At 43.0% G+C, this 72,089-nt stretch overlaps 1 protein-coding gene across 1 annotated transcript; it reads left to right on the top strand.

The window, feature by feature from the left end:
- Positions 1–14,700: 14,700 nt before the first annotated feature.
- Positions 14,701–58,241, top strand: BARX2 (BARX homeobox 2). Its single transcript, XM_044439492.1, has 4 exons — positions 14,701–14,887; positions 47,902–48,199; positions 55,960–56,044; positions 57,993–58,241. The coding sequence occupies exons 1-4, from the start codon at positions 14,701–14,703 to the stop codon at positions 58,239–58,241; spliced, it is 819 nt and encodes a 272-aa protein (XP_044295427.1).
- Positions 58,242–72,089: the final 13,848 nt, after the last annotated feature.

The raw sequence follows: 72,089 nt of genomic DNA, 5'->3' as shown, positions 1-72,089 counted from the left end.
CACCCAGCTCTGCTGGGCAACAAGATGAGGACATGATGCTGGCAGGCGGCTTTCTAAGGGCCCTTGGGGATTTTCCTGTCACCTCAGCAGGTGATTCTGTGGGACCCCTGGGTAACCTCTGGAACTTGGGTGATTCCCGAGCATCTTCCCACAGAGTGGACCCAAAGGAACCCCTTGGTTTCCCAGGGCACTGTGGGTGATGGCATGAGTGAGATGCTGACTAGGGTGACTTAGAATGCTCAGGGTGAGTTGGTCAGACAAGGGCTAGGGTTCATTGTACAGCCTGCTCTGAGGCAGCAAAGGCAGCAAAGAAACTGTCCCTCTTGCTTTTTCCAGGGCACATCTGACACAGGGTCCTGTGGGCCTGAGTCACCTTCCATGGTGGTTATTGTACAGTGCTCCACATAGGGCTGCCCAAGGATTGGTGCACCCTTCTGCTACAACTACTCTCACAAATCATCACAACTATGCTATTTTTGGAGCAGTCACTAAATATTGATGTACTGTTGATGGTGCAACCTTCTACAATTTTGCACACACACAAGAAGCCCATTGTGTTCAAAGGGGCTTGTTCCCAAGTAAGTGTGTGCAGACTTGCAGCCGAATGACCCTAAGTCATACTCCTGATTCTGTCTGGGCAGTTTACAGCCAACCCAAACAAATACAGGAATTTCCTTTTGCAATCTGCATGTTCATGTTAAATGCTGAAGTGTTTCTTCAGGGGTGGGATTATTTGAGAAAAACGGGCCAAAAGGGGGAGAAGGATAGCTCTTTGTACAAAATGAAGGCAAAGTGTGTGGAGGAACATTCCCAACAGGGGGCCTTCCAACTATAACCCCTGTAGTCCCAAGCTATTGGTCCTGTGGACTGGGGCAGCTGGGAATTGTAGTATAAATCATCTGGAGGTCACCAGGTGTAGAGAAGATGAGTACATCACCTCTTCACCTGCTCTCACAAGAGTAGAACCCTCGGTCAACCAATGAAGCAGATGAGGGGAAGTTCTTCTTGAAGCAACAGATGCTTCATGTATGGAATCTGCTGCCTAAATATATAGCAGTGGTCGCTGGTAGAGGAGAGGCCTATCAAAGACTATTAGGTGTAACAAGTAGGGCCTGCAACAAAATGTTGCCACATGAAGGGTTCTGGAGTTCCAGCTTTCGTTCCTTTCCCCTTCCCCTGCCAAGTTTCCCCTTCCTGCCTCCCTTCTTTCTGCACCAACTGAGCATTCTCCGCTCTCACCGGGTTGCTCTTTGGTTTCTCTCCCGCAACACTCTTCAGAATTGAAATTGGTGTATTGTGTTCTGCAAATTGTGGGAGTACCTCCACTAGCTGATACCTAGTCCCATTTCTGGGTAATGCCAATTTTGTTGTGCCTGTTCCAGTGGATCCCACCCAGATATTTATTACTTAGAATTCCAAGGAACATACACGATTGGATAAACTAGCACTGCAAATTGGACAGAAGAGGAGCACTGGGCGAACCAGATGATATTTAGGGAGATGATTATGGGGTGGTGCACCTTTTCTGATGGGTGTTGCTGAGGTGCTACAGCATAGTTCCTGACTGTGTGCCAAGAAAAGCAGCAGTTTCCTTTTGGCAGGTGCAAATTATTTTTTTTCTCACACTGTGGTGGAGGCAAGGAGTTAGTGTAAGAAAAACAAACAAGAGTGCAAATACTTTCATAATGATTTGGGAATTAGGATACAACAAAGAGGATCTGTTGTCAGATATAAACATAACTACCACATCAGCCCATATCTTACCTTAATGTGAAAAATACGGGCCAGGAAACATGCTTTTATGAGCGATGTAATGCAAGAAGGATGCTCCCTTACCTTCTCCACTCTGTTTTTGCTGCCACATTTTAAAGTATGTGGCAAAGGAAGCCATTGATTCTGCAACTAGCATTCCTGCTTCCTCCAGAGTTCATCAGCCCAGGCTTGTTAGGAGACTTTGGTCCTTCGGCTTCCATACAGCAATACGTGAGCCAAAATGTATGGGGAGAACAGATAATGGAGGAACACAGCTCAGAGGATCAAACCTGGAACTCTTTGCATGCAGGAGTTCCAGATTTGATCTGCAGCATCTCCAGGTAAGGCTAGCCACACAACCTGGAAACTCTGGAGAACTGCTGCCAGCCAGTGTCAGCAATGCTAAATGGACCAAGGGCTTCCTGGTTCCAAGGCATTTGTGACAAGAGCCACAGCAAACTCTTCACTTGTGATGTAAGCCCAGCATTATAGGCAGATTAAGCTGGATCCCCAGGTAACCATTCCTCCTCCTCCTCCTCCTCCCTGATGCATGGGGCCAGTCCAGGTCATTTTGGTGACTAAAGTGAAGGAGCCAAGGGCCAAAATGCACCTTACAGCAAGACGTATAGTCCCCAAGGATGGATGACTCTTCTTATCATCTGAGACCCAAAAATCATATGAGCATCTCTTCTCCTTTTGACTCCCCAAATCTGATGATTAAGCCTGTTGCCTTGCTTTGTAGCTGACCCTGCTCAGGCATCAGGCTGACCCTTCCCTTCCCTTCCCTTCCCTTCCCTTCCCTTCCCTTCCCTTCCCTTCCCTTCCCTTCCCTTCCCTTCCCTTCCCTTCCCTTCCCTTCCCTTATATTCTCCATTATAGCTGATGAACTGAGGTTCCCATGCAATTTCCCAGCTTAGTTCTACCTACCCCAAATGTGAGTAGTGCTACAAGCTTGCCATCCCAGGTACGTTCAGACCATCTCTCACACATGACAATTGGTTTACATGCCCTTTCTTCATGTCACAGCAAACAAACAAAAAGACAGCAAGCTTTTCTAGAACAGTTCAGCTCCTCCAAGAACTGGGGACAGAAGTTTGTTGGTGGCATCACCAGAGCTTGCCAATAGGTGCCCTCTTCATCTGGTGCTTCTCTACTTCTGGCTGTGTTGGAAACTTGCAGAACTGGTTTTCTAGCTTAGGAGCTAGAAAAGGTTCACTTCTATTTAGTGCTATGAGTGCTTTCAACACCCTCCCCCTTGAAGAATATAGTTCATCTTTCTTCACTTTCTGAACTGTTGGCAGCTTAGCATGTTTTGACTGCATTTTAGTGCTACATTTTGTACAGGCGGCTCTGGGGGCTTTCCAGCTTATATGGTGGAGGTCCTGCCAAATCCCTGGTTGATCTGTGGAATGCAGAGATGACCTGGGGGGTTGGCAAAATTGCTCCTGAGCACCGTCACTGCAGTGGCACTTCTAGGGCTCAATGATACAGCCCAGAGTCGGGACTGAGGAAACAAATTAGGAGATGCCTTGAATGCAGATAGAGTCAAGTTCAAGTCAAGTCTCTAGTCATTGCAAGAAAGGTTCAAGTCAAGTCTCAAGTCTCTTCTCAAGTCTCAAGAGCGAACTTCAACCCAAAAAGTGATTGGGAGGCAGTGAGGGTGGGGTAGGGGGTGTATGGGTGGGAGAGCTATAAACCTGGTCCTATATGTGCTTCTCTTAGTGATACATTGAAGTCCTTTACTTCAGCCTCGATTTATGTAAACAGAATTGTGCTGTTATTAGAATTGATCAAGATTGCAATAAAACAACAAAAATTTTCTCAACATGATTGCCCTCCCACCCTGGCACAGGGAGACGTCATAATGATTCCACCTTCACTAAACACCCACTTCCTTTGGGCCAAAAAGAAGAGCTGAAGCTCAGACTTCCCTTCCTGCTATTGCAACCCCCTCCTTCCTATCCCCCCCCCCCCCCCCTTAAAACCCCCCCCCCCCCACTGCCTCTGCTGTTTCCATGCCTGCTTTCCAGCCTGTCACAGATGCCTTCCTTCGCATGTCGGATGTGGCCGGTAAGCTCTGGGGTGGCTTGGCCATAAAAACCGTAGACATCTCAAGATGAGTTGAGTCATTCTCTTGCTGTGCCCAAGTCAAGTCCAAGCTGAATTGCTGATGAGACTTGAGTTGGACTTGGGAGCGAGTGGATCAGCTCACATCCCCAACACTTTTCAGTGGCGACTGCCCAGTTAGGGAACAAGACTCTACTGAGGCCTGCCTGGTGCCTACTTGAACATCCTTTCATTGCAAGGATGAGACTGTCCTCTCCCACAAGACATTCAATTAGTTTTCTGGGGCTTTGTTGGCTGGTTAAACAGGTCATTCGATTTACTTTATATGAGCTATTGCAACTTTTCACAAGTGCCTCAACTTTTTGTTTGGTAACCCTTTTATGATGTTTTTAATGCTGTTCATATTTTATATTGTATTTTATGTGTTGTTGTAAACTGACAAGAGAACTTCAACTAATGTTAATTAGAAATGAAATATAAATTAAGCATAAGAATACCTCGATTCTGATACCCAAATACAGAAATCTGTGCACATCTCTTCCTTTCCAAACATGAGTTGAAGAAAGGGAACAGATAAAAATTCCAGAAGAGTGGCTAAGTATAATTTATTATTGTATTATTATTTAATGTACTATACTTCTATACCACTAAATAAACAAATATCTGGGACTAGAAGTTCCGAATAACTAAAATCAGTCCTGGCCCACATGCAGTGGCTGCCTGCATGCTTCTGAGCTGATTCAGTGTGCTAGAAAGTCCTCCGTGGCCTGTGCCTGCAGTGCATGAATCCCATGGCCTTACTCTGCTTGGGCACTGTGAACTATATCTGAGTTTTCTCTGACTGCTTCTTCCAAGGGACAGCCAGGGGGGCAAGAAAGAGGAGAACCTTCTCAATGGTGGCCCCTAAATTATGGAGCAATTTTCCCAATGAGACCAGCTGGGGTCAACATTGTCATATTTTCAGTGCCAGGTTAAGAGTGTGCTCTACTCCCAGGCATTTAGTAGAATATAATAGGGCTTTATTTATTAAAAGCTTTTATAGGCCATCCACTACAACCATCTCATGATGGCTTACTTACATGTAAGCTGTGTAAGCAAGTCTACTTTTTATTGGCACTGCTTTTGTGCAATCTGTTTAAAGTAGTGTATACTGGGATGTTATGGTGTGTTGTATTTCCATATTTGTTGTCATCCATAGAAGGCTTTGGCTCTCGGATGGTATAAAGATGCTGATGATGCTGATGTCTTCTTTCTTTCAAGTTTTTAGAATGGAGAAAAGATTGTACTGCAGCCAGGAAACTGCCAAAAGATTATTGGTTGTGGGAGATTTGCAGATGGAATGAATCACAGATAAATGCAATGATTATGGGACTACACTGAACAATGCATTCTGGGACAGATGAACAGTGGCTGGTCTCCACGACGTCTGGCCACAGCCCCCATTTGTCTTGTGCTTTGATGAAATGCCCAGGTGTGCAGCAACGGGGTCCTTGATCAGCTTAGACGTCCTTGATGTCTCCTGGAGCTGTTCCTCTGATGGTTCTGCTTAAGTAGGCAGTGCCTGCAGTGCACTGAATAGCACTTTAAATGGGTTGCGCAGAGGTGTAACTCTAAATGGTGAAGTGCAGGTGTGTATCATGACAGCCCCAAAGGATAGGCTATATTATATTATATTAATCTAATATTTTATATATATATATATATATATTAGAAGCTTTTGCTGGGCTTGGAACACACCTTGCATGAAGCAGTTGGTCTTAACAGCCCATTCAAGACCAGTCAACCATAAAATATTTTTCATTACAACAGAAACAGCTCACAACTATGTACTGTTGTCAAGAAAATTAATCCCTGGCCCCAGCAGCTCTGAGCTCAGAAGAAGAGGGAGTGGTGAAGGGTGAGGGTGAGGCAATGGATGGCTGGGTTCAGAGAACACAGTACCCCACCCTCAAGGGTCGAGCGTCGGTTGAGTGTGGATTATCATTGGACCATGAGTTGTTATTGCAACATGGGTTATCATGTTGTATGAATGCAGTCATTGCCAGCATTTCCAGTGATAGAAAAGCCCCTGCACTGCATCTATGGGAGCCCTGGTCCCAGAGTACAACAACTTCCAGTTTCTGCCAGAAGAGCATAGCCCTAGGTCTGAACACAGGCACATTTATTGCAGTTCCACTGGAATCAAGGGGACCTTACCCAATCACGATAAATTTTCTCCATGGATTTTGATGGATCTCCCTAAGCATGACTTCTACATCTGCATTCAATCCATTGTCTTTATTATTATTATTTAAAACCCAGAGTAGACAGGGGATTACTTCTTGGAATATCTTTAATAAGAGGGTTAGATGTCCTATTTCTACTTGTCTTTCTTTGACAGTCAGCAGCAACACTCAGTGATGTGCCCTGATTATTCAGCTCATGGGGGAATAGGTGTCCCCTTCTTTAAGCCTTATGGTTTGGTCTATGTCAGGTGGTGGCCCTGTGTTTAGACTGTACCACTTCAGACTGCAGTGGAGGAGGGCTCTCATGAGCAATTGTTTATATCCTGTTTGTAGAGAGCTAGTATATCAGAGTAATGGCTAGGCTAACTTATCTGCTAGTTTGCTATAAGCAAGGATATACTATATAGGTCTGGTGAAGCATTTGGTCATCTGGCCATCCACCTGAAGCCTTAAATGGTATTGATGGCCACTTACACATTCTCAAATAAGAACAGAAAAGAGGACACACATTTACATAAAACATGCTCATGCTAATTTAATACAGATGCAAATTTAGAAATAATTGCTAGAATTTGAAATACCATGCATCTTACCAAACTAACCTTCTGTGTGTCTGCTCAGTTTCAGTCCAGGTGCTAAGCACAGATGGGCAACTTCCCCGCCTCTGAACTCCCTTTATCTGCAAACCGAACTTCAGCTGCATAGCCCTTCAAACAGGGCACTGTTCTCTGCAAAGTAAGCCAACAACTGCCTAGGTACAACCCTGACATGGGCTGACCATCGTAGTGAGAGTTGTTTCACCTTCTTCCCTTCTAAGGAGCTTGTTTCTCTTTCTTCCCCTCTTCCCTGTCTCTTGTCTTCCTGAAGAAATGCCAGGATAGGTTTTACCAGACAAGGAGGCCTTTGGTGATCCCAACAGCTGTAAGGGGCTTTGAGCTCACACGGCAGATGTTTGCTATTCAAGCCACTTCATTACTGTTTTAGAAACAAAACCCCCAATTCTTCCTGACCAAAGTGCACTGGGTTTGATTGACAGCCAGCGTGTGTTTCATGCGACATAAACCATATTATTGCACAGGGTTTTCTTTTAAAAAAGAAACTCATTATTGAAATGCTTCCCTGGAATCTTTTAGAGAACACTGAATGTGTGTGTGTGTGTGTGTCCATGTCTGTATGTCTATGCATGCCTTTGTGTGTTGATCACCAATTCTTCACTCATTTTTCTGGCATGCTAAAGCTACTTCAAACTGGTTGTAGGAAGCAGCAAGATTAAAGATTAAAATATGTGTTAGCTCCAGTTCTCTGTCTGGGGCTTAATTGTCTAAAAGGACAAATGTCGAGACCCTCTTGAAGTCGTGTCTTCCCTTGGCTAACCCTACCCCTAACTCCAGATGTGCAAAAGTTTCCTGAGTAATTCAGAGAAAGTCATTTTTCCAATGCTAAAAAGCACCTTTCTCCTTTACTTACTTTCCTGTGATCTCTGGCACAGGTTCCAGAGTTAAGCACCCATTGAGTTAAGGGAGTAAGAGTTGTCACTCACATGGCAAAAAGTGTTCAGAGCCCTTTAGGGGCACGGCTTCCATGAAAATTAAAACAGATCTGTAAAGTAAACCTGAACTTGATGATGAGAGGCTGGGAGTTTAGCAGTTTGTCAGCTTGTGATGATTTTGTAGCTGAGGTAAGATCCAGTCTGGGAACTACACAATTCACTGCTCATGGCAGTATTTTGGATGTGATGCTGAGAAACAGGTTTTTGTGCACAAAGATTAGGAGCAAACTTAATGGAGCTCTTAATGAAATTTACAAACCTCATTCTCCAAATTCTTCCAGTTTTAGTCAACTCGTACCCCGCATTTCTCCTTACTTAACAGAAAGGCATCAGAAAAATTAGGGGCCCTAGCTCTACCTGCTCCCTCTAGTAATTCATTTGTTTGCATACTTAGTGGACATGTGACTCAGTTTAAAAATGGATTTGAAGCTTTGTTAGCAAACAAAAATATCCAAAACTTCCTAGATTGTCTCACTGAGAAAATAAGTTCCATAGAGATGCAGTCATGTGAAAGCTAACTAGCTTTATAAATATTCTAGAAAAGAGGCAGAATTCATAATTTTGTTCAAAACTGGATTGAATAAATATTGGATACTGAAAAATATAATAAATCGTTCCTACTGTAAGTTGAGCTTGTAATGCCTCGTAAAACTTAGACATATATTTTGTTTTATGCACTCAGCATGAATCAAAACCTTTAAAAAATGCTTTGGGGATACTATTTTTTTCCAAATTTCCTCAGGGTATTCAAATGCCACCACAGAAATCTGCATGTGGATTTTTAAGGGCACAAACCCATGCCAATTTTGATAGTAAAAAAGCCCAGCATTTCCCAACAGGCTCCAGATACATGGACTGAAACACATTAAAGGCATGAGCTTTAACCAGTGGAAGCTTTAGCTAATGGAGTCTAGCTCTCACTGATTAATAAATAATGGTGAACTGTAATTGATGCAAGTATGTGTTAAACTGGTTTTAACCACAGTTTTGAACGGATACTTGTTTGTGTCAGGAGCACCAGTTGTGGGTACCTTTTCACTGACTCCAGTCTGAATTGCATAGGATAGGGCCTGAAATCTTCTTCTTTAGGTCAGTTTTTGTTTGGAAAAAAGAGGATTTTTTTTTAAAATAACATAATATTTAATATTGGTTATGATGAGAATACACACTAGTGGCAAAAGCAGAGTTTTCTGTTTTTGCTTTTGTCCCCAATGCCTTTTTAATTGTTGAACAGAAAGAAAATTGCAGATTATATATTGAGGCATTATTTACTATGCTGGCAGTGACAAAATCCTTTGAAGGCTGAATCATAGATCTGTCTCTGATCAAATCTGCAATGAAAAACTCACTGCAGTAGGATTTAATAGAAAATAAAGTAAAAGTTATATATGTGGAAATACCTCCAATTCCATTACCCTTTCCAGATTAATGCATTTTTTCCCTGCCCTCTTTCTTTTGCCAATATTGGAAGTACACTATTTAAAGAAGCTTGGGCATGGGGGGGGGGGGGGGGGGGGGTGCGTAGGAGTGTGGGAGGCTGTGTCCAAGACTCAGGTCCAAATACTCTCCAGCAAACTGGCCTTATTGAGAGAGTGCTTGATACTTGGTTATCTCCCTACTGCCTGCCCCTGAAACTTCATTGTGTTCACTGACTGTGCAAAATTTAACGCCTTACAGTCAATGGGATTACATGATTTTAAAAGATAAATTTATATTCTTCAGTGTAAATCCCATTCTCCCACTGATTTCAGGGATGCATAGGCTGGAGTTCTTTCTGGAAGATTATAATCCTGCCCCGGACTTTTTAACTGTTCCAAAGCTAACGTTTGGAGTGCAGGCATATTCCTCTGGTCTCATCACCCAAACTGAGTCGTGGAAATCAAGCCCTACCAAAGTACTCGTGTTTGTTTACGCGTGCTAAATGGCTCTAATTACAGTTCTTGCATCAACTCGAACTGGCATTTGCAGACTTCCCAGCTACAATGGTTCCCCTGACTTTGTTTGAATCCCAGGATCGGTTTATTAAAGTCACCCTGTTATTCAAAGAAGACAGGGTGACTTTCATTCAGTGTCGCTTGCCATTCAGTGTCACTAAGTATTTAATGTAGTTTCATTTTAACGAAGAGTTCTGATTTTCTAGGTCACTCTTTAATTAACACTCCAAATATTCTGTCTTGTTGAAAGAAAAGGCTAAGGAACAAGGGAAGGTGGTCTCTTATGAGCTCGCACCGCAGTCTTCAGCTGCAAAAATCTCATTTATTTCCATAAAACATCCATCCAACCAACTCTGCGTGCTCTGGGGCTCAATCCTATGCACATTTGGCCAGGGGAAAAGGCCTTTCGCTGGGACCCGTAAAACTTTTCTCTGTCTAAGCAGGCGTAGCAATTGCACCTTTATGGTAGTGAATTGGAAGAACAAAGCACATAGAAGTCAATCTCTTTTAATGTGATCTCAGTTACTGTCTATTACATGGTTAGGACTAGACGGAAGCTGTACCTGACTTCGAATTCAGAGATTTTTCAGTGTGAATTGCTTTTTCTCGATCCCTTTCGCGCCGGATATTTCTGATGCCGCTCTCGGTGTACAGCAAGCGCAGACTGTTTTCTAAAATGCTCTTCTTTTTGATGGAGACAAAAGGGGCCAACGGGGAGAAGGCATTAGTCACGCTGCAGTGCCACTGAAGACAAGTGAGAATCCTGTATTTTAAGGCTACGGGGCGCGAGGACATTTACGGCGAGAAAGCCCATTGGGACCCAGGGAGATTTTCTTGTAACACGTTTAGCTCCGCGCTCACGTCGCGCTGGCCGTCTGGCTGGCAATTCGTTCTGCAGCGGGGTGTTCGATGCCATTTGAGGTACGATTGATTGTCTGTACAAATTCACATCTTTCCTCTGGCACCGAGGCATATTTTATGTCTCCTTCCCTCTCCTAGTTTTCGTGTCTGTACGTAATTGAAGGCTCTGTGGTGAAGCTCGCCCGTGTCCATAGATCGCTTTACTAAACTGGGCTATGAAGCTCGGTTTTTTTCGTCACCCTTCTATAGGCATCCGAGCGCGCAAAGTAACTGTTAAAAGGCACAGGTAAGTGAGGCAGGTGGAGGGCTCTCTAGATGCGTAAAAGCCCAGTGGAAGGAAAAATATTAAACTGGAAAAGCCAGGGAGCAATCCTATCTATATTTAGATAGAAAACAGCCCTTATTTTCTAATATGACTGCTGAGAACTGTAAGACTTTTCTGTCTAAACATGCATAGGACTGCGCCCTGCAAGGGTGTGGGAGTAGCAGGTTAACAGCCGCTTGGTTCCTTAGAATGGTATTTTCTATATGTCCACTCCAAAGTAATTCCCATTGAGTTAAGTGCAGCTTGTGCCCAAGTAAGTGTGTGTAACATTGAAGCCAAAATTGCTTCTATAGGTCCACGAATCTCCTGAGTACTAACTGCCCGAGCGTAAAGGGAAATTGATGCCACACTCTCACCCATGCTAAATAATAATTATAACAGAATGATGAGTATTGATTAAAATTTTAAAAATCACGTTATTTCTTCCCAACCCAGAAGGCAAAATGAATGGGTCGCTGTTATATGGCCAACACAACCATAAGAGAAGAATATTAAAATAATGTGCAGCTTTGGGAGATATTTATTAGAAGTATTACTTATTGGAAGGCATCTATCTGATTTTATTATACTCATCCAGCTCGTTTTTTCCTGTCTCCAAAGGGCTCAGTCAAACAGCAGCCCTACTCCGTTCCCATAGCCGTATTAGCTCGCTGCTGCACAAGCAACATGGAATCAAAGATTCAAATTTATTGTGGCTCAGGTTTGCTATGTCTACTCAGAATTAAGTTTCTTTATTCTCAATTGAGTTAGCCTTAGAAAACGTGTATAGGACCGAACTTTTTTTTTTTTTTTGGACGAGGGAGAAGAGACCAGGGAATCAAATATAGTATTCTAGAGACGCATGTATTAAATGTTAAAGGGATGTCATTTTATCCCATCTCCACAAAGTTAATATGTTGGATAAGTGCTTTTTGCTCCTGGTTTTTACATAATAAACAGTTAGTTTTATAGTTGTTTGTTGCCTTGGAAAGTTTTACAGGGAAAGGTGTGACACAAATATAGTCATGATAGTAAAGGAATAATTCAGCCAAACTTTTAATGGCCTTGAGCAGAGGCTGAGGTTAAAACCATTGTACTAGCAAGCTTAGGTATGTTGATGCAGAAGTAAGATCCATCCAACTCCATGGAACTTGCTCCCAAGAACGCGCGTAGAATTCTCTGAAGGAATTGTTACCTGCATGGCTGCGCACATGCCTATAATTGCAAACTGTCCGAGAGATCAAGTTCCTTACATAGGTTCCCTCTCCAGAAAGCCCTGCTCTGCTCAGAAGGACCTTATATACAGCCGGCTTCATTGCAGCACGATGCTATAAGGAATTGGTCATATTCCCAGAAAAGAGCGCAGTCTTAACAGGTGAGGAAGGGTGCAGTTCAGAAACAACAACAACAACAACAACAGAACACCCAAAACGGAAGGAAATATGTAGGATGACAAAAAGTCATCGGATAATTCCTTAGGGAAGTCTAAGAAGAGAAGTCCATTGGTTCGCTAAATATGTGATCCTATGTTTGTCTACTCCTATTTGGTTACCTTGGGATTACTCCCAGGTACGTGTGCATGGGATGGCAGCCCAAAAGAACTCTTCTGAGTGGCGGTCGAAAATTAATTCATTACTTATTTAAAGCGAAATAATTATTAGGTGATAACCATAATGTATGTTAGAAGTCTTGGCACGGGAGCTTAAGTCTTGCTACAGAACAAGGTGTGTTTCGATTGGGAAAGCAACCGAAGGGGCCTGGCTGGTGTGCCCGGGAAGAGGTGGAAATCGCGAACCGGGGTGCAACTTAAAGAGAAGGAAAAACAGTGACTGTTCAGTCAAGGGGGAGCGCCCCCCCTCCCCCGTTCCCGGGTTTAACCTCTCGATTCCCGGGCAGCCCCAAGACACCCGCACCGAAAAATACTGCGTAAAGACAGCGAGGTGGAGGGGAAAGCGTTCCTTCTCGCTGAAAAGGCATCGATATATCCAAGGCCCGGAGGGAGCGGGGGAAAGGGCGCGGACCGAGAGCCAGTCAGAGCAAGTGCGGACGCGGGGCCAGGGATCCTGCGGAGCCCGCGGGCGCTTGCGGCGCTCGAGCTCCGAAGGGGGCGAGAGCGTAAAGCCGGGGAGCACCGAACAAAAGTTGCCTGCTTCGTGGCTGAGGTTTTTGGTTAGGGCTGAGGGATGCCGTGCACCGCCCTGCCCTCCCCTGGGAGGAAAGGCGGGCTGAGCAGGACCCGTGAGCCGGTGGCGCGGTTGCTCGGGCCGGCCTCGTTCTCCCCCGCGGCTCGTCCAGCGGGACTGCCGAGAAGCTCGGCCGCGGCGCCCGAGACCCGGTCCAGGGAGATCGGCTTTGCCCAGAGTCGGCAAGGCGTGCTTGCTGTGAGAACTTTTGCATCTCCTCTGCTTTTAATCCAACTGCAGGGACGGGTGGGGCGAAAGCGAGCTTTTTTGGGGGGGGGGGAATGTCTAGTCCTATGGCCGCAAGTCTATGCTCCTGCATTAAGCTCCGCGGGACTCATTAGGACTTACGTCTGAGTACATACACACAGGATTGCCCTATAAGCCCTCCTGCGACAAGGGAAGCCGTTGAGGAACAACCGGTTGCCCAAGAGCTGTCTCTGCATCGTCTGATCCTTTCATTGTGTATTTATTTATTAGATTTATATCCCGCTTTGATCTTACAACAAACCAAAGCGGCTTACATCACACTCCTCCTGCTCTCAGTCTTATCGCCCAGTTGGCTCCATGGCCCAGTGGAGACCGGAATCCAGATGGCCCGAGTCCCAGTCTTAACCCTACAGCACAGCCGATCTCGGCCTTGTGAGTGTGCCTAAACAATGTATCCGATAATTCCCAGGTGAAAATGATGGTACTATTTCAAGCTAGCGTCGTTGCTGCCGCTTTATATACAGGCCACGGCCTGTGCTTGACCAGACTCCCAGCGCCACGCTGCTGTCCGGGCAAGGATGCGTCAGGCGGGCATTTTGCAGAAGCAAGCCCCGCAGAAAGCAGCAGGTGCGGGAGGCTCGTTAGGTGAGCGCGCACAATGCGGGTGCCGAAGCCCCGTGCGGGCAGTTCGAGGGCGCGCGTTCACCTGGCAGGCAATTCGAGTGCCCGGGGGGCCTCGCCCTTCCCCTGCCCTCCCCTCCGCTCCCCAGCCGCTGTCCCAGGAGCGCGGCCTCCAGCGCGGATCTCGGCGCCGCCCGGCCGCCAGGCGAGTGGCGTGGGGATTCCCACCTGCGGAAAGCCCGGGAGGGCCGCGGAGGCGCCCGGGTGCTGCGCCGTGGCTGCGCCGGGCACCTCGGCTGCGGCTGCCGCGCTCCCTCGCGGGGAGGCGGCTGGAGGGAGCGCGGTCCCCGCCGCCCGCCGGAGGCAGAGGCGCGCGGGCTGCTTCCTCGCAGCTCCGAGCCTGGCGCGGAGGCAGAGCCGGAGGAGGAGCTGGCGAGGCGGGGCGCGCACCCGCAGCGGACGCCCTCCCCGGCTCGGCTCGGCTCGGCTCGGCCCGGCCCGGCCCGGCCCGGCCCGGCCCCAGCGCGCTGGCCCCCTTCCAATGCGGGGAGGAGGGAGGCGCTCCACACCCCGCGATCTTAAAATAGAGAAATGACTCTCGGCGGCGCAGCCCGCGATCTAACAATGGGGCGCTGATGGGGAGGATGAGCGCTTGATTGACAGCCGCAGTGTCCTCCGCGGGCTGGTGCGCGGCTTATATAGAGGCTGGAGGTGGGGGAGAGCGGAAGAGAGAGAGAGAGCGATCGCGGCGGGCGGGCAGGCGGGCGGGCAGGCGGGCGGGCGAGCGAGCAGGCGCTCGCCTCCACAAGGCAGCCGCGACGGGCTGGCGAGATCCCCGGCTCTGCGTGGCCGCCTGTGGCTGAGCTCCCGCGCCTGGCCGGCCCCCGGCTCCGCTCGCCCGCTCCGGTCCCTGCCCGTGGGCCGAGCGCGCTCCCTCCCCGGCCCTCCCCCCGGCCCGTCCTCCGGGGGTCGGCGCTCGTCCGCAGCGCAGCCAGCCATGCACTGCCAAGCCGAGGTCAGGCTGGCTTCCCCCGGCCAGCTCAAAGCAGCCAGGCGGCGCTACAAGACTTTCATGATCGACGAGATCCTCTCCAAGGAGACGTGCGATTACTTCGAGAAGCTTTCGCTCTACTCCGTCTGCCCTTCCCTCATCGTGAGACCCAAACCTCTGCACTCCTGCACCGGTAAGAGCCTCCGGGCGGCCCGCGTCTCAGGCGGCGGTGGAAACAGGACTTCGGCAAACTTTGGTTTGGGCAAACTGGAAGCGGGAGGGGGAGCGGCTCTCGCAAGTCTGTGTTTCCATCGGCCGTTTGCGGGTGATTTTGGCTCTTGTGCATCTTTGGGGAAAGGCTGCGAACGCTGGTAAGATGCTCTGAGCAAAGCACACTCGTTGGAAAGGTGGGGCATGCGTACTTCCAATAAGGCAGACATGCAAAATCTGCTTAAAAGTTGTCGGGCTTTGAGCTGGTCCACCAGAGAGGAAGAAAGAAACGGTTTGGTCAATATATTCTTCAGAGGCGGAACAGGGGACTGTAACTTCTCAAAATGAGGTCAGGGCACTGTTGTGTACCAGGGAATGGCAACTCATTCCGTCCACCTGAGAAAATGCCACATGCTCAGGTACGCGGGGGAGCAGGTCTGCCCTCGGCAACGTGTGCTTTGGACAGTCTAGACAGGATATGTGGATGGATGCTGGGCACCTCACCACCAAGTCCTCCCCAAAGTCTCCTAAACTAGCAGCGTGCTGGAGATGTCCTTACAGAAAATGACTAGATTGATGAACATTTCTCAACATGCTAGGGAAATAACTGGCTTTTCCGGAATGAGCCGCTGTCCCTAAATGAACCAATTACTATGCTAAGTTCTACCACTCATGCTAGCAGTCCCCCAGGGAAAAAAGCACAGCAGCCAGCGGGAAGGTCTGGTGGTAATGCGGGGGTGTGCAGATCAACGAGGAAGCACCCCACCCCTTATTTCTCTCTTTTATTCATTGGCACTCAATAATCCTCTTGGCCTCATCAGGAATCTGGAACAAGGCAACACTCACTGGGGAAGGCAAACTTCAGACGTATTAAAAGTACCCCTCTCCCAAGTTTAGGAGGAAGAGAACATGCTCAGAAATTCAGTTGGTATTACTTTGAGGGTCCAATCCTATGCATGTTTAGCCTGAAAAAAGTCTTAGGATTTAAAATGTGTTAGTCATTTCCTTCCACCTTACTTCTGAATTTCCAAGATGATTGGTTAAAAAAATGGCTAAAACCTGGATCCACCCATTTGATTCATGCTGGAAGGTGAAGTACAGTTGATTTGTTTTAGACTGATGCTGAACATAAAGGGTATGGAACATAAAAGCTAACAATGATTCTGGATTCAATAGCCGGGAACAAAACAGTCTGAGTGTGTGTACGCATGTGTGTCTGGACTTGACTTGAGGTGGACAAATGTGTGGAGGGGATGCAGAAGCAGGAAGCATCGATGATGAAGTTGGACCAGATAAATGTAGTAAGGAGAATCAGATGGTGTTATTCAGAATAGGTCTTGGAGCTGGGCAGTACTGGCATGGCAGGAGGAAAAGACTGTAGATCTTTGACTTCAGAAATCCAAGTCCTCTTCCAGCTCATTTGTATTCCCGTGGCAGCTTACATATCATAATTTGTATTATGATGTTTTACTCTTTTAAATTGTTTTTATTTGTCTTAAATCATTTTATTTACTATCATTGTAAACTGCCCAGAGAGTCCTATGGGCTAAAGAGGTGGTATAGAAATGTATTGAAGAAATAAACAGATAAAGGCTGGAAATGGACCAGGATGACTGAATTTGTCTCTGAAGTGCATTGAGTGATCTTGGACAAATCACTCTCTCTCGGCTAAACTGCCTCACAGGGTTGTTGCAAAGTTAGGATAGGAGAGAGCCAGATCTGGAACTCCCTGGAGGAAAGATGGAGTGCCCGCCGAATCAGTGAAGTGCCCCACTGTCTTTCATGATACAATCTACTACAAAGAGTGTTCTTACTAGGTGAAATCCCAGGTAGTTCTTTGGCGTAAAAGGGGGTTAGTTGCACTTGGAGCTCCCTTTCAAAAGACCCTGTAAGCATATTGTTTGTGAACAGGCACTCTTTGGATTTCAATTGCTCCATATGATCTAATCAGTTATGGTTAATTTTAGTGCTGCAGTCTAATAGATATTAGTTTTGACAAAGAGGCACCAAACCTAAAATCCCTGTTTGTGATTCATTGCTGAAAAATGTTTGGCTTTCACAGGATCTGTGAATTGTACAAAACAGAATATTAGAAAAGGGTTAATGTCCCAAATTATTTTTTCCCTTACAAAAAAATCAGAAATGTAAGTGAGTATGACGTTTGCCTGCGTTAAATGAATTGTAAAAGACATTTACAAAAAAATACAGTCAAGTTTGAGAAGAGAAGTGAACATGTGTCCTATTGGACCTGGGATATAAAGATGTTTTAACTTATCCGATAGTGCCTACAGGGTTTTGTTCTCATTTTGTCTTGGTATGGTGTTCCCAAAAAACAAACAAAAAGCCATAATCGACAAGAACAAAACACAGTGAATGTACAATCTGTCTTCATTTCAGTGCAGCATGTCTGGATTTTCTTATGGGAACCTATGTTGCCATTTCTGGTTTTATCACTGATGGCACATGTCTGTACTTATCTCCTTGGAAGTTATACCCACCCAGTTTAATGGGTCTTATTTTCAGGTAAGCAGGTAAGGGATTGCCACTGGAGAGTCTTAGTATTTCTTGAAATCAAGAAGAAATTGATTCTTGATGTAATGTAATAGCTTGAAAAATGATTGAGACCGTGCTTATGTTACGCTATAATGTGCTGGGTACATTGATAGTGTATTGTTGCCATACATGTAGATACAATGCAAGTCAAGGGAAAACTTTGCAAGTCATTGCCCATTTCAGTGACAAATTTCTTTCAAAATGAAGCAGAGAGCTATTCAGTGTGTTTCATGTTGCCTCAGCCCAGGACATCATCAACATCCATTTTAAATTTACTTTAAATCCTTAACTTGTGTACTATTCCAGGCACTGAAGAAATCATCTTCTTGATAGCCTCCCAGCCTGCATTTGTAAATATCCACACTCAATGAGACTCATTTATTTCTTCATCAATAAGTTCAGAATCTGGCTGAAAGGTAATAGCTTGCACAGCCATCTATGGGATTTCATTCTCAAAATGGTTGCATTTCTTACATCTCAACCTGGAGAAAGAGACTGCAAAGTATAAACTAACTCAGGTTACAATCCTGTGTATGTTCAGGCAGAAACATGTTTTCAGCATTCCCCATACAGGGCATTTTTCTATCTAAACATGCATAGAATCATGCCCTAAATTGTTAGCAAAGTGCTCAGGGGCCAAATCCCATGCCTGCAATTTCCAGACTAATCTATGCCTGGAAATTACCCTGCTAAGTATGATCCTGTCATTCATATTTTCTGATCAAAATTCTGTGATTTTCCTTTTTAAAGCCAGATGTAAACCAAGCATTGGAGTAAATAATCACTCATTACATAACTGTAGGCAAGATTTCACTTTTCTGTTTTGTTTTGCTCAAGTTTTACTAGATCCTATAAAAGGAAGTATGTTGTATTTTATTGATTACAACTCCCTAAATTTCAGACCAGTTTGTTCAAAACCACACAACCAAGTGCTTTATGGAAGGCGGCAATCTTGTGCATGCCTTCCCAGAAATAAATACCATTAAAAACAGTGGGACTTGCACATGGGCTACCCTTGAAGTGAGCACTGATCTTTCTACATTGTATGAGTGATTTATTCTGTCTAAAGATGGTGTTAGGGTGCTGTTGGATTTTAAGGAAAAAATGTCTGCCATTGGATTTAACTGTCTGAGCTAATCTGCATGAATTTCCACATCACTAATCCAGAAAACCACTGCCCAAAACAGATGTACAAGTTTACAGCAGATATATCTCCACGGTGTCCCCCATTAATCCATGTTTGATCACTTTCCATCCCTTTCCTTGACAGTAACTTTAATGTTATAGTCATACTTTAATGAGTTATGCTGACTAATATAAAGTTATTTCATTATCATCTTGCTCATGGGTGAGCAAATGGTTAAGGGTTACTCACTTTAGTTTCATAAGCCGGATATAGCTGGGAATAACATGCTTCAATTGAGGTGCTTCAATTGCTGTTATAAGCATTTACTCAAACTCTCTCCTTTTGTGTTTGAAAAGTGATAGATATGTATTTCTTGGAAGTGCTTCCAATAATCATATTTTTTTCATACGATGAATTACTACATCACAACTGATTCTAGATCAACTCACATAGGAATACAGTGCTTTGAGTTGTTTTGGCTAAAAGAGGAAGAAATGGGAATGTTTCGCTGGTGTGATTCTTTTTTTTTTTTTTAACCCATGGTTGCTTGAGTAGCAGCATTATCATTTTTATATAGTGCCACCAATGTGTCTGATTTGTTATACCCTTTACAACTTAAGTAAAAGAACAAAAGAGAGGTCTCTGCTGCAAACAGATCACCCGCTAAATTTTGAGAGGCATGAAACAATGGGAGAAGTGAGGCCAAAGAGCCAGAGGAATCAAGTGAGCAAATGAAGTTGTATGTAATTAGACTTCATTCAGTGCAGAATAACCAGTGAAGAAAAGCTGCCCAAGCAAGAGCTTCATGAAATATGGAATTATACATGTCTTGATGCTGGATTTCTATTTCCGAGGCAAAAAGAGCAACACAGTCACAAAGCCATGCTATGTCCAATGCAAGGTTTCCCATGACTCTGACTTAACAATTGAAGCCTGATTTGCACTGCTGTTCATGAGAAGGGGTCCTTCCCCAGACCAAGGAAATGAAACCGATATATGACTATGGGTGAAATTAATCCGACCCCGTGTAACTGGAGTCAGATTGCTGATCTAAACACTGGCCTGTTTCAGATCCCCCAAACTGGATATGTTTCGAAAAGCAGGCAATACTGAGAAAGTGACAATAGTGGTGTAAAAATTAGCATGGTGGATTTTTTCAAAATCCTCTCAATCTCTCTCTCTCAATCTCTCCTCTCTTTATCTATAGCATAAAAATAGACAAAGTAATGGGAATTCTATAACTGTCTCACTATGAGCATTAGTTTCCACTCTTGTCTGTCAGTATCAAAAGTGGAAGCTGAAACGTCTGATAAAAATGAAAAATCATACATTTATTCCTGTTTTGTCAATTGCTTATTTAAAAACAGCATGGCTTCTCTACTTCCAGAGTTTAAGCTACTTGTTTTTAGATTCTTCCCTCTCTGAAGGCTGCAACATGAAGGAAGACTGCACCGTGTAATTCTGCCCAGGCGTGACCATTCTTAATTGAAACCGTGTAAAGTTTGCCCAGATATTACAGTGAAGGCTGCGTCTAAAATTCTTGGGATAATAATCTTCATAATTAATCACTTCATCTTCACAGCTGTGCAGCAGAACAGGCCTTTCTCATGCCGGGAGTCAAATCTCTTAGTATTTGTGTTGGCTGGAGTGGCAACAATCTCTTTGTTTCATCTTGGAGCCTCTTGGTTGGTAGGGTCAAATATGCTTTCCAATATTCTTGGACATCCCACTGAGACTGGAATGAGATAAGATGTCTGCAGACTTGTGCCTAAGCAGCCAAGCCATCTAACACAGCCCTTTATGAAAACCAGAAATCTGTGGAGCACTGGAAACTCCGATGGCCAGCTTGCATCACTGAATCCTTGCATGGATTCCCGAGCTTTCCAGCATGTAGTTTTTGATTGCATGTAAATTGATGTTTACATGGTCAAGGGCTGATGTTTCTCGCCCAATTTCAAAACTTGACAGAACAAGCATAGATCGCACCATAAAACAGGAGAAGCCACTGGGAGCATTACCAAAATAATCAGAAACCGAGGGAGAAAAAAAGTACAAAGTGCCTCCAAGTCATTCAAAATGGGAGGACTGAGTTAATTCCATTCAATCCAGTTATACAAGGGCTCTAAAAATAAAAAAGGAAAACACAGTCTAACAGGTCTGTGTGCTGAAATGCATTGCAGCTAATGGAGATTTAATATGTTTTTGGAGGAGTTACACTATGATTCAAAGGATACTGGGAAGTGATTTTGAAAGGTAATTGCCTGAAGCCTGGGGGATGGTTTTTATGGGTCATATTATTTTTGGGGGGTAATAATTTGGATAATTCCCAGCATATTTCTGTAAAACATCTGATGTTGAACCTGTTTACAGCAGCAAGAATTGTTCTAGCTAGTTACTAGAAAGTTCCAATGGTGATAAAACAATTGATCTGTGCCTTGGAAACTATAGATAAGGACGAATTGTCTACTATTGCTTGAAATGGATTAAGCATTTTAGTATCTTTAGATGAGCAGATATTGTTAATGAATGAAACATACACTGTAATTTCATTTTATTGGACCGAAGCTTTTTTGTAGAAGCATTGTTTTGTAGAAATCTTGTTTAGCTTAAATATGAGGATGCTGATGGTATTATAATTCATCAAAGTCCACAAAGACTTGTGCCACTATAAATTTGTGTGAAGACAACTTTGAATGATAAAATCTGAATAATAATCTGAAACTGATTTGGGTGTAACTTGCACTCTCCTACTAGAAGACTAGCCAACTAGAAGTAGTCCTTTAGCAGCACGCTTCTATGCATGTTTGTGCAGAAGGAAGTCCTACTAAGGTCAGGGCTGTTTGCTGTCAAGGAAGGGTGCATAAAGTGGCAGAGGATTAGCTTGCCTAGAAGAGTTCACAGGTGTCCTGCTGCTTCTGAAGTGCAAAGAGCCCTACATTTTCCAAAACATGTGGGTGTAACAAATGCAATGTGTCAGAGTCGGAAGTGGCCTGTGAAATGTGTTTTTCTGAAGGCCGCATCTGGGGACAAACAGGAAAGGGCTATTGCCTTCATACCAGGGGCATTGCTGGGCACTTAAGAGATTCAGGGCTCAGACACATAGGACACAACTCTGCAGAAAATGAGCACCTGCAAGTTAATGTGTCTATATATGCAAATTTGGAAATAATTATTATAGTTTACATTTTGAAAAAGACCAAGGCAACCAATTAGTTTCTCATCAGAATCACCTAAAAATAAATTGTTAATTTGTATCCCTTCCCATATCTTCTCAAATTAGTAGTTCTTCAGTAACAATTGATTTGCAATCTTTCCATGGCTCAATTTCCCCTCCACCATTTTCTCTGTCAGTCTGTTTACGTAATCATGGATTTGCTCGCCTAGTGGATTTGCACAATTTTGTTGATGTATTTTGCTATACTGTGTGAACCCAGCGAGGCTGGCTTGTTGCTGTAGTTAACAAACCACACTCGAAACCTAAAACAGCTCATGCAGTCACATGAAATGGCAAGCCATGCTGGCAAGGGTCAACATGCAAATCCAGCTGGCAGGTGCTGTACAGGGAATAGACCGCCATGGTTTATTTCCTCCTCTGACTCTAATTTCTCTCTCTCTCTCTCTCTCTCTCTCTCTCTCTCTCTCTCTCTGACTGTGCTTGCACCATCACTGAGAAAACCACAAACGAAACTGTGGTGGAAACTGTGGTCTAAACTCTTCTTGGTCCTCCTGATGTCAGGTTAAGACTCTTCTACTCCCAGGCATTTGATAGCAAATGACATGATGCTTTAACAGGACCTGGAAAGTTTTATTGTTGATTCTTCAACACTATTTTATATTTTTGTGTGTAAATTGTTTTATATTTCATTATAATGTAATTTTGCTATCTGTATAAACAGCCTAAAGAGATTTGACTATTATGGAGAGAAAAGTAAGAAATGAAATGAAATGAAATGAAATGAAATGAAATGCAGTACAGTGGGGGTGAGTCCTCAGTGTCGTGTATGCCAACTCATCTCCCATGGGATGACGTCCATACTGACCATATGGCCATACTGAACTGGCACCAGGAGGAGAGTTCCTTCTAACATCAGCAGTGGCTCCAGCTGCCTCCTTTGTCACTGTTACCTCCAACTGCAGATCAGAGATAACAGCATGGTTTCTTCCAAGAGGTGGGGTCTGGAAGCTGGAGGAACCTAAGGAGGTTACATGGAGGTTGGTGGACAGGAGATTCCCCATCCCTGTGGAAGATAGTCCCTCTGTCTGACCCAGCAAGGTTCCTCTTACGTCTTCTTCTTTGCCCTCTATTGGTATTTACTGAGGGCATGTGCCGCAATGGACACAAAAAGTAAAGGAATATTTTTGTGTGAAGAGAATTGATTAGACCCTTATGTCATTAACGAAGTGGTTCAGTTTGGTATTGAAAGCTTGGATCATGCCTTCAAAGAACTGATACATCCAGGAAGAGGGTGACAGTGCTGAACATTCCTGTAGTCAAATTCACCATCAGGTTGAGCAGCACTGATCTATTATTAAGCTGTAGTCCATGTTGACACTGATGGCTATTAACTAGGCAAAATTAAAGTACTTTGGCTTAAAGTCTTGGTATCTTTCCAGTATCGGTTTGATTTTGCTCACTGAGGAATATATTGAGCTCAAGCTCATGACTACTTTCCGAGGGCTTCTTCATTAAGAAGAGGCAATGTGTTATCAAAGGTGTTCAACATTTTAGGTGAATGGAGAGGAGAACCCAGATGGAAAAAAATTGGAATGGAAAGATGGAATGGCTAGGGATTCATCTTCAAATGAAAATCAACAAAAATTGGCTTAAAATGTATTCATTTTCATCACGATGGTTCAAAATATTTTGCTGCCTAAAGTGGGAACAAGCTGGTGTTCCCACCCCCATGCCATATAAGGAAGCTAACCAGTATTAATTGGCTGTTCAACCTACTTCAGCATCGGTAATGGGACAGCTAGGGAGGGCAGCAGGTTTGCTTGCAGCACTGGCGTTGAAGCTTTTCCAACCCTACAGCCAAATTCAATTTAGGAGAAGTCCTTGAGGGTCACTTTACAATGGTGGGTGGAGCTGAAGGCAAAAGGGGCAGAGGTAAAGACCAAAGAGTAGGGCCCGAATGCTAACCCCCCAGTATATTTTAGCTTTAAACTTGTATTGCTAGTAATTAAATCTTAGAAGAGGTATTTCACCTTTCAGAAAGGAGGAAAAATGTGCAGAAGCTAGGAAATCACCAATGACTGAGGACTGGGGAAAGGTGATGGAGCTAGTGGGAGAAGAAGTATGGTCAAATGGGATCTCTAGAGGGCTGTGTTGAGATCCCAGCAGGGCGGCATGTGCCCCAGGACTGAGGTTCTGCCCCCGAGGCCTTGGAGCTCAGCTGCTCACTCACTGCTCTCCTGGTGTCAGCGCAATGCCACTCCGGCAAGTTCTGCAGGGAAGCAGCAGTGGTGCTGTTGTGTGGAGTATTAGTGAGCATGCTGCATGCTTGTCGGATCATGTAGCCTGGCTGGGTGCCCCTTTTTCTGCATTCCCAGCCAAGGTCCTTTCTGAATGGCTTTGCCATAGATGTGCTGGGGGAAGGCCACATGGTGAGCCAGCCCGGCTCCGGCGAACAAGTAAGCAATGCTGCCATTTAGGGCATTGACTGAGGGAGATGAGAGAAGCTGGGGGAAGGGGACCTGGGAAGATAGGAATGGTGGAGGAAGCAGCTGCTGCTCTCTCATTTCCTAGTCCCTGCTAGGTGATGCACACCCATCTTACTCTTGTTTGTTGGGTTGAATAATTACATTCCTGACCTCCAGCTCCAATGCATCTAAAAGATAATAATATGACACAAGGAGCTAAAGATGGTTCATCATCCAGTCTTTGACAGAAAAACAGGGCAAAAATGTGATTTTATCAGAAACTTCTTGCCTTAACACCTCTTTGAAGGAAGTTGCATACTGCTTGAAGAGGAAAAGCTACAACTCAGGGAAAACTGCTTGAAGAGGAAAAGCTACAACTCAGGGAAAACTGTAGACTATTAGCACCAGCCCTAGTTTGCAATGACTAATTGCTTCAATACAATTAATTATTTTATTTATTGTGAATAATTAATATTATATTTATTTATAATAAATATTAAATCATTATATTCATTGATCTACCTATTTAGATTAATGAACATTAATACACTTCGGTATTAATAGATTCTGGTTTTCTGTTCAAGTCAATCAAATGTATCCAGTCAGATCCAGACCTTGGTTTTGCCATGGCAAGCTTATACTGATAAACACAGTTGTTCCATGCAGATAAATGTCCAGTGGTTCTTGCTGCATTAGGTGGAGAATAAAGAGTCAAACCAAATATTGCCTCTCAGTATGAATAGCCAAGTGCAAGATTTTGTTCTGTGCAGGCAGAAACAAGACCATTGGAAAGAGATGCTGTCATACCTTAAAGGCGATACACTGAAATAAGTGTGCAGGGCTGGCACCCATGGCAGGCAAGGCCAGGTACCTGTCGAGCCCACAACTCAGCAGGTACCTGATCATGAGCTCCAAGGTCCACTGAGATGAGCATCAAGGACTTGCTCCTCCTCTTGCCCGTTGCTTGTTCAACGGCCTCTTGCTAGGCATCAGACAACAGTGGTGGTGAGGAGGAGGAGGAGGAACAGATCCCACTGCCTATCCACATACTGGCCCCGTGCCTTTCAAATAAGCAAGAAATGGGAAACAGGATGAGAAAAAAGAGCAATTGGTGACCATGGTGGTAAGAATGTTGACTCACAGAGGAAGAGCACCTATTCAAGGTGCCTACCCAAGGGCTCTCAGAAACCTGGAACTGGCTCTGTAAGTGGGGCAAGTTAGTCATGATGGGTTTTCCTCCCATTGATTTAAATAAGCCTACTCTAAGTATGACTAAATCTGGATATAACCTGAAAAAACAAAACCTGTGGAGCAAGGGTAGAAAAATAGCTCCCTGTTGCATGTATGCCTAGATATGGAGTGATATACAAATACAGGAATGACTATCTTACCTCCCAGCTTTGAAGAGGGCTCCACTGTGGCATATCAGAGCAGCTTAATCCACAAAACTATTGGTATACATACATTTCCAGTTCCCAGAATTGTGACTCATTGAAGAATCTGCATCATAGGACTAACAACTTTAACCCTCTCTAGCATTTCCACCAGCTGCAATTCTCTAAATACTTCTGTACTTGGACACAAAAGTTTTACCGTATGGAATTGCTTGGTTTGCATCAGTTTATTCCCAATTCTCTTTTATGAGCCTACATTTCTAGATGGAATTCCAAAATATCCAAATATTATACAAGCACAATTGTTTTCCAAGTAAACATGCAAAAGTTGTTTACTCAAAACAGTGTTTGGAGGGAGGTAAATGGCAGCCTCTCCCAGAATCCACCACCAAAGTAAGGGTTCGTCTCACTTCACGGCAGAGTCCTGCTTGCTCATGGCAAGGTCCTGGCCATCTCATGGTCCTACATATTGGTTATGCTGTTGTAACCTCTCCAAATGGGAGATGTCAGGGAATCACCCCTCATACAGATCCTTAGGCTCAAGGACCACAATATTTTAATGCTCCATGGAGTGAATTCCACACACTCTTTAAAAATACAGAAGTCAAGAAGTGGTAGACTGTATAATGAAAGTGTGGATGTTGATATTTCTGAGCCCCAATCAGCCTTGTCAACTCTATGGAAAACAAGAGGAGGAAGCAGATTTATGGCGTATTATAAAACAGCCCAGTTGTTATAATCGCTGACCCGGCAAGCACAACGTGGCATTCCATGCGGACAAGGTCGAAAGAGTCCCAGCATCTCTCTAGCTCTGCTTTAAATTTGATCCCATGCTCTCTTCAAATCTGGGTGGAAACCTTTTCTGCTGGGAAACATTGAGCTGGACCCCTTTCCCCTTTTAATTGAACAGATACTGTTACGGCATTCCTGAGGGACACTGTTGAGCTGTGGGAAAGGGAGAGAGGAATGGATACAGTGCTTATATCAAAGTGTGGAGCAGTATGAGATAGCCTTGCACCTAAAGCTTATTATCTGAAACGTAACAGCTGTATTAATCCAGTTAAAGCAAACACAATATTGTGGATAATACCTTTTAACAGACTCATTTACACCTAGGCCCAGTGAAGCGGCATCCTGTCAGTCGTATATTCAAGTGGAATTGGGTGGCGGGCTGCAGCACAGTTGCTCTTCTGAGCTTGATTGAGCATATTTGTCTGGTACAAGAAAGCTAGATGGATGATTCAGATTTCTTCTGGATTACAGCTTTGGCTGGTATAATCCACTGATGTTGGAACAAAGAGAACGGTTCACTTCGGAATATCTATATTTCAGTGCCCAACTAGACAGTATTTTAAATCTGTGTCTGTCTTCTACTATTTCTCTACAGTAGGTACAAAGCCCCACTCCAGAACTTAAAAGACTCCTTACCTTGCAGACTAGGATCCCAATCCAGATTGGCCTTCGTGTGCCTTCTTCAGGGTAAAACTGGGGAAGATAAGCGGCTTTATAGATGTCTGCTTTGGCTCTTGGTTTGATCTTATTTCTGCATTTGCTATAGACCATTATCACAGAATGTGTGACAGATAAATCTTTGATAAATAGCAGATAAAATCTGCTATTATTAGCATCACAGATTATTAAGGTAGACATGAAGTAGGCCACCCAAAGTTAATTGCCATTGGTAGATATCATATTGCATAATGATAGTGCTGAAAAATTTAGATAGCACTAAAATATAAATGGCTAACTTTAGTGATGCTCTGAACAAATATTTGCTAACAAAAAGCTGGCCTTTTGGAGACTTCTCGCCATCAACAACTGGGAAAGAAGATTTGTTGAAAACTAACATATGAAAAATAATTGTAAAGGATAATTACACAATCCTTTGTTTCTCCTGTGCCAAAATAACATATACTTACTTTAATAATGGCTTTTTAAAATTGGTTTTAATTGTATTATTTCTAGTAATTCGCTTGGAAGATTGGCTTGGTTGAAAAGTAACTTAGTGGGGGAAAAGGTTAAAATAGCATGTATATATAAACAAGAGAACAAGGCAGGGCAGCAAAAAATGCCACGGTTTGTGATTATAATAGTGGAGCCAATTTACAATGAAATCCTGTGCATGTTCACTCAGGCATCGGTCCCACTGTGTGCGCTGGAATTTTCTTCTATTTAAATGTGCCTAGGATTGATGGATTGATTTGTTTGTTTATTTAGAAGGCTTCTATGCCGCCCCATTCGCCAAAATCTTGGGGCGGCTCACAACAATAAATAAATAATCAGAATATAAAAACAATATAATTTGAGTCGACCTGGCCAAAGAATAAAATAAATAAATAATATTAGCAATTAAAATGACGCTTAAATAAAAAGGTCTTCGCCTGGCACCGAAAAACAGATAATGACAGCGCCAGGCGGACCTCTCTGGGGAGCGCATTCCATGGATTGGGCACCACCGCAGAGAAAGCCCTCCTCCGAATACCTACCCTCCTAATTTCCTTCACGGAGGGTTCCCGGAGAAGGGCCTCTCCCGCTGATCTCAAGGGTGGGTGGGCATATATGGACGTAAGCGCTCCTTCAGGTAACCAGGACCCAAGCCATTAAGGGCTTTATAGGTCATAACCAACACCTTGAATTGGGCCCAGACTTCAATGGATTGCAGCCTTCATCCCACTGACATCGTGCACACAGTCAAAGCGAGCTGCTGTGACAAGCGTGTGGCTGGCACTGCAAACAGGTGCCTCAGACCTGCTTCTCCTCATAACATGCATGAACGTTGTGATTCCATTCTGCAGTTTTTGCTGCCTGTGCTCCAGCTTATTCCTGGGTGCTTTTGGGATGGGAAAACTCACAGCATGGTAAAGTCACACCACACCGAATATGCCTAGATATTAAGGGGAGAGTAGGTAAAGGAAGTGCAAACCTTCCAGTTTCATCATCAGCCCTGTATCACTCGCAATTCTACCTTAAGGGGATACCTAGAAAAATAAAATTCAAGGAAAGGGATCGACCCACTAGAAAGTTCAGCTTTTCAGGGCGGTGCCACAGGCCTGCTGCTGAGCTTGGATACTAAAGTATGGTGGATGAGATCTCACACATTTCTCTCTGGGAGAGTGTGTAAACTGACTGTTACAAGTTGCTTCCAGAACAACCTGATCCCCTTTCAGTGAATGAAACACATGACTTCTGCAACCTGTTCTCAATCCTGCATCCCGAAGAAAATTGTTCTGGGCTTTCTTGTGCTAAAGTTGGCACTTTAATCACTATGCACTAACTAGACTTGTTGCAAGGTCTCTGATTAGCTGCTAGCCGGAGTTGCTTGAATGGATGCATTGTTTCATCTTTCCCTCCTAGCAATTGTCTTGCCCATCCTTCACCTTCATCAGAGCTCATAATCTTTCGGGGGATTTTTCAAAAACGTGGCTGTTAATCCAATTGTGTGGGTGCCCGCCTGTTTACCCATCTTCACAAAAGTAAAGGACTTGTCAACAGCGAGGATTACAGACATTTTGCACAGAGGAATCAAGGGAAGAATCGATGTATTATAGCTGCGATTTGGAAGGATTAAGCATTGTATAAGAGCTGCCTAACAATTGCTTCACTTATATTGTGAAGAAACATGTGTAGATACTGAGTGTGGTTTGGGTTTGTTTTGTTTTTTTTTCCTTTCAAAAATACAAGAACAATTGCAGAGATCACAAAACTATAGCAGTGAGTCATTCATACAGAAATAAAAAAGGTGCTGATAGACCTATGTTGTAAGATCACATAGCCATGCCGTTCTAAAATGTTTTTCCCGTTCAGAACCGCATATACTTACAGTCAAATCCTAGGCATGTTTACTCTGAAGTCCATCAGAGTTCAGTGGAGTTACTTCCTAATAAGGGTCAAGAGTAAGAGAAGGGCAGCGGGCAGTTACTGCAGATTCCATATTCTGTACCCATCGTGTACAGAATGCTAAATCCCAGAGGAGAATTTCACAGAAAGGAGCAGCAAGGGAATGGTGCTTTTCCTCCACCCACCCCACTGACCCCAGTCAGAGTTGGTATTAAAGGAACTTTTTTCCAGTCCCATTTTATTTCAGATCAGTAGAACGAGCATTTGCAATCAACACTACTATAACAGCTGCCTACTCTTCCCATCGGACCAAATATATGATTCTCCAACAGGGTAAGGGCCATAGATCAGTAGTAAAGTACACGCTATGCAAACACAAGGTCCCAGGGTCTATCCTCAGCATCTCCAGTCAGGGCTAGAAAAGAACCTTACCTAATATCTGGGGAAGCTGCTGGTGTTCGTTGGAGCGGTGCCTGACTTGGGGGCCCTTGTCCAGTCCCATCAGTCTCTGTCACATCATCAGCAGAAGCCATGCCAGACATGAAAAGGAGAGTCATTTTTAAGGCTACACAGAATTAGATAATATTTACTGCACTCTGTTGCATCAGTGCTTCCATTCAGGATTTAAATATTATATACTAATACTGAAACAGAAACGCTTATCCAGCTGGTGATCAGCTTGATTTATCTGTCTGGAGATGGATTTCCACACTGTAGCACGCCGACACCATGTCCAACATCGTGAATCTTCTTCAGGCTTTCCAATGATTTATAGGCAGTTTATTGCTCTCTTTCTTGCCCTCCTTAAATGTTGGTCATATAAGCCTCCCACATTTTTCAAGTTGGAGAGAGCCCTCACATTCGTTTTTGGAATGGTGAGTTTTGGCTATGTGCTACCTCTGTCAGCAAAGGTGGCCTGCCTGCATACACCAGTCCTAGAGGACTGCTTGAGGGTTCTGATGGTAGTTGGTTTAATTATCCCTATTTTATTATATTTAAGCAATTCTATACCGTTTGATTCACATAATGCTCTCAAAATGGATTACGGAGTGTGCAAAATGGTTTGCCACTATGTGATGGAGTGCTGGACTGGATGGACCATTAGTCTGATCCAACATGGCTATTCTTACATTCATAACTACCAGAGCTGGACACATTATGGCTCCTCTGTCTGAGTGAAGCCATGATCACTGGCATCCCTAGGAATGGTCCTTGCCATGGTGCACCTGTACAGCCGCCTGAGGGAGGGATCCATCTGCTCCGTTCTTCTGAGAAACGGTTGACTCACAGCAGGAGGTTAGGGGGCAGGCTGTCCCCCCCCTTCCAACTAAACACCCCTTGCTTCCAACCATATGGACTGCAGTTATGGGCTCGTAAGGAAAGTCTGCCACAAGAGGCTGAAAATGCTACTGGAGGCTTCAACGACATGGGCAACGTTAAAATAAATAAAATTAATTGATGTGCTTTGGAAACAAAGTTTTAGGTATCCCGATTTTACAGTCTTGGTGCTATAGTCATCAGAGAAGGACAGATAGACAGATTCTTTCATCATTATAAACAACTCCATGGTAAGCTTAGTTGTGTAAAACAGCTGCTGCCAATGGCGATGAGCACATGGTATCACCTTAACCAAGTGACTTCTTAATTACCAATTCTTACGTTCAAGTGAACGGAGTCTAAATTTGGCCGCCTAGTTTGCATACATGGTCATGGGAGAGGTTACTTCAGAAAAATCAAGTGCTGAGTGAGCAGTTATGCAATTACAGTCACATCTTGTTTATCAAAGTAAAACTGCTTTCATGTGTCACAAAAATGGGGCAAGGAGCCTACATTAGCCAAGTTGAATGGATGTGCAGGAGCAGTGCAGTGCTCTTACAGTTTTTGAAGATGGCAGTAGATACTGAAGGGAATATCTTTTCCCAAATTATCTTCCTGGTTTTTGAGAACTAGCATAGACAGAGCATTTTTTGTGGTGGCTCTCAAGTTCTGGAGCAGATTGCTCATACATGTTGAAATTCACTAGATTTGTGACCTTAATCCATTTAGGACCAGTCCAATGCATACTTGACAGAAAAAAACCATACAGCTCCCAATTTGTGCCAGCCAACATGCTTGAGCATGCAGGGCTTTTTCCTATCAAAACATTTATAGAGTCACATCCTTGGAGTCTTTAAATTGTTCTCTACTGAGGCTCAGTTGTTTCTATTGATTGCTGTTGCATATCATTTCCTTCATCATTTTATTCGTGTTTTATTGGTTGTGCTGAAGGGCAAGCTGCACATCATCTTGAAAAATAATGTATCCTTGGGCAGGCCTGTCCCATTAATATTTAGTACCCTGTACAGTTAAGGTGTAATCCTACAGAGTTGAGCATGAGGCTCAGAACTTGGTGTTCTTCAGCTTCATGTTCCACATTTCTTCTAGATGGTTGTTTTCAACTGTCCAGCTGGGAAGTCTCAAGGGAGATGGAAGGAGGCTGGAGTGGCTCAGAATCCCTTGTATCCAGGCTGCTCCAGTCTTCCTCTTACCTTGTTCTTTGAAGTTGACTAGATGACTTTTGGCCACGAAATAATTCTCAGCCTCATCTACTCCACAGGGTAGTTGTTCTGTGGATAAAATGGAGCTATGTAAGCCAACTTGGGCTCTTCACAAGAGGAAAACCTGTGGGATATAAATGCAATGCCACTTGATACAGGGAGGCAGGTACAATGTAGTTCTCTCCATGACAGGAACAACTGTATGTATTACATTAGGTCAGTGTTTCATTTGATTTTTGTTTTGATAAAAACTTTCTAAAATCTACAGATTGTTTCATAAACCGGATGGAGAGCGCTTGAGAGTTAAAACACTGGAATTGGGAGAGAGCGAAACTTGACCAATTAATCTCTTCTGATTTGTGCCTCATATATAATGTCAACAAAAATGTTTAGTCAAAGCTATGTAATAATTACAGAGTTGCCCTCACTAAAGATGTACCCATAGAAGGGTTCTTAGTCTACGAGGACAAGTTGGGCAATAGCCCAATGGCACCATGGCTTCATTATCAAGCCAATTAAGGGCTACGCAATGAAAGGGATTTCATAAACATTCCAAAGATCAAAAGAGATTGCTCAGCTTATAAGATCCCTGAAATCTATGAAAGGGAATTAACCTGCAGGATAGCAGTGTCTTCTCATTCACTAATACCTTCCATAGAGTTCATTTTTTTAAATGCAAGAGAATTTAAATGTTATGACATCCACAAGTGGGTGGCAGCAACACCTTCATTTCAGCCACAGGGGCAACAAAGCCAGCAGCAATTTGCTAAACAAGGAGTCATAGTCACCCTGATCCACAGATTCATTAAGACAGATGATTTGGACTGAAATGGGTTTGGACACAATGAGGTCACCAGGGTTACACTGGTTTGAAATCTCCTTCACCTCAGCTAGCTTGGTGAATGGACTACTATGCCTGCTTAAAAACGGAGTCCTCTCACCTCTCTGGCTTAGGGGAGAACAGGGAATCAATGCTCCTTATTAGTAGCTGATGCCTTGATGACTCTTTACTTTCATAAAGTGATGGAGAGGGAAGAGCAGTGGTTCCTATGTGGAATTCTTCTGCTGAAGGTGCCAGCTCCTACGGCCCATTCCTCCTGCTGAGTTCATTCTGCTCACCTCCACTTGGCAGTTAGTCAGCATGCTGGGTCAATTTATTAAAAAATTATTTATTAAAAACTTTTGTATGCCGTCCTTTATCTAAATATCTCAATGAGCATGTTCAGTTTTTACTGGGCTAGTTTGGGATCCGCCCTTCAGTTCCCCTACCTCATTAAAGATTGTTTGTACTTTTTCAATGCTCAGGATTCCCCCAAGCCTGCGGATGGTGGTGATAACATAGTATGTATACAGTTTGAACAACATATACAGTTTGAACATTGGAAACGGGAAACACGTCAGTCCCACAGAGATTTAAAGGCGTGTCAGTCCCCAAATCACTCTGCCCCTCGCCTGATTGGCTATGATCTCCACCCTTGATCATCTTTTAATACAGATTCCTGTACAGATGATGTCCAGGCAAATCTGAATTAAAAGCAAAGCATTACATCCTATAGTGAGTGTATGGGATGTACCGGGTGGACTTTCATCGTCTCTAGGGCTTGCTGGTATTCCAGAATCTTCCTTTATTCACAAAGGGATTTAAGCAGCTGCCCCATGTGGCTGAGTTATGCAGTGTGGCAGATCCCTCAAAGAATGTGACATCTTAGAAAATTAAGAAGTCAGAAACTAGATGCTTCCTATGCCATTTGTGGGACTGAGGTGAAAATTCCAAATGTCCACCACTTGTGCTAACTTAATTCATCAAGAAGTTCTCCTGACTAGGCCTCATCTCAGTGAATGGGGCATGTACAAGAGCACTTCCCAGAAGATTGAGCCTCCTTCATGGTGAGTCTTCACTGTACCCCATCTGTCGTCTTGCAGAAGCAATGGGAGCCCCACCTTGCCTCATAGTAGTGCTGTTTCTGACGACACAAAAGAGCAGCCTTCTCTTTCAAACCTTTAAGAAAAGGATTACAAATGGAATAATTTAGCAGATGAATCTAGCCTCCAGCATTTTAAATCACATGTTAACATGCTTTCACCAGTTTATGCAACTGAATAAGGGATAGTTGGACGCATTTGTGTGTTTGATTTACTAGGCAGTGAAGCACTTTTCATTTGTCAGAAGTGCTGTGGGTCAAAATTTTGTATCTGTTTGCACTTTGCGTTAGATCTGTTTCTAAAATTGGGAAGAAAAGCAACATTTTAAAGATGTCTTGCCATCCATCACTCCATTCTTTCATTCGTGATCCCTCTTTCAGGATGAGTGGTAGAGAGCTTGAGGCCAGCCTTCGGGTTGTACTGGGGCATTTTCTGAGCCCATGCAAGGCTCACCGGGACATGCCCTCCACATCTCTGGCAGGGGCACTGCTGACATGGCCAGCCTACCCTTCTGCTCTCCTTCCTACTCACGTGCTTACTTGCATGGTTTCCTGGTATCGGTCCTGCTGTAATAGACTGGGATCCAAGCTGCCACTTGGCTCCTGGCTTGTAACACTTGGCTGCCACCACTGAGTAAATCTACAAGCACACGCTTGCTTGTATGATGGGAGGCTGATGGGAATCCAAGTAGTGGCAAATAAGTGGAGGGCACAAAAGGCCGCTGTCCAGGGTCCCTCCAAAAGTGGAGCGTGACTTTATATAGTGGAGTCTATATATATATATATATATATATATATAGAGAGAGAGAGAGAGAGAGAGAGAGATAGTCTCAAAGAGATGCCTATATTACAGGTTTGGAAATATGCAAATTTATTGACATGCACTGCATCATTCTTGGTTCATTAAAGTCACATAATTGATCCAAACTTCCTGAGGTTACTTTAAGCTCTATTGGAAAAGATACAGTGGGGTTAGCATCAAATCAAGCAGCGGCCTGTTTAATAGGGGACATTCCTTATTCTCCATGGCTTGGATGGAAGCGGGCTGTGATGTTTTTATGACATCCTGGGTCTTGGAATGGTACTTAAGGTGCTCTTGGACAAGCCCATCAGTTAGTAGTGCTTTCTTTATCTGTGAGTTGTGCCATTCCCTCCTCATTACCCAGCCATGAGAGATTTGTCTGAGCTAATTGACAAAAACAAAGGTTAGGCTAGCCAGCTAAAACTCTATCATGTGTCATCTTGCATCCTTCTAAATTGTATTGTTTATGCAGCTGTTCTGCAAAACTGGACTCTGGGTTTATTTTTGTCCCACAGAGGGGAAGGGAAGGAAGAGGGTATGCTTTCTATTGTGGCAAGTCTTAGATCAAAGAATTAAAATAACAGAGCTCTGGAGATTCAACGAACTAAGTGCACTAGGTAATTCAGCCCAGGTCCTGCTGACATGGATGGAAGGCTATGTAGGAACATGGATGAAATGAGGAGAAAATCATAATAGGGGGATCTTGAACTGAAACTTCAGTTCATGGTTGGTAGATTTAAGTCTGTGCCTGCTGGGAGTATCATTCACAGAGAGTGGTACCCTCTATATGGTAACCTCCAGACATTTTGGACTATAACTCCCATCAGCCCCAGCTGGCATGGCCAGTTTTCAGATGGTAGGAGATCACTGAATTAAGGAACATTGGCTTAAAGCAAGTAAATAGTAGCAACAGAGAAACAGAGTCATAAGGGGTCTCCTGGGCCATCTAGTCTGACCCCCAGATCCAAACAGCCCCCCCCCCTCATTCTCTTAGTATTATTACTATAATTTTGCTTGAAGCAACACCCCAGCACTGTGTGTGGAGATGGGTTTGCTCAGCTATTGGAATCTGATGGGATTTCCAACATACACAAACCCTAGTGGCATATTTGCATGCTTTCAACAATCTTGCATTATCATGTCACTTCACAAACAGTAGGCAAAGTGAATTAAAAAGGAGTTGAATCCTGATTAATGAGTTCAGTTTGATTCCTATTGCAATCAATGATGTGAGTTACTAATGATTTAACTTAGCTCCTATTGATTTCAAGTTCACCTAACTTAGTTTTCTTCCAGGTTAAGATCTCCCAGCGTTGCCAATCAGGAGACATAATGCAGTTGTTTCCTCTTCTCCTTTTGAGGGTGCAACCCTATGCATGTTTTCAGAGAAGTTTCAGTTTCCTACAACTGCTGTTTTATCTCTAAACATGTATAGGGTTGTGCCTCAAAGGGATTTCTGGGGTAAGAAACAGATGCAAAAAGCAGCAGCTAAATGCAGAAGGGTAATGAGTTGAAGACAATCTGTGGAAAGATCTGAGTCCCCCTTTAACCCATCACAACTGATTTATATTAGTAGTAACAAAACGAGCACAACCATTAATTTATACCCTCCATTTTCATTTTTTGCTACAGCATTGAATTCTTATTCTTGTTTCAGTCTAACAGCAGGCTGTTCTTGATGCAACTCAGTCTTTCTTATATATCAAGAACTGCTGATTTACCTGCTACATTTGTATAGAGGAAGCCCACATTCCTGGTACTAACAGACTTACAGTTTTAATGCATCTAAAAATTAGGCTTCCAGTTGTAGTGCGGGCGTTTTCCTATGAACTAAAGATTCTTGTGCATAAAACATGTACTAAGTTGGAACTCTATATTATAATGTCTAATTTGCTGTGCTTATGGATGAGGATGGAGAAGAAGAAGATGATTTTATTTTTATTCTATAGGGGAGCACACCATAACAATTTCCATGCAAAGCATATGCTCTACCCCTTTGCATTACAGCTGTTTTGTAAACATTCTTGGATTCATTGAGAAGAAGCCACGAGTTCAGTAGAAAGAGCCAATCATTGAAGTAATTTATCTTGGGTTTGGAAAACTGTCCTGTGAAGCACCCAGATGATGATGATGATGATTGGATGGTTGTAATCAAAATAGAGAGCAGAGATTGTTCAATATGTTTCCTACAGTAAAACACGGAGAAATGATTTTGCTTTTCACACAAATGAATTCCTACACCCCTGGCACTTCAGGCACCTAAGAAATGTAACCCAGCGTTAGAAAGCCTGGCCTTGAAGCAGCTTTTGGTTTGCAAATAATTACTTTTGCTTTCCATCCTCGTGTGTCACTCATCAAACGATTTCAAAGGAAAGGGCAGTGGCACTTTCCGCAAGCTTTTTCTTGGCACCAGGCAGAAGGGTGGGCTGGTGAAACATGAAGCGTCTTTTGTGTACGCTGTGAGTCAGCAGTCCAGAATTCATGTTTGCTTATGGATGTTGTGATAATTAACGGAACAGCAGGCCAGTGACTGATTGATTTATATTTAGGTATGCGCAAACACACACACACACGAAGCATTAATAATGTATCTCCTCGAATACAGAGGAAGATTTGTAGTATGATGACTTCGATGACTTTCACGTGTTTAGGATTTCTGGTGTAATCTAGTGCTACCCTCACTACACACACGTACTTTGGGTAGCTTGTGGAGCTGCTGTTTCACCTATCAAAACTGCTTCCTGAGTCTCCAGCTATTCTTCTTCCTGTCTTTGCTAGTGACGGATTGTGCCTGAATGTCACCAAATTGAGGAATGTGGAGTGAGTGAGAAGTAATAGGGACCATCTCAACAAAATGGAGATATTATTGCAACTCTTTCCCTTACAGTATTGTAACAGCAACGGAAATGAAGTTCAATCAGTGAAACACAGGAGCACAGTTAACTGTCTTTTACTGCGGAAGACCATTGGTCCACAGGGCTCAGTGGTCTTGATCTTGATTGGCAGCAACTCCTCAAGCTTCCAGGCAGCACTTTTTCCTGCCCTGCGGAGATGTTGTGGACCTCCTGCATGGAGGGATACGAGTGTGTTCTGCTGTGGAGCTTTGGTCCTACCCAAGGCAGGGCTCCTTTTGCTCCCCACTTGGCATAATAAATGAAAGGGAAAGTAGAGCTAAATGAAGCAGCTGCTTTGTCCCTGAATTTACTCCCCAGTGCACATAGGAGATCCTTCTTAACTGATGGAGTCTACAGCATCCACCCAGGCAAAGGAAGCTCTGTGCTTAATTCAGTTGGTATTATTTCCCTGCCCCAGCCCAGGCTGGGTTATGAATTTGAGTGTGTCTGAATCTCATCTCAGGAAACACAGACTCAGACTGAAGTTCTCCACCCCAGTGCACATACTTTCATCTTGCTCTCAGATGAGTGCATGAGATCAAAGATGTGTGAGAATTTCACACCCATGCATGATCCGCACAACATGCCCCATTTGCAATCATGCACTCGAGCTGGAGCGCACCTTTCAAGAAACGTTTTCCAGTTCTTAGAATTTGTGATCCTGTTCTAAACGCTTTTGATTTTTAAGAATACATGCTTTGAAATGCACAGGTACACATTTTCATGCTTAGTCAAGATGGGCATCGCACATGTTTTTGGCAAGGCTCACACAGAGATCCCGTTCAGACTTTCAGCTTGCACAAGTTGAAAAACACAGCAAAAATGAAAACGAGTCTGGTTTGAACATCGCAGGTCTTCCCTCTGCTAGCATGAACAGAGCTGTGAATGCAGCCTCTAATGCTATGGGGAAATTTGCATGGTGCATGAGAAACAGGGGTGGACACGACTTCAGCATTGTGGAACAAGGGTCAGTCTCCAAGGCTGCTTTTATTAAATTATTCTGCATTTCCAAAGGTTGCAAAGTTGTCACATTTTAGGAAGCCAATTAGTTACTGTCAGTGAATTTACCTTGAAGATATAAGTAGCAATATAAAAAGTGTTATCTTAAGTAAGTGTTAATTATCTTCCTGATTAATTTTAGCTGTAACCTCCAAAGGCCTTCAGGCATGGGAGCTTTAAGTGCAGTCAAATTTATTAATTACTATTATTATGCTGAAATTATGCTGCAATGTTGTGTTGATAGACTACTAATAAGGCTGAACTCTGCTATTGCTCGTAGCAGTGGAGCCAAACAAAAGAAAAGGTTCCAAAATAATGAGAATCATGAGATTTGAAGAACCTGGAGAGGGATCAAGGCCTGGTGCCACATCCAGCAGAGGGAACCATGCTCAGAACTGCCGTCTCCTCCTCAGCACTTACCAAAACCTGGTTAATTAGCCTTTGTGAATTATCCCCCAGACCATTTAAAAAATGAGAAGTGCTCTGTCATTACTAAGTTTAATTATAATAATTGCAGGAGCTTAGTTGGGTGATTAAAGTTCTGCTCGTAGCCAACTGAATGCAGAAAGAGATGACTCAAAATGGGTTTTCTAATGGTTTGTGCTTCTTCTAAGGATAAATTGAAAGGGTGCTAGAGCCAGGTTTGGCACTTCGGTGCAAGTTTCCACAACCTGCTACTGTTCATGTTTGTTTCTTTGTTTGATTTGTAGAATATTGAGAAAGTTGCTTGTTTCTTGTGATTTTTATAATAAAGAAAAGTGGTCCAAAGAGTTTCTGAGGAAGCATATTTCTAGTTGAAAGAAATGGTAATACAGTGGGACTTCATTAACTGAGATGGCTGAGATATGTCTATATACTGGAATTGTAGACTTCCTGTGCAACGGATTGATACAGTTCATAGGATGTATATGCTTTGGTATTAATGATTTCCTTCATGATTAATTTGTTAAATATTGTGCCTTGATTGTTTATACGCATGTCTTCCATTTATTGTAAATTCTGCTCTTTCTATATAATAGAAATGGTTAATTCCTGCTCAGCAAGCATTCCTGGTCCTTGTGTGTTTACACCATTCAACTTATCCAGGCTTAAGTTGGATGGTGCATCGCCTAATCTGAATGTCTGCAGCCCTTCTCTGTATCCAGTGTTTGTAACCAAATGTAGCCACCATTCTTTAATCTCCATCATTCCCCATGTCACAGCTTTGCTTTGTCTACTGCTGTGTTTAAGGCAAGGTTCTGGAGAAGGTGGAAGTTTGTGAAGGGCCCTGGATTGGCTTAATGAAGATATTATGCTAATACTAATTACCTTCACATTTTTCATGGGATTTTTCCTTTTATCAATGTGGCTACCTTCAGTTTCTAAGTGACCTGAAAAAATCAGAAGGACGCAATAGAGGCAGAGTTTTTCTAGGGACTGCACACAAACAGAAAGGGAGCTGGAGTATAAGAAAGCTGCATCTGAAAAGTATTTAGGGCTGCCCCCAGGACAATCATTTTAATTGAACTTCCTCAGTAACTGCTTCAATCGAATCCAAAGCACAATTCTTCCCCATGATTGTCAGTGGGGAAAGAGTATGGAGGGGTTTTGGCTCATCTTTTCAATCCCCAGTGGCTGTATTTTGGTATTTGTGATACTTGTAGTATGACTCATTCTGGGAAAGAGTGAAAAACAAGATGGATTTGTATGTCTTATTACTGTGAGGCAATGCTTTGAAATGTGAGCTATAGCATTTTGAGTGGTTTTAAGGAAGTTTTAGAAACTTCCAGGTGAGGAAAAATCAGACTATTGTCTCTCTATGCTGAATACAGAGTGACAAAGGCTGACTCTTTGGGTTCATGAGGTGGAAGTTCTAGTGAAGACTTCTCCCTAAAGATGAGGGTATGAGCCACCAGGAGCTCCTCCTAGATCAACCTCTCCAAAACGGACAAGAGACAAGTAGAACCTGCCTGGAAATGTTCCCACGTGGAATGCTCCCAATTCAGGATTCCAGGCACTCTGCTGCAGTCCCCTTTGCTGTTCCTCTCCCCCGGCAACAGCCAAGCAGCATGAGTTGACCACTGATTGCACCCAGTTCTCATTGAGCCTTTTGGAGACTCTCTCCTTTAGAATTCCCTTCTAAAGCTGCTGGTGCTTCCGAAAGAATTAAGTTTCCTTCCAGCCCGCTGGCACCTCCCTCTTCCACATGTGGCTGCTGCTTGGACTTCATGAACAATGGCACTTGCAGCCTGAACACTGGAAAAGTGGCATCCTGCCACGACACATGGCAGTGTTTTCTTGGTGTGTGCATGCTTGCCTGCGTGGGTTTTCTGAACCTAGGCTGTGGCTGTGCAGGAAGAGGCTGCAAGCTAGGCCTTCTTTTATGTGCAAACTTTTAATTATTCTATGAATGAACATTTAAAGGGCAGGCACTGAGTATGTGGGAGAGTGGAGCGGAAGGGTTCTGCTTGCGACTGGCTGACTGCATCTATCTGAGGGGGACATTCAGTCGAGAGGCAACGTGACGTGGTGGTGACGCTTGCTCTATTTCTGCGCCCAGCCAAACCCTTTTTATTTCCCTGCATTTCAAGGCCTGATTGAGATTTTATACCTCATTGAGTGCTGTCACTTTGGTTTGCTTTGTATCTCTGTGCTGAGACTCCTGTAAGGGACGGGATAACAATGCTTTAAATAAAGTAATAAACACTGTTGCATCACTTCTGCCTCTTGCTTGCTTGGCAGACAAAGAGAGAGCCAGCAAGTTGCCACTGGCATCTCCTGCTCCCCATCACCATTGTCAGGGCAAGTCACCATGGTGAAGAGGAGGGCACTTGTCAGTTCTGGGACATGGGCCCTTGGCAGGCACCCCAAAATATTCACCACTGGCTCTGGCCCTACACATACCAAAGCCTGTGGTGATCCATTTCCCAGGGCATTGACCTCCAGCTCTATCACAGGCTCAGCTGGAAATGCAATAAGCTGTCTTTGATTCCCCTTTTGTTTTGATGCTACCGAGCCAGCAGATTTATGGGGTCTTCTGTTGTTGAGGGTTCATTTGTTTTTATTTCTTATTTACCTTTTGCACTGCTGCACAATGTTCTCTGCAAAGATCTGATTTCTGCCTCCAAGCAGAGCTGACGTGCCAACAAAAAGCTGGTCCATAAATCTTCCCTTGCTTTTTCTTTTATTCCAAGGCCGATTTAGCTGAGTCTTTGCCTGGGAGGAAGAAATGTCCTGCTGTTGCCAATGTTCAGACAGTGCAATTAATTAATACCCCCCTCATTGTTTCATATCCCTCATCTCTGCTTTCCACATCTTCTGTGTACATTCATGGTGAACTAAAAGAAATGGGGCTGAAAAGCACAGCAGCACAGAGAATAGGGATTTGTTTGAAGTCTTTAATTCAAACTTCTGAAATGTGATAATGTAGAAGGCTGTATTTATATTATATTTATATTATATCATGTCCAGTGACATCTCTGTTATGTTTCTAGTCAACTTCAAGGAGGGAGGCTCCAGCAGATGGAAAGTTTTGGTGTTTTCCAGGGCCCCGGGGCTGCCACACTGCTCACTGCCCATTTCCTGTAATCCAGGAAAATCAGATCGGGCCAAAGAGTATCCTCATTCTTCAGGTCCCACCTTCCCTATTTAAGGGGAGCGTGGAAGGTATTATGCCCAACCAGCCTCCCAACTCCTTGAACTTGGGCTGACTTCATGTTTGTGTGACAAACGGTACCTTGGTGTTTCAGTGCTTTTCAGAACATCTGAAAATCCTCACCTGTCCTGTACTAATGTTTTCATCTGCTAAAAGAGAGCATATTCTACAGGTTGGTCCTCAAAAGAGTTCAAGGAGTTGTAGCTGTGTATATGGTCCCATCCATTTTATTGTCATAAGAGCCCTGCAAGACACGAGGGTGTGGTCTAAGATCATCTAGGGAGCTCCAAGGCAAACAGGGTTCTCAGTTAGTCTCTCTAGTCCTGGATCAATGCTCTAAGTAAGTTTCAAGTCAGGAAAACACTACAATTCAAATACCATTCTAGCCATCAAGGAACTAGGTAGCCTTTAGCTAGACCTTTTTCTACATCTGAACTGTAATGCAATACTGGCCTACCTTGAAGGGCTGTGGTAAGGGTGATTGAGAACAATGTATGTGAAACATGTAAGAAAAGTAGCATTTAGATTAATGGAAGTTTACTTGCATGTAAATATTTTTAGGATTGGGGTGCCAATAAATGAAATGGAGAAAGACATGTAAATATCTTGCTAAAGGTCAATGAGTGAGTCAGAACTCAGAATAGAACTCATGTCATTTGAGTTTATGGCCAACATCTCTCTTGGCCTCTGTTAATTGTTTTGCTGTTTAACTTCAGTTTCCTCTGCCTGGCTTTCTTTTTCCTAATGCTTTCTTTTTTAATCTGTAAAGTTATTTGGACTTGCAGTTTGCAGGAGCAAAGCTCTTCTATTTTCTATTTATTTGTTCAAAACTTAAGAAGGCTGCTTTATATGAAGCAATTCCAGTTAGATAGGTAGGTAGGTATCTGATCATTGTTCCATGGCTTGCAAGTCAACATGCTTAAGAAAAGATATTGTAGAGTTTGGAAAAGTGCAGAAAAGGGGTACCAAAATGATGGAGGAGCCAGAACAAATTCTCCCTGTGGGGAAAGCTTAGCACATCTGTGGTTCCTGAGGTTAGAGAAAAGGTGAGTGAGAAGAGACAGCTATCTATCATCTAGAGAAGTACAAAATTATGAGTGTGGAGAAAATGGGTATGGATACATTTTTGTTCCTTTTTTGTCATACTGTAACCTGGAAAGGTCATCCCATGCACCAGATTGGTAGGAGCTTCAGGATATGCTGAAAGGGACTGATGGGAGTGGTATTTCTGAACATCTGGAAAACACCAGAGTGCCAACAGCTGTCTTAACTATTGTACATGCCTCCCCTCTGCTAGCTGAGCTATTGCAGTTTGAAGCAGTTTACAATTTAAGAAAAACTTTTCTAATAAATGCACTATGTAAATTCCACCAAATGAAACAACTGCAAACTATAACCCCAGTAGTTGAATTAACTCTACCAGAAGGGAGTGGTTTTGCAACACTTCTGAAAATTTAAGAGAGAGTTAGTTTTTCTAGCTCCTTCAGAAACAAAGTTCTGCAACTGAAAACATCCAGCTCCAAATTATGAGATTTTAAACTGCTGTAAAAACAGTTTATCCAACCCAGATATTTACTTAAAGGGGAACAAATCAGATGTAACTCTGCAGAGCACTCCAACAGTCACATTTAATTTGTTTGCCAGTAACCTAAATTTCCATGATTATGTCGATGGCATTTTTTCCTTCAAGAAGTTGCGAGTATAGTAGATGGATAGAGATACACAGACAGAGATTCACTTTGCTACTTTCAGACACTGAGCAGGCTTCAACAACATAGACTTCAGCAACACAGAGCAGTTTTATGCCAATTTTTATGGCTCATCAGATTGATAGATAGACAGACAGACAGACAGACAGACAGATAGTTGTGGCTTCCATTCCAGCAAAATTAGCCAGTGTAGAATTTAAGATGTGTCTAGATGTTTTGAACTAATGTCTGGGGCTACTCTTTAAAGGCATTTTAAATTCCAGAAGACAAGCTGGAGTGCAAATGCAAGTCAGATTATTGGATTCCTGGAAATTTCTAAGGAAAAAAAAAGATGAATGACACCACATGGCTATAATCAATGGTCTCATTTAATCTACTTGTCTCTTACTTAGAACTCTGGTCAACCATCCTCAAAGATGATATAGAAATGGAATGTAAGACAATTCAAAGGAATAATGAGATGTTTAAATAATTGATTGTGCAGCAAAAGCCTCTCATGGGTGGAAGAGCCCCTCCCACCCAAAAAAGGCTTTTGATCCAATGGAGTTTACTGCTGCCTGAGTTGGTGAGGATGTGACCTTCACAGATTGTCCCCAGGAAGTCATCAGCAGGAATATTTTGAATGGGACTTTGCTTGAGATGTTCCTGGTGAGCCAGTTTACATAACTGCCACAGCTTCCTGTGGCTCACATAACCCATGGGCCATTTCTTGGACTGGGGATGGTTTGATGACCCACTCTGCATTGGGTTTATATTTTACAATAAGCCATTGTGGCCTCCCACTGCAACTTGAATATTGACTATGGTAGTTGGCATGTTCCCCAACCATTATGGCTTAAATAAGACATGGAGGACTGCAGCAATCATGCAAACTAGGCCAACTGATTAAAAATACTGGATCCAACCCACCAAGAGGCAGCATGAGCAAGATTATTATTGATCTGAATGGAGTAAATAGGAAAAAAACCAGCTCTTCTGTTACACAAACATGAAATCAACAATAGAAAGTTGGTCTAGGACCAACAGAAGATCCTCTATTTTTTACACAAGTTGGAGGAAATGGTTTTGATTTCAGCAAACATTTAGGAGTATGATAATACTCAATGCAACTATATTAACATTACTTCTGATTTTTTTATGGTATTGACTTCAGTGCATGTATTGGGAATTTCAGGATCAGTGGGAGTAGCCTAAAGCTCATACCTTTGGGTGATCAAACATTGGCACTGGACCAACAGCCATCATCAACTGCATTTTTAGACAGGAAAAAGTCCTATTCATAGAATCATGCCCATAATGCTCCAGAGATGGAGGAGACAGCAGGACCACTTCTCCAAATTTCTCTGAGGTGAGATGAAATTCTCCAGTACTCTCCTACAGGTGGAGCTCACCAATAGTAGTGGTAAAAGCACACACTCTTCCCCTCTACACCTCCTCTTTCCCCCTGAGGTGTGCCTTCAGCTGGCAGCCTGGCCATCATTTTGCCTCCTCTACAATGACATGGACCTAGCATTCTGGAGTACTGTGTGCAGGAGGTGATGAGTAGTCAGAGAAGACTTGGCAAAGTTGTCCTTTTTTCAGGGAGGGGTGAGCAAAAGAAAAATATTGAAGATGTTGCTATCCTATCCTACAGACAGCTTTGCAGCATTACAATTTCAATCTTCGGCATGGTTAGTTGGAAACAAGACCCACCAAGCAAAGTGGGATTTCTTTCCAAGCAAACAGGTGTAGAGTCAGGCTCCAAGCGATGGTGCATTGCTTACAGAATTCTTTGTTTATTAATGATACTAGAGAGATTAGAGATCACAATTTCATTTCCATCGCTGCTCTTTCTTTCCCACATGTACCTTTATAACATACTGATCCCATTAATGTGTTGTTGTTTTTTTTCCTAATAGGATGATGAATACTTCACCATTCTTGTTTCTTTGGGTTGTTTTGGCTCTCCTATATTACAACCATAAATGCTACCCTCTCCCTTGCACCCCACCCAAGTAGGAAAACAAATATTAACTCTTAATTGCTCTTGATATAGAATATCCTTTGCTAAGCCCCTTAGAAGCTGGTCCCTTATAAAATGCTTTCCTCCAAAGGTTTCAGTGACCCAAAGCTTCTCAGTGGTTTCTGAGTTTTCCTGATTTATTGCTTCTTAATATTTTTTGTGGTTTCTTTGGTGCCTTGCTTGAAAGATGAAGGAGAGTAAAACAAAAATTATTGGTTAGTAAGTTCGTTGCTGCCTTTGTGCAAGGATACCAGTGGAGTCTGCAGGGTTCAGCTGCCACACACACAACCTTAGTATTAAAACAAGGCATTTTGTGTACTTTTCACTTTGCATTCTCACACTCAGTGCTAAAAGAGTTACTGCTTCAAATTTGTGTCTAACAGCTTTGACTTTTGTTCATTTTTACTCTAGACTAGGCATGAGGTCCCTGCTCTCTCTCTCTTAAAAGCCATCATGTACAGCATCCCGGGTCCCAGTCTAGCATGGTGGGGGACAACCTGTACCCACATTGAAGTAAACATGCAGGCGGGGGGGAAGCTGCTAAACACAGCTTCAAAGTAATGCATGTTTTGGTTGATTGGAGTCATGGCAATAGTTCATTTCCATGCATTCATACAGGGATGCTTGTGCTTTTTATTCCATCCACATCTTTAAGCATTTCAACCTGATTCATGCTGCCAAGATGGATAAGTACATGCTTATTCTCTGTTTTTCTCATTTCTTTGAATGCAAACTAAAAATGTACCCGAATGCAAGCAAATACATATGTTGGGATAAAAGGTGCATAGAATCATCTTTTAAGAGGAAATGTATACACATGCACGTTTTGTGGAAAAAAACATACAAAGTTTGCAAGTTCAGTCTTAAAAATTCATAGACTGATATGCAGAAATTAGAGGGAACTTATAGTCAATACATATCAAGTTACCATCAACTAGAAATAAATGAATCCATCCTTAATTCAGAAAGAGGGAGAGAGACGGAAAGGGAACACTAAAGTTGCAGGCATTTCTCCATCACTTTACAATAGATTCATTTAAGAGCCTGTTCCATGCTGGCTTCAGAAGCTATGTTGGTACATTTAACACACTTAAAAAAAAGAAATAGAATGTGTCATCTCACTCAGGACATGATCCAGGGCTCTCAGTGCACATGGACCTCCAAACCGGGAAGCTGTTGCACATCCCACACATGGTGCAGGTTGTGGTGGCAATGCTCTTCCCTGCTGCCATGCCCGATGCCTTAGCTGTTTTCAGCCATCTATATGGCGGGAGGGAGGGGATGGAGGCCTCCCCTGGATACAGCATAAACCCACAGCTTCCTCCCCTCCCCACCTGTTTCCCTCATCTCTGAGGGCCTTTTCTGACCTTGGAGAGGCACCCAGCACAACTCTTTCCCTTCTGGACTCCAAATAATCCCATGTCCAGCCAGGCCATGAGTTTGTGTCCTAAATGGTCAGTGTAATCCTTATCATGTCCACTCAGGACTAAGTCCCTCCAATGGTGGCAAAGTTTCTGCTGGCAACAAAGAATGCTTGTGTTGAGTGTATAAAAAGTTAATGGTGGATCTTTTAAAAAAGTTTTTAATATTGCATACCTGTAAATATTTTTGCTTTCAGTTATTTCATTCATTGTGATTAATGTTAATTATAATCATGGGCTTTTTAATTAGAATCATAGAATAGTAGAGTTGGAAGGGGCCATGAAGGCCATTGGGTCCAACCCCCAGCTCAGTGCAGGACACCAGTTGACTCCATCCCACTCAGTTGATGGTGCAAACATTTTGCAAACTTTGGATAAAGTGCTAGTGGGAGGACAGGGAGCTTTGCAGGAGAATGCATGTCCTTCCCAAATGCCTTGAGTTCAGACTCTAGCATCTCCAGTAAAGATGATGAATTATGACGATCATGCGGTATAATCCCTTTTCTCCCCCGATGCTTTCTTCCTAGGCTCCCCTTCTCTGAGGGCCTATCCACTCATCTCTGTCATCACTAGGCAGCCTTCGGCAGTCTCCCACTTCATTCCCACAGCAAGCACCTCCCGGGTTCTCTCTCCACACCCACCCTCAGGAACCACTTGTTCAGAGACGCAAGCCAGTGAAACTCATGGGAGCAGTGAATCGGAGACAGAGCAGCCCACCCCTCGCTTGAAAAAGCCTCGCCGCAGCCGGACCATCTTCACAGAATTGCAGCTTATGGGGCTGGAGAAGAAATTCCAAAAGCAGAAATACCTATCCACACCAGACAGGTGAGTCAAGGAACTAGGGATGGCGAGGGCTGCCAAACTGGTTAGAGGGGATAGCTGAGGAAGCCACTTGAAGGGCAGGATGACGTGGTCCAAGGGCAACATGTCATAGGATGATGTGCCACTGTAGGGTGTCCATGTGTCCTCTTTAGTGAGCCATCCTGTATAATTCTGTTTGGAAAACAACCATAAGAACTGTTACCTATCAACAGACATCTGGGCAGCTAAATGATGACTTATTTCTAAACTGACTTCTACCTAAGTTAACATATGCAAATTGTATGCACATTGTTCTTCTATTTGTCCTTTTTTGGTGATGCATTTCTTCTTTTTTGACAATTCATATCTGGCCACCCACACATAGCTGCAACCAATTTCATTTGACACAGTCCTGGCTTCCCCACAGGGCAACTTTCCTGAGCAATCTTCAGCATGGCAGAATGGGCTTCTGGATGCTCAACTCTGGAAAAACCTTGGGAAGTGGGTGAGCCCAAGACTTGCCTGACTCATAGTGGAGTAAACCAATTAAAAGAGCACTAGGTCAATGCCAGTTAGGAACTGTATCTTGGAAATGTGGTTTTTCCCTTCATAGAATTTTTAAAAAAGAGAATTATCTTCTGCGTTTAGGGTTTTTTTTTTAAAGGATCTATAAACACTCCTTGTTTCCCCTTCCAATGAATTTTCAGAGGGTAGCCATGTTAGTCTATAGTAGCAAAACCAAGAAAGAGTAACCATTAAGATGCCACAAGATTGTTGTTCTAGTTATATGGAAGCTATAACTAATTTGAGTATATCACCCTCTGACACTGAGAAGCACTCAGCGATGACCTCGCTACTGTCTGATGCCTGGAGAAAAAGAAGAGCAAGCAAACACTTCCCCAAAAGTATTCTTTTTAGCTCTCCTAAGCCCAGTCCATGCTTTGACCTCGTCATGTCACCATTTGTCAAATGGACTCTCCCCCCACCTGCCCCACTGTGGGATTTAGGCCTAGTCAAAAGTGTTCTTTAAGCCAGAATGGAGTGATCCCAGAAAGGCTGCTTGTTATGCTTCTCCCAGCTGTTCAGGTGCTGAGAGTACCCTGATGACTTCTAAGCACTTGAAGATGAGTTTGCTCTCAGCTGAGTGCTTGGTCACATGGTCAGATCAGATTTCAAAGCACCCTTGCCTTAGAATCAAAGGCGACATGAATAGATCCTATCAGTGGAAAATACATACCAGACCATGGGAGTGCTGGATACATATGCGCATACCAGCGTGGATTTATGTGCAATGATACTTGGAGGAAGAAAGAGAAACGTGTTTTCTTCCTCATACCCTTTGAAATTCTGACCTACATAGTTGCACTGGTTGGTGTGGCAAGGGAAACAAGGCTGGCTGTGAGTCAGTGGGAAAGAAAACCAGTTGTTTGGCTTCACAGTTCAGGGGGGAAAGTGGCTAAATCAGAAGCAACACTATTCACATAGCAATGGCACGGACATCTCTTGAGAACTGAATGGCAGAGATGGTGCCCCAGTCTGGGTCAGGGACCTGGTCTGGTGGGTGAGGGGCCCTTGGCCCTTTCACTCCATTACTCTCCCATTGGGAAGCTCACATTGGAGCATAATAAGGAAAGCTGGATAGTTTAAAAACAGAAGTAGTCGCTTTTGATACTTTCTCCAGATCGACCTTACTGTTAGGCAAAATAGCCAACTCAAGCAGCAGATGCTGAGGAAGCAGTAGTGAAGTGTTGGAGCTCACACCTGTGGGTGCTCTGTGGATTGTGGGAATTGCAGTTCCTCCCATGTGGACAGGTTGGGAAAGGTGGAGGTAGCACTATGTGTTCCACTATATAGCTTCCAGCTTGTCCATGTGGTGGGTCCCAGCTCTGGTTAGATCCTGGCAATGGTGCACATGCTAAATACTTGCCTCACATCACACAGAGTCCATTTTCAAGATCTCTTATGCACTCAGGATCCGATAGAAAGCTTGGTGTATATTGGATTGTCACATGCATCCTGGTAGCAAGATATAATTTCTGTATAATTAGCTCACAGTAGTTAATACCGGCAGAGCATTGCAATTTTATTTGTTCTCACTTAACCCTCTATTCTTCTGTTTTATGTGCTGCAAAATTACCATGTTTGCCAAAGCATGAGGGTTTCATTGAAAGTGGTTGGTGCACATCGCTGGGGTGAGACGCTCACCAGTGCTCCCAGCATATTCAGACACTTCATGCTGCCAGTTTTCCAGATGCCTGTAGTGCCACTCTGTATGCAGAAATTATGAATCCGTTTAGCAAGGAAGCCATATTCAGGATTGTTCAAGCATTTGGGTGGGTAATACAAAGCTAGAACTTCACGTGACTGGCTCAGTAGCGCTATCCATCATGCACGTGGGTTGATGCTGCATGAATTTTCTGGCATTAATATTCCTTGGCATTGTATGTGGCCCAGCCTGATGAGCAAGCAATGCTTTTGCAGCTCTTTGCTCCTCTTCCTCTGTTTGTTGCTCTGGTTTCCTAGGTAGCACTCTTTGTTTTTAACAGGCATAGAAAAAATTTTGTACGGGTTGCAGGGAATCTAACTGTGAGGAGGCACACGTTGGCTGGTGCAAGAAAACCAGTGAGGTAGATTTTCCATGTGAATCTCACAAGTGCACTGGCATTTGCTAACTTCCCCCAAACATTTAATGATTTGGGTGCAGTGTTTATTGCTCCTTTACCTGGTTTCAAATGGGAAGCATCTTTCACATAATACTCAGGAAGTTATGCATGCCCCCTTTAGCATCCCAGTTCTCCCATTTCTCCAATACTTTCTGGGCGTGGTTGTATTTCTGGGATTCCCTGCATAGATGCATCATATTTCTTGAACCACAGGGTACACTAATGATAAAGTGGACACTCATGAATTGTCAAACAAGGGAAAAAGGAGGGCAGCATAACATTTTCATGTGTTAATATAAATGCATAGATGCAAATTTAGAACTATTGAACATAATTCAAATAGAAATGCGTCTTACCATAATGTGGGAGACTGTGACCAGGAAACTTGCATGCTTGACCATCCCATCTACTTTTTAAGTGCTAACTGTTAATGAACAACTTTTTAAAAAATTAAATCAAGCCATTTATCTTTAAATTAAGTAATTCAAATAGACCCTCTTCTGGCAGCCCTCAAAATAGAGGACTAACCTCTGTAAAAGAGAATACATGGCCACCTTGGGCAATGGCCACTCGCTTAGCTGGTTTTTTAAAAGCATTAGACGAGTGGTCCCCAACCTTCTGGGACATGGGACCACATTAGAATGCCCAAAGTCCAAAAGGGCAACATCTGAAATCAAAATGTAACCAAATTAATAACATATTGACTTAGAACAAAAGTAAACATTCAGAGGTCAATGAGAAATGTTAACCTGAACGCGATCCATTTTGGAGCAATATTTTACTGTGGAATCCTTTTATCCTTGTGATTTTTGTGGTTGCCAAGGCATTCATGTCCAAGTCAAGGTTTGTCACAGACACCCCTAAAATGTCATGTAAATGTCACTTGGACCTACACTGGGATTGCACAATTTTGTCTTGGAAAAAGTATGTTCACAGTGGTATGCAATGCCAAAGACTGGGAACATGCCTGCAGCACATTTCTGTAGGTAGATAAATATATTGGGTTGACCACAATAGAAATCTGACAGACTATTATCTTTGTCAGTGTCCTGGAGATGGGAACTGGCTTGCAAATCAATTAGTTCCATCCGAAAAAGTTACTTGCATCTTGTGGTGCTGCTTCCAATGGGTTCTGAGATGTTCTTATTTCCTTTCCGTGCTTATGGCAACCAGTGAATCTGTTCTGGAATTCCACCTGCAATAGGTTCAGTGCTTTGATGTGTCTTTCAACATTGAATTGTATATTCCTGTCATCTAATACCAAAGGGGGAAAATCAGAACGTTTTCCCTTGACAATCAGTGCCATATGCAGCTCTTCCCCAAGTTCTTCAACACACCTGGTGACTGTAGAGACAGATAAACTGACACAAGCAACACAAGGCACCTTATCAGGACGTGTATCCTCCATTCCTTTAGCCAGGCACTTCTTAACAAATCCACCATCAGTGATGGCCAACCACTCTCAGCAATACATTTAGCAACATGATAGCCAGCCCTCCAAGTCTACAGTCAATGGGCTTTCTAGAACTATTTCGCTACAAAAACATTAAGTTCACTTGCAGCTCTCCTTGATACATTGAGCAGCTCTTGTGACAGCATGCAAAGTGTCTTTTAACACTGTATTCCTTTAATACTGAGACAGTTTCAAGATGCATCAGGCAATCTTCTTTATCCTTGCTTAAAACCAACAAGTATTCAGCAGTCCGTTTGTCTCTAAAGACTGGGTGCTTGTCTGCAATCTTTTCTTTCTTTGAAACAGCACTTTCTTTTGCAGACACCTTCTAGCAGAGCAGCAGTTGCAGGGTTTCAATATTATCCTTGAGTAAATAAAAATATGGGAAGTATAGTGTTAGGATCTAAACATCTCCCTTTCCCATCAACTCTGCCCCACTCTGTCTGCTGTTAGCTGGGGATTTTCATGGCAAAGAGGCGACGAGACCCCTCCCTCTACAACTCTCAGGAATATTAGGCCATGTGTACAGGCTAGGAAGAATTTTTTTTAATGTATCATGAATCTGACCTACCAGATGGCAGGGTTGCAGTCCTGAGTACATTGAATACTGTAAGATTTATTTCTTGATAAACACTCAGCCTTCAGATTTAAATCGACACATGCGAATACTTTAAAAATTGGGGATTCTCCAAAACAGGCATGTAGAGAGAAGGAGAGAATGAAAGGGCAGCTTCCCACCTGGAGCAGAGGAGATGCTGTTAAGTTGGCTTCAAATTATGTGCAAAATTACGTTGATCTTGTCCACTGTATGACGACTTGTTTTTTCAACATTGCTTGGAAATGTATAAATATAAACATTATAAATGCATTTATTATGAACAATTCATGAATACAGTTAAATCGTGAATAAACAAGACCCAAGTTGATTGCAATTTAGAGCTGAGCTCTGCATTGATTGACTGAGAATTTATGTCAAGGCTTTCTAGCAATCCTCTTTGATTAAAGCCTATCATAGAAGCCAATACATTAAAAAACACAATAAAACAATACAACCTCTCCTTCAGTGTATCACATTTATTCAGCTTATATGCTTGAATGAAAATGTCTTTGCCTGCCAATGGAAGGACAACTGAGAGGTGGTCAAACTGGCTTCCTGAGACAGGCCCCTTCTTTATCTCTAACTGCTGGTACTACAGAAAGAAGGGCTTTTCCTGAAGTTCTTAAAACCTGGGCAGACTCATGCAGGAGAAGGCAGTCTTTCCCTGAGCTTGATCCCAAACTATACAAGCTTTACAAAGCAGCATTTTCAGTTCTGCTTGGTAGCAGACCAGTAGCTGGAGCTGTGTTGCTTCTAGCTTTTGTAAAAACAGATAACGATGTCACTCAAAAAGAAAAAGTCATACTTTGAAAAGCTCAAAGGCAGAGACAGGCTGAAGGCTGATTGGAATCGTCTGATAGATCTTTGGATACTTTTAAATAGATTGCCACAGTTTCCAACTGTCATGGAAAAAAATGGCAATCCTAATTCTGCATCATAAATAGGATTCAACACATTCAAAAGAAACCTTTAGGATATGAGCACTCAAAGGCTTTGCCTGGGTAGACACATCTGTCAGTTTCACCTTCCTCCCTCTTGAAGGAGTTTTCTTTCTTTCTTTTTTTAAAATCAAATTTGATTTTTTAAAAATCAAATTTAAAATCAAATCCCTATCATGTTTTTAGGAAGCTGTCAAAAAGGGCACTGAATGAAATTCTCCCCCAGCTCTATAAACAACCTGGGTGCATCTTCTTGGTTGACCCAGTTGTTGTGTGCTGAGAAGGTGCAGTGAGCAGCGGTCTCCATGGTCCACTGTTCCGCATTGGGCTCCACCTTCCTGTACCACCATTTGGTTGGTGGACTTAAAAAGCAAAGCAGATCTCGCAAGACTGAAATTTGCCCTCTCCCTGCTCTGTGGCTGCAATCCCAGGGTTATTCCCTTGGGAATGAGAGCCATTGTGCATTGCACCTTATGTGTATCACAATAATGCCTTCAAAGATCTGGAGGTAACACTTCATCCTGAACATAATGTGAGGATGGACTGGACATGGTATAAAAACCTAAGCCATGTTTTAGTTCATGCTGTGATCTAGAAATTGCCTGCTTCTCTGGAATGAGCTGGCGGGTGGATTCTTTTCCCATTTCCTGTGAACTGGGATGGTCCTAAAAGTGCACAGTTTGCGGATTGCTACTTTCCCACAGAGAAGAAGAGCATTCCCACTCTCCTCCTCAGGGCGTGGTGCCTTAGGGTGTTATTGCTAACATCTTAACATTAATGTTCATCATGCATAATATAGACAGTTCACGCATCATGGCAACCCATCCTGCAGATGAACTATGGGTTGGTGAAATAACCCATGGCATGCCCAGTAGATGATTGGGTTTACTGTGGCTTGCATGCCCCCTCTATTATGCTTGGTCAGCCCATGGGTACCAACAGACTGTGCAACAGATCAGCTTCTCTGCCTTCTGCCCACTGTAAGCCACGGCGGCTTTTTCTTCTCCCACCTCCCATTTTTGCCCTGAAATGCCTTTTGTGATCTTTGATTTGACATTGCAGAGGCGATGCTTACCAATTTGGACCTGCATGAATCTGACGACAATAATTTAAAGTTTCCAAAAAGTTCTGCAGCTTTAGTATGTGTGTGTTTTAAGGGGAGACAGACTAGCGATTGCTCTTCCAATGCACCACTTGGACAGTTTGAAGGGGCTGTTGCTAAATGTCAAAGTGGAGATCAAAAAAGTGATCTCTGCGGGGAAAGTAGGGCAAGGGGGAAGAAATATCTACAAAGGGCCCACGATTTCAGAGGGGGATCACCACACCAGTGGTAGTTGCTTTAGCATGCTTCTTGGTTTTTAATGGGGCAGCTGGCACTGGCAATGCCCAGCCAGAGTGGCAGGCAGTTTGGGCTCAACTTCTGAGTGGCTCACCAGCTATTTCCCACAACCCATGATGCAGGTAGTTCGTCTGGATTCGAATGATATGACAAACTATTGTGGGTCCAACCAAGTATGGCTGAGGTGGATTGTTACCCACAAATGGAACTTGTCTCAGTTCACATGACTTGAAACCCCACTGTGGCTTGTCACCATTCAGTGTTTGCATGACTGCAGACCAGTACAAAGTATGCAGCCCATTCCTATGCATGTTCACTCATGAGTAAGCACTTTGTTAAAGATGCTTGCCTGTAAAAAAAAAAAAAAAAGCTAGTTAACACCATATATGTTAACTCAAACAGAAAACCCACATGGTCTCCGTTACTTACCTCCAAGTAAGCCAGCATTGGATTGCTGCCTTAATCACGTCTGCAAAAACTTCTCTAGATAATACTGGGCTCATGATACTGTTTAATTTAAGACTGTTAATTACACCAATGAGGAAGTAAACTCTCCCTTTGATTTTCCTTGGTTGTTTCATTTGGACATTGTGCAGTGTGCCAGTCACTGATATCTATCTTTTCTTTGATGAGAATCAAAAAGGCCTATTACAAGAAACTGGAATTTGGCTTTCCTTGATTTTTCCCTCCAGGATATGAACAATTCAGCAGGGTATAACATAATCACATCTTGGCAGTGCACTATAGGTCTTGTCTTCCTTTCTGCCACTAATTTGGATCCCTTGTTTTTTAGGCTGGACCTTGCCCAGTCACTGGGCCTAACTCAGCTCCAAGTGAAGACTTGGTACCAGAATCGCAGAATGAAATGGAAGAAAATGGTAAGTGGGCGCATAGAACTCATAGAGTTGTATCCAGACTTAGTCATGCTCACAGTGAACCCATTGAGAAAGATGTATGCACAGCATGTGAAAGTCTGAACGCAACCCATCAAGTAGAGGAGCTCACAACTGAAAAAGGAACAGCTTGAAGTTAGGGCCAGAACATTGTTAAGTCCAGGCAATTGCTATGGATTCTCTACTTTTCACTTTTGATCAGCTCTCTGTTTAAGGTTAGTTTGACTGCCCGCCTTTAGGATAGGTGTGTTGCTGGCCAAGCCAAAGGATGACACAGGACTGCTCCAGCCCACATGGTGGTATTTAAGTATCTCTGCCTTATGCATTGGTGAGGTTTTGCCCCCATGACTCAGGAGAAGGGAGCAGTGCGGTGCCTGAAAAAGGCAGTCAGAAGCCTAGGACAGGCATCCTAGTCATCTCTTGGTCTTATCTGTTAATCAGTTGCTTTGATAGTTCTTACTCATTGTTTGGGTGAGTTTGACCTAGATACGGCCTGGGAATGGGAGACTCTGGGCTGTACCTAGGCCAGCCTGAAGGAGCCATTTAGCACCAGCCTACTGCTTGATAAGGGAATCACCAAGATGTAGAGTTAACAGTTAAGATTCTTTTCTAATTAGTTATATGCAAAAAACCAGCATATTAACATATGAATTAGTGCAGGTGTATATTATCATTATCACAGTACTATATTATACTATTTGTATCATTAGTGCAGGTGTTATTAAATTAAACCCTATATAAGGTTTGGGAATTTTCCCAAGAATATTACCTTGATACAAACCCAGCTGCAAAGGATGCCATATGTTTGGCAGGAGTCTGTCTGGTCTTGTCTATTTGTTTGAGAAATTCCCAGTAGCCAAAGAGATATAAGCATGGTACTCAGTACCTACTTTGATTTTATTATTTTAAGGAGTCTACTAATAACACTTATCTTTGCTCACAATAATGGTGCTTATTGTGCCTGGATCCAAAACAGAACCACTGACACTGGCAGAATGGCACCTATTTGATAAGGCAGCTTACATGCATAAATGCTCATGCGCACGCATGCATGTGTGCACACACACAGGGTGTGGTTTATAATTTCATACAGCTACTTGTATGAATTGCAGATGTCGAGCACCATTTTCTAACATGCATCTTCTCAGGCTGGACATTTGGAAAAGCTTCTTCACTGTCAGAGCAATAGGACAGTGGAACCAGCTGCCTGGAGAGGCCGTGGGCTCTCCCACGCTAGAGGCATTCAAGGCGAAACTGGACAGGCATCTGAGTGGGATGGTGTAACGTGGTGTCCTGCAACAGCAGGGAACTGGACTCGAAGGCCTTCATGGCCCCTTCCAACTCTAGTATTCTATGATTCTTTAATTCTCACATTCCATTTAGTATGTGAGAGAATAGGGACTTCCTCTCTTAAGACAATGCCTGCTACATCTCTTCATTATGAACTTTTCTGGATTTTGTGATAGTCTTCAGCTAAAAAATATGTTGAAATGCATTCCTTGGGGGGAAATGTGCTCAATAAGCATGGATTAGCAAAAATGTACAGCATGCATTTTTTAATCCATAAACTTATGGATTACCTTTGAGCCCGAAAAGAAATTCCAAAGTGACACAACAATTAAAACTGAAAACCATGTAAAAACTCACAGTGGAAATAAGAGCAAAAGAGAATCTGAAAACAGAGTACAGAGTCAGGCTTGCAAAGTTCACATGTGGTGAAAATGTATACAAAAATGCAGTGCATTTCAGGATAAATTTGCATGAAAATAAGGGAATTTTCATGCAGACCTTTTCAAGTATTGCAAACTGCAATGAAAATGGGACAAAAGAAAAGATGTGAGCAAATGGGAAATAGGGGACTGCTTTGTTCATTTCCCTCTTGTACTTTGGGATGCCAAGACAGTGGTCAGCACTAACCCTGGTTTTGCTTTAGGTCCTGAAAGGTGGTCAGGAAGCTCCCACAAAGCCCAAAGGTCGTCCCAAGAAAAATTCCATTCCCACCTCAGAAGAGATAGAAGCAGAAGAGAAGATGAACAGCCAAGCTCAGAAGCTGGCATTGGAGGAAGACCAGGCTGCAGAAGAGTGTGGGTTGCCCCAGAAGCCGTTGGATGCCTCCCCAGAGACAGAGCAATCTCCTAAAGACACAGCGGACACCTCTGCAGGAGAGACAATATCAAGTTAAGAGAATGTGAGAAAGAAAGAGGAAGCTGCCTCCCTCCCCAGCCCTCCCTGCCAAAGACAATGTATAAACTGGATTCCCCTGCACTTTGTGCCTTAAGAAAATTGACCAGAGTGGTAGGTCACTTCTGGGCAAGGATACCCAGGGTAAACAGCTTTCTGCTTCTCAATGTCATATGTCCACCTCCCCACAGATGTCCTGGAGCCTGAACGCCTTTCCAAAGAAGACTGCATGCTTAGAAATCTGAGACTCTGGTGATGAGCACAGAGCTCAGTTTCCCACAGTACTGTAAGGAAGAGGCTTTTTAGTGACTGGACCATGCTGGAAAGATCCGTTCTTTATCTTGTCATTAGGATTATATTATCCTGAGCTTTGAAACAGGTGAAAACAGCAACTGCCAAAAAAGAGGAAGGTCTCCCCAGCAGCATACTGTTCTTCTGTAACCAAGTGCTTAGCTGGGCATGGGCCAGAGCCAGTCATTTTAAATGCAATATTGAACAAGTGGGATGCTAGAGCTACCAAGACCACAGACCTATGTTTGGGGGTGCAGAAAAATATGGGAGGCGATGTAGACTTTTTCTGCAAAAGGTGGAGTTGATTTTGTTCTTGTTAGAGTTGTAGGGGTTGGAATCAGGAGGGAGGAAGCTTCTGGAAATGAAAAGGGGTCTGAGGAACGGTGAAAGCAGCACTGACTAGAAGGGGCAGGAAGAATTGCTTGAGGAGCCCCAAGGCCCGAAGGTATTGGAAGTCCTAGAAATTTCCCTGACCAAGGCTGTAGGAGGGCTGCCTTCAGCTCCCAGTGGACTTCGGTGCTCCCCAGTTCACATCAGCAGAAGAAGTAGGCATGTGCCATTTGTCCCAGGTCAGCATCTTTAAGGCATCCCCAGTCCCCTTCTTTCTCCTCATTTTTGCTGCCTATTCATCTGCCTTCTTGAAGCATACAAGCAAAATAAAAGGTAGGAAATAAAGCAGTGCCCTCAGCTGACTTGCACCCTCCATCTGGGTGATTGTCTAGATTGTGCCTAGAGGAGGAAGGCTAGAAAATGGGCAGTGGTGGTGGCTGCTCTCAAGAAGCAAGGGGACCCACTAAGAGCAGAAGGGGTGGGGTACTGAGGTCATCTGGGCCAACAACCCTTGAAAACCCTGTTAGATCGACTCTCCACTACAGAAAAGAAAAGTGGAGCCCTTATGCCAGTGTGTGCGGAATGCATGTGCTATGAGCAGCTGCGTCAAGACTCATGAGTACAATCAGTGCGGCAAGGGATACCAGCACCCCACAGAAAGCTGTTAGTTTTGATCAATAGTTCTTGATCATCACTCTAGAAATAAGAGGGCAGTCAGTGCGAAAGCAAGGTCTGGAGTGTTCCCAGCCCCATAGTGTGTGTGTGAGTGCCTACACTGCTCATCCTCCCAGACAGCTGCACAATGAGTTCCCGGGGTTTAATACGTTGTCATAATTGAACGCCTATTTATGCTTTATATGTTTAATCTGGCCTACAGACTGGTCAATCAGTCTGTGTCTGGTCCATGGACAAGGTCCAAATGTAGTCATGTTTAGAGTAGATCCACTGAAATCAATGGGATAAACTGGACTAAACTTAGTTAAGGCTAAGTCCTGCTACTTCAATAGATCTACTCTAAGCATGACTAAGTCTGGATCCAGCCCCATGTTTTTTTCTCATTTGTTCTCTCATAAGTCCATTCCATCTCATGTCTGCATTGATCTGCAATGATAATGATGATGATGATGATGATGATGATGATGAAGCAGCAGCAGAAGAAGTAATAATAATAATTAGCTGGGCAAAATGAAATTCAACATGAATTTCAACTATCTTTTAAAACATATTTCTTTCCCTCAGAATGTATATTTCTAAATTATCTTCCTTCAAAATGTGCATTCAAAACCATTTTTGATTGATTTGAGATGAGAACATGTGAGAAGAGCAAAAGCAGCTGCACGACGAAGTTCTAATTCGCAGACAGCTCTGGCCATCAGGTGGTAAAAATGTAATAAATAAATGCAAGTCCAGGGAATGTAGTTCATTTTGGAATTTGTAAACATGGGATTCATCCAGCTTCCTGAGTCTACATATGCAGCAGAACAAGGTGGTAGTAAATTAGAGGATCCACTCTGCTCAAAAAGCATTACATAAATTAAGGAACAATACTGTGGCCCCTAGACATTATTGGGGGGTGGGGGGGCAGATAGTTTAGAACCCCAGCCCTGAGATCAGGGACAGCCCCCCAGAGCTGAGAACCAGAGCTCTGATCCCCTTCCTCCTTGCAGCTGGCATGGAGAGAACCACACCCCTGCTCTCTCAAGTCAGACAAGTGACCTCGGAGAAGACTTAAAGGAGATGTTTCAGGAGAACAAGTAAGGAGGAGACTGCAACAGCCAGGATATGAGGTATCCTGGCAATGCTTCAGCCTCCTTCCGTCCTCCTTTGAGGTGCCTTAGCTAGAGCAGGAGGAATGGGGTGACAAAGACTTCGGGGGTGTCTCTGCCAGACTGCACCCTTAATATAACTAACTATACTCACAAAAGTGTGTTTACTTGGAAGTGAGTTTCATTACATTCAATCCAATCTATCCAACTGTTGCAACCCTAATATTTAAAGACATGTACTTTTGAACCAGAGTTCAAAAAGTAAAACCAGATTTGATATTTAGCTTGACCTCTTGATAGAATATGGGCTGGATCAAGGAGGTTTTAGATACCTAGCATTCTACGGGAACATCAGAGCATTGGGGAATTTATGCTTTAGCTCCATTTCCTCCATTAGGCAGTTAATTTAGGAATACTGAAACATCTTTAGCATCTGGGGAGAGCAAGTCACGGAATTCAGAGGAAAACTTTTTCAGGAGAAATATTGCATCTATTTTTCCAGCCCTGTGTGCCAAGAATTAGATAAGCATCGTGTTTCCTATAGTCTTGTTAAAGGGTGTATTTTTGCCCAAAGGCTGCAAAGAGATGTATCAAGATAACCTTTATTTTTTAATTAAAAATAAAATATATAAATAAAGGAGTCAATGAAGCCTCTCTTTCTCTCTCTCTGCCCCACACCCCCTAATCCAAGCTTTTGAGAACTGGGTTTCTTCTGAGTTTTGCTGTAGCCAGGCCAAACAGCCGCGAGAGAACTGTACTTCCCATTAACAACACACTAAGAACGTCCTATTCTATCTAGTACAGCTAGAACATTTGTAGTAAATTTGCTTTAGGACCTAGGCCTATCCTTGTGTGCACAGGCAGCCCTCCATGAATTAAGTCCTTGGACGACCTCTCTCACTTTCGCATTACCATGCTGAGCAAGAAATGACTTGTTTCTCTGTTTTCAGTTTATATACTGGGGTGCAGAACCCCAAGGCGGGAACCTCATGACTGTTTGGTCCACAATTTAGCCAATCCATGGTTCTTCAGATTTACATAGTCAGTTTTCCTGAAACAGTACCATTAGATAGTTTTCAACATTTTGTGCATCTTTCTAACTATTTGTAAAGAGTGAAGAGCCTCTCCCAAGTGTTAGATACTAGCCATAAGAACTTTTACCTAAAATATAATGGCACCTTGAGTGTTAGTTCTCTTTGGTCCCGGCCATTTTCCCTGCCCTCTTTTGCTTTTGGCCCTGCCTGACGGTGGGATGCAAGATCAAAGACTACTATAAATGGCTCTGTCTTGTCTCCTTATTCCCTATTCAATGAATGCTGACTTTAGAAGATGGCTTTAGGCATGAAGCAGGTAGGTCTGTTTGGAGAAAGTGGTTCTTAGATTATCCTCCTAGTACTTTTGCCTGGGAGAAGGTACCCCTGAAGTCAACGGAACTTACTTTGAGTAGAGTTCTATGAATTGAGTAGATTTCTATGGCACCAGAGAGTCAAAATCAGCACATTTAATTGATCCCTGATGCCAAGAGGGAACTGATAGAAAACTGGAATACTATGACCCATATAGCTCAGTCAACTTAATGCCTTTTGTGCTGCATCCTGGACTGGTTGTAGCATCCAAAAACTTTTCAAAGGCAAACTCACATTAAAGTTACCTAATCTGACCTGACTGATGGTGACCAGTTCTTTATTCCAAATTTATAGCAGCCCAAGCAGATTAAATGAAATGAAGCTTTCCGTGTGCTGGAGATCAGTTGATACAGCATCAACTGTACGGCATGAGGCTAAAAAGAGGGCAAATTTCAAACAACAAAAATTCCCTTTAGAAATTAAGTGCTATTTATTAGACTGAAGATTTATCCATCAGGATTAAGATACCCATCATCACCATCAGCCTAATTCAACAACCGTGCTACTATCATAATTGGATTGACAACTTCTGGAGCTGGAACTTTGGATGTTCCAGTGGCGGGCCAGCCAGCCATTATTGGTCGTAGGATAAACCCATAAATGCACACCAAAACACAGTGAAAAAAAGAGTAAAAACCACCAACAGGTTAAAGACCTTCAACAACTTCACTTTTCCCATGACTGTGCTGGATGGTGGAACATTTCTCTCTTCCTTTCTTTTGGAAAACTGCCTTGCAGTTTCCAGTTTATTTGGTAAGCATCACAGTCTAATGCTGAACTGTTGCTTGTACATAAATCATTCACAAAGCGTTTGCTGCCATAGCTATTCAATACTCACATTAGCATTAATTGTCCCTGAACAATGGGACAACAGTGATGCACAAGAAGGATGGAAGATGCGCCTCAATACTACTGACATTGTTGCTTGGTCTCAGCAAGCGGTGTTTTGATATTCAGGAAAAATTAGCAACATATTAGCATTCTTGCCTAAGTATGCATAGGATTCTCAGCTTCAGGTGAAACCAACATGTGAGTGAAGACAGATTTTGGTGGGATGATGTAATTTCTGTTCAATTCATACCCTTCCACAAATGGCAACCTGTCCAGGTGCAGTGCCATCTGACTTTTCCAAGCATATATAAAGCAATGTGCCCAGCTGTGATCTTCATTATATCTTCATTGCAAGTGGGATCAGCAAGAAAATGTTTCAGTCTGGAGTTTCAGCAGCCATCACCCAATGTGGAGTTCACGACCTAAGTCAAAATTTTTATGAAATTTTTGTTCGTGACCCAATTTGGTCATGAACTGAGGCATTCGTGCGCCAAGGTACTACTCTATTTGGACTAAACCCAGTGCAATGTGAAAACTGCCTCTTCCTAAATCAGTCTAAGTAGTACCTAACAGAGGGCTTTGTTTAATCACAGATTTACTCTGTTGGGATTTTGATGGGACTTTTATTTGGATTTTCAAAATTGTATTTATCACATTTGTATAATGTCCAACAGCATGTTGGGCTGTTTGCAACCACAAAATCAAACAAGAACAAAATGAATAAAAATAATAAATATAATGCAAATAAAGCAAGTATAAAAATGGTACAATAATAAACATTTAAGCAACTAAATACATGTACTGAAAAAGAGAATCCAAGCAACCCAGAAGTGTAATTGCTGGTCAAATCAATTCCTGAATCAGCATATTCAGAAATTATTTTGCAGAAGCTGCTCTTTCATTGGCTTCATTGCAATCCTTTGCATAAGTCTGCCCTCATCTCTTTCATGCTGTTTGCTTCCCAGTTGAATTCTCTGAAATAGTGCCCCGTTCCATCCCATGCAGAAATATATAGGTTTCCCAAGCTCTCTTTTATCAGCCGCTGCATGCAAAAGCTACTTCAGATCCTCAATACCTTCTCCTCATCTCCCTCTTAAGATTAACTACTGGCTCAGGTTCAACTTCCCTCCAAACATCTTGAGATTCAGACAGTTCTGCAGGTGCAGGCTTTAACCCCCAAATATCAGTTCACCCTTGGAAAAAGCCAGCAGCACAGTTACCATGGGAAAACCTCCAACAAGTCTGCACTAGGACAAGCTGGAAGCTTGGCTTTTATTGGCTCAGCTCGATGGAAGCAATGTGCATTCTCACTCAGATTCCTCCCCCACCCATGATATTTGTTCTCTTTGGGGCAGCTTATACAATGTAGCAGAACCACACAGTGAAGCTGTATCACTTCAGATTGCCTGGGGTGGCTCTTCTCAATGCTCCACCATGAAAAAAGTATTGCGGTGTAGGAGGCTTCATTCCCAGGACAAGGCCAGGCTGCATCCTTCTCTCTGAAGGACCAGCTCATGGGAAGGAGCATTGTATGTGCGGCAGAGTGGTGATGATGTTGCTGAAACGTGATGGTACAGTTCAGAAACAGCTTTGATGTTGCTGGTTGTTCAGACTGTCCCCCACGCCAGCTCCAGCTCATTTGGGCAGTAGGGTTGGCCAAGAGGGCCTGGTATCCCAGCCTGGGGTCTAGGATAGCTTGCTTAAAATCTTGACTAAACTCATTTAACATTCCTAGATTCAAACCCTCAGAATGTATTTTGTTATACACATTTCCATGGTAAGGAAACAAATCAGGAATTGAAACAATGCCCATCAGTTCTGCTAAGAAATGGTCTTCCTCCCTCCCTCTCTCTTTCTTCTTGGTAAATCTCAGATACATACTACAAAAGCAATCCATGGGAGGGATCAGCTAGCTAAGCCTAAGCGCTCTGGGATAACTCTCAGTCACAACCCTGTGCGTAAACCACTCCAGGCCTATCTGAATGACAGAAATAATTACATTTCTACATTGTAGCACTCAGGATGAACCCAAACCTGCCTTGGCTGCTGTGATGCATCAGTCTTGCCAAGAGGGAAAGGTGTGCTCTTAGCTTGCTGCCAGACAAACAAGAAACAAGGTGAGCTAACCCCTCTGCTCTGTTCCGACATGTCCATTACCCCCATGGAAACACTGAGGCTATTGTTTCCTTGAAAAGTCTCGAGGAGGAGGACCAGGTGACTTCACAGGCATCTGTAAGTTACTCCCAGGCTCAGGGGCCATTATGGCAGACTGGCGGTTCTGCTTTGCTTCCTTCAATTTTGCAGGATAGGCCATTAGGGAAAGAAGTTCCCTCCTTTGGGAGGTGAATTTACATGCAACAGCAATCTCTAGGGGTGGGGTGTTTGCATAAACCTGAAGAAGTAATCATAGCAGCCAGACTAATTTCCTTTATTAATATCATGCCACAAATACCCATTGTTCTTTGCAATAATTAGACAGCATCCCTCCTTTTGTGGTTCATGCCTAGCCACTTCCAAAACCAATCAGCCCCCATGTTTACACAACTGTGCACCAGACTCTAAAGCTGTTGGTATCAGCAAAGATGGATGTGTGTTTACATGGGAGTAAGCATCACTAATTGGAGTTGAAGCCCGATAAACATAGACACATGGGGATGCTCAATCACTCTCGTGTAATCCTAAAATAGCCAACAAGACTGACTTACCTCTGGCTGCATATGAACTATTAATATTGACTTGCCCTGCATTTCAGGGATGGTTGGAGGCACTTCCATAAAGTTTGAGAAGAATGCAGACCTTTACTAAGCTGGGAAGGATAATTACAGAACCAAAACAAGGCCCTTTAAGGAAGGTTTCAGACTTAGCCCAGTTAAATGGATATTAGATATGTTGCTGGAGCTCAGGTTGGAAGATAAATTGTACATAGCTCTGAAATGGCTTTAATTCGGAATCTGTTATAAAGTTTTTGTTGGTGGTGGCCCTATATATGTGGAATTCCAACCCAAAAAATAATAGATTGGCTCCATCAGTATTGGCTTTGGAATAGGGCTTAAAAGCCTATTTATTTCTTGTTGCTCTTAATTGAGATGTTGAGCTGAGTTTCTAAGTTTTACAATGCAATGCTGTCATGTCTACTCAGAAGTAAGTGCAACTCAATACTAACCCTCAGGTAAATGTATCTAGGTTGTAGCCTTAACTGCTTCTATTGCAGCTGTTTTAAAACTAATTTCATACAACTGTCCTGTGGGGCAGGAGGAGAAATTTCTTTGATCTGCTTTCTTACATAAATGCAACTTTATTCCTCCCAAATGAATAAGTGAACCAAGACACACATGCACAAAAATTCACACTTCAGCAAATTTTTCAATACTCTTCCTAAAAATCTGTCAGCCAAATTAGTAAAAGGCACACATAAAAATGCACATAGTCACGGAAATTACATATGGGCAAGCATGCAGGGGAGATTTGGTTGCAAAGTGCACACACAAAATGCATATCTTAGAAAATAGCGCATGCAGTAAAGCATTTCTGGAAGTGAAAATGCACACACTTTGAGCTGCAGATCCCACATCTATTCATATAGCCTGGTGCGGAACAGGGCATTAGGACAGTTATGATTGGAAAAATGGAAAACCAAGTGGATGAAGCCGGACTGATGCATTCACCACCAGAATGTGATCGGTTTTAGCCTGCTGTTTTAAATGACTGTATTTTATTGGAATGGAGTAGTATAGCTCTATGTTTTACCTTGTACATGTACAAGCCACCTTGTGGGGGAGTGCATTAAAAGAGAGAAAACAATTAAAAAGGAAAAACCTAGAGCAGTAATCTTAGGCATCCTTAGTCCAAATTAAGCACAATGGACGTCAAGAGGGCTTACTTCTGAGCAGACACGTACACAGTTGCACTATATGTCACTTATTCAATGCCCCTTACTTGCTCCATAGCTTCCCCACACACCTGCAATCCCTCTGATTCCCAGAGCAGTGAATGGATTTCAAGCTGAGCCAACATGAGGTTAGCAAGCTTCAAGGATCGGCTCCATGGATTCATGTTGATGCTTGATCTGAACTGCCTGTGTGTTCTCACAGATTCTTAATAAATAATAAAAATAAAGAATCCATCTGGATTGCCACCAAAAAGTGATAGCAAGGATCCACCCTTACTCAAGGGCAGATCCAGCATCAATATGATGAAAACAAATGCAGCAGGCCAACTGACTGACACCTCTGCAATGTGAGTCCTGTGAAGATCGCTACTGCAGATAACTTTGAAAGGAAAAGGTCTACTTGAGTTCTCTATCTGTTAGGTTTTGATATTTTATTGTAAAGCATCCCTCCAGCCCATGCAAACAAATACAACAATGTTTAGAAACTGTTTGAATCAAAATGATAACTTGGCAGCCTTGCAGGATACAAGAACTTTAAATAATAAATAAATAAAATTGGGGTAACTGCAGATGGGTTTGGCCTGCAGTTCACATTCTCCCCAACCATGATGGTGAGAGATGATGTGAGTCATCATCCAACATCTAAGGACCAAAGTGGGGTCAAGGTGGTATGGATCAATATCGGAGCACTGCTGAAACTTGCAAAACTAATAGGGGCCATCCCTGAAAGGGGTGAGAGAAAAACATGTCTGTTTATGGAACTAATGAAGAATCCATAGAAGTTCATTAGCTGCCCCCAATCAACTGTTTTTTTTTCAGTGTGTCAGTTCTTTTAGAGATCTGATTAAATATTTGAAAAATAAGAGTTTAAAAAGAGTTTTAAGAATTATCTTTAAATTTGTTTTGTTTCCTGATGTTCCCCTTTTTCTGCAAGTCCCCCTTTCCAAATACAATACCTTACTGTTCCTGGGGAAAAGGTAACAGGCAGCAGAGGCCTCTTTCCAAGCAAGAGAGGTCACAAAAAATGTGCACATTAAGAAAAAGTGAACACAATAATGCCATTTCAGAAGCACAAATGAAAAATATGTCCTGCCGTGGAGATCATTGTATAGAGAGATAGCTGGGTGCCTCTCCTTGCTTTGAAATATTATCTGGAGCATTGTTCCTGCCGGGGAATCTTGCAACCCTAGGAAAGTGCAGGTGATGGAACTCTGCACATCATTTGCAACTTATAGGGGGCCCTGCTATGTCTCATGGCTGGCTCCCCTGCCTTCCATTGCCTGTTATCCTCTCCACTTCCCCAAAGCCAGATGCATACACACCAGCCACCTAAAAGAGGCAGAGAGGGCTGTTTTGTTTTGTATGATGGTTTTATTGTTTTACTATTTAAATGGTTGTAATTTTGATGATTGTTGGAAGCCATTTAGAGATTCCTATTGGAATAGTTAGTGGCATACAAGTATAAAAACCAACAAAAATGTAGATGTATTACTGCAGATTTAGAAAGAGGTAGCAGAAGTTAAATAGAAACATACTACATCCCCTCCTACCAGGGAAGACTGAGGCCAGGTGTGTTGTCCAGGTACAGTTGATGGATGCCTTCAGTGTCCAGCACTCCATTCTGTTGGTTCCTTAGCTTTAAACTGGATTTGGAATAGCCTGATTCTTTTGTTGTCCTTCTGCTGTTTTCTGAGACCTGATGTATTTATTTATTTTGCAATAAATTGCCATTGCAACACCAGCCTGCCTAGTGTGCAGACAGGCGAAGTGCTGTTGTTACATTTATATCCTTCCTCCCCTCACTCCCTGTCACTTGCATGGAGTTCAAGGCAGCTGATACAGTTTTCATTTTCTTCATTTTAGTCTCACAACCAAGGCAGGTGGGCTGAGGGTCCAAAGTCACCCAGTGAGCTTCATGACTAAGGAGGGGATGGAATCCAGATCTCCTGAGTCCCAGTCTCACTCCAACCCCCTATCCTACAACAGCTCTCAGATCTCAGCATTTTGAGTGCTCTTGTGCTTTACATGAAATACTTCCTCTTTGCACATTCAGCCTTTGGATCAGATCCAGATTCAGACACACCTTGAGTAGACAGATTTCAATTATAGCAATTACTTCTAAATGTGCATCTATACATATCAGTTACCATATGCAGATTTTATTCAAATCTCTGTCCTCCTTTGCTCCCTTGTGGTGAAGCATTTCCTCGTCTGTTGGCAAATGATGACATGAGGATACTCCTTGGGAAGCAAGGGAAATCCCCGAGAAAAGGGCGCAGATACAAGCATCCAGACAAAAAAGATTGCTTTTACATAGCATGTTGGTGTGTTCAGTCTGCCTCCCATGTATTTCCTCATTTTAAAAAAGCCCCATGGCCCAATCTGGAGTACAATATGTATTCCAGTGGCATATTTAACACATTATGTTATTCTCCCATATATTCAGCCAGCACAATGAGAAGTGTTCCTTGCTGGGGATCATATGAATTGTATTCCAACCCATCTGGAGGGCACCAAGATAAGGAAAGCTACCATATATGTCAAATAATCCCCATGTGAATCTAAGTCTTCCTTCTTTGAGCATCTCATGTTAAGAGAGGGAATCAACAGAGCTGTGTCCTTCATAATCGTTATTAATTTTTACACCCAAAATAACCCTCAATGTGATGTTTATTCATCATTATTGCATTTATATCCCTCCTTTTCAATTCCCACAAGGAACTCAAAGTAGTTTATATGGTATTTTCCAGTAAATACACAGAACAAACCTGCAAGGTAGATTAGAATCAGCAACAGGCTCAAAGTCACTCAGTGAATTTCACAACTAAGTGGGGAACAAAACCCAGATCAATCTGGCCCCACTCCAACACATTAACCACTATCCTAGTGGCTCTTTCCTAGGCCACGGCTGTTTCTCTGAAACCCTTGGAGCATTTTTTGCTTTTGCTTTCATCCACCCTCCTATCCCCAAGCCCTTGCTGTTTGTTTTCCTTGCAGATTGATCAAGTACAGAGCTAAGTGCCATTTTGCTTTGCAAAAACTGTCATCACAGGCACTTTATTACCAGGATAATTCTCTGACGAACTATTTAAACAGTAAAAGGAAGAAGCTGACAGTGGGGGTGGGGAAAAGAATTCACTGCCTCAGGTTAAGGAGAAGGCCAAGATCAACCGAAACTCATGAAACTCTGAGTGTGCAGCCTGAATGTAGGCCCAGAACAGGCTTCCTTTATAATTATCCTCACATATCAGCCTGATTGTCACTTTGGCTGAGCTGATGTTGAGTGCTGAGATTGTTTCTATTGCTTCTGGCTTCAAGCTAGGGGCAGGTGGGAGCAAGGGGAGAATACCAAAACCTGAGAATAAAGAGGCAATCCCGTACCTGTTAATGAGGTATGTGATTTATCTGTGATCCGTCTTGTAAAGATGCTTGATGGCTTTGGTAATGCCCATCCCTCCATCTTAGAGACCAATAGGAAAAAAAATTGTCTGTAATCACTGGGATGAATAACATGCAGATCAGCAAAGAAGGGCACAAAAAGGTGAAGACAGAATTATGCATTGAGCAGGTTTTCACATAAGAGCAGCACATAATTGGTTAATTAACCCACACTTTGCCACAGGATGTGCTGATGTATGCCATCACCCTTCCACAAATGCAACAACCAGTTTGGCTAACTGGAGCTTGCAGCTTGGTGTCTGAACCCAGATACCATTAATTTGAGCTAAACCACCCACGACTAACCTACGGTTAGAGGAACAAACACAGAACCGTTTCTTTCTCATATAAACCCATGCACACAAATACATGTTCCTATGTGCTAAACTCCCCTCTCATCCTAATTTAACTTATCCTGTGATCTGACTTCATCATCAGATTTATTCAGCAACTGATCATAATGCAGAAAAGAGAGCATGAAACAAATGAACATTGAAACAATGTTCATGGTGTGAGCTGCTGTTTAAATTTCTCTTATTATGATCTGGTGTTAATAGTGTTGTTCAAAAACTTGGCAAACACTAAAGTTATCTAGGCACTGGAAGCATCCAGGAAGCAAGCAGCAGTCTATCCAAATCTCCAGGGAATATTCCTAACAAAAGATACAGCTCCTGTATGTGGAAGCTACTGTAGAATTAGATGCCAACAATAGTTTCATTCTTAGGAGTATAACCTTAATTCAACTGGAATTCCAAAAATCCAGCATTCCAAAATTGCAGAAGGCAAATCTTTCCACCTGGTTTGGTGAAAAGGACCACCAATGATCCCCAGCATGGACCACATTTGTTCAAAGTAGGATAGTCACTGCTCAAGCCAAGGGTGAACATTCATGCTGGGATAAAAGCCACCAGACTTTGGCTATCTGCACCCTGGTTCCTTTGCTCCGTGAGCTTTTTGGTACCTTGATATCTGACATTGTGAAGTGGACTGATGACGTCCTTTTGTGCATTCTTCTGCTTGACAAAATGGCTTGCTACTGGCTAGGAGAAGGAATTATGCATCTCCCTTATCTGTGCACTTCAGTCCCATCTCTCAATAATAATAATTGTAAAAAACTAGATACGATTACAAGTGGATGACAAAGTGTGTATAGATAAAGTACATCCTGCTGCCAGCAAATTTGCTTCAGCAATTTTTGGAATTCCAGTGTTGAGTAATAACACTGAGTTCAGAAAAAGGAAAGGAAATGGAAGCTTCTTTTGAAAGACGTACAACAAAACAGCACATGACATAACTCAATCCTACCTTGGCTGAACTAGGTACCCCCCAGCTTCTCATCTCCCAACTTATATTTTGACCTTATGAATTCCACTGCTTTTTTCCCTAGTGAAAGCTTTCTGTTCACCTGATCTAGGGGATATTGCTGGGCTTACGGCTCATTATATGTGCAGGATCAAATTGTACTGTAAAGTTGACAAAAATGACAATTTCATATCAGTTTTTTCCTCCCTTGAAATTCCAAATTGCTGTGCAAAGCTCCTTGGCTAATCCACTCAGATTTAAAGTTAATCCCTTGCCTGCATGGTATATTTGCGTGAAGGTATTTGAGAGATTTATATGGACACCATTAACCTCCATGGGGCCTTGCTTCTCCACATACCTTCGAAACACAATCTGATGGAGGAAGGTGAGACCCAAAGGCCTCTTTTCCGTAACGATCGCTTTTCATTCTGTTCTCTAAGCTGGGTGAAATCGAGGAGGGAAAGAGAGCTGGGCCATTACACTGGAACAAGTCTCTGGGCACATTCCGCAAACATGAATCAATTACACTGCCCAGTATCAACTAGGTGATAAATGCAGCCAAGCCCTTCTTAAAGAGGTTGTGTACTGGGGTGGAT

This window comes from Varanus komodoensis, unplaced genomic scaffold (assembly GCF_004798865.1).
Source record: "Varanus komodoensis strain SLA01 unplaced genomic scaffold, ASM479886v1 scaffold35, whole genome shotgun sequence".
NCBI classification, from domain to species: domain Eukaryota; kingdom Metazoa; phylum Chordata; class Lepidosauria; order Squamata; family Varanidae; genus Varanus; species Varanus komodoensis.
This window is presented reverse-complemented; position numbering and strand designations above follow the sequence as displayed.

What these genes read in the sequence shown, in the direction of transcription:
- BARX2 (XM_044439492.1), top strand. Translation starts at nt 14,701, where the DNA reads ATGCACTGCCAAGCCGAGGTCAGGCTGGCTTCCCCCGGCCAGCTCAAA. An exon ending in TACCTATCCACACCAGACAG is followed by an intron (nt 48,200 to 55,959) that starts GTGAGTCAAGGA and finishes CTTGTTTTTTAG; the next exon opens with GCTGGACCTTGCCCAGTCAC. An exon ending in GAATGAAATGGAAGAAAATG is followed by an intron (nt 56,045 to 57,992) that starts GTAAGTGGGCGC and finishes GTTTTGCTTTAG; the next exon opens with GTCCTGAAAGGTGGTCAGGA.